General features: G+C 50.1%; 1 protein-coding gene across 2 annotated transcripts; it reads left to right on the top strand.

The window, feature by feature from the left end:
* The first annotated feature begins 19,098 nt into the window (after positions 1-19,098).
* Positions 19,099-48,544, top strand: Tgm2 (transglutaminase 2). Of its 2 annotated transcripts, none has more exons than XM_031372575.1 (13): positions 19,099-19,234; positions 22,169-22,348; positions 26,401-26,643; positions 31,010-31,128; positions 32,814-32,942; positions 33,886-34,063; positions 35,867-36,002; positions 36,536-36,639; positions 37,977-38,219; positions 40,515-40,784; positions 44,835-44,995; positions 45,924-46,060; positions 46,967-48,544. In XM_031372575.1, exons 1-13 carry the CDS (start codon positions 19,225-19,227, stop codon positions 47,115-47,117), a joined length of 2,061 nt encoding a protein of 686 aa, XP_031228435.1. In that variant the 5' UTR covers positions 19,099-19,224; the 3' UTR covers positions 47,118-48,544. The 2 variants fall into 2 exon arrangements, with proteins under 2 accessions (XP_031228435.1, XP_031228436.1); XM_031372576.1 differs by lacking the exon at positions 19,099-19,234 and adding an exon at positions 19,424-19,438.
* Positions 48,545-63,053: the final 14,509 nt, after the last annotated feature.

Here is a 63,053-nt window from a genome sequence, read left to right as displayed (position 1 = left end):
AGACCAAATGAAACCAAAAGTAAAGTCTCAACTAGAAACTATTTACACATGTAAGAACACTTGTGTTTGAACCACTCTTAACAGCCCCAAGTGAGAAAGAGTGCCGCACCCATCAGAGCTGAAGGGTTCCGTGCCCTGAGGTGAGGCACACTTCGAACTCTATAGCATGGAAGAGGAGCAAGGCTTGACTATTCACAGTGACACAGATAGAAGGATCCCAGTCAAATATGGAAGAGAGAGAAAGATACTGACAGGAAACTAGATCCACCTACACAGAGCTCTAGAGGAGCCTGGTTAATTCTGCACTGCCAGACAGCAGGGAGGTGCCTGCTCGCCTTTGCCGTCAGTGACCCAGTGAAAGTGAAAGGGGACTTACAGGAAGCTGTGTGGTGGCCACTTTCTGATCTGGTTTGTCACTGTGTGAAAACTCACCAGGCTGCTCGCTTGTCAGGACTTCCTTTGTGTCTACGCCAGTGCTAAAGCTTTTCAGAGAAGCACAAAACGGAACCGTACGCGTGTGTGAGGATTAATGATAGACGGACAGATAGATGAATAGATTTACAGATAGACTGTTGATACAGGCTTGCTCCTCAGGGTAGATCAACAGGCTAGAGTCAGGAAGGAGGTGACATGGCTGCTTGAATCATAAGTCAGTCTATGGGTAAGGACCCTCCTCTGGAGTAACTGAATGGAGGCTCACTGGCTATATGCCAAGTTCCCTGTTTTAATGTGAGATATTTTTGTTTTGTCTGAAACAACAACCACAACAACAACCACACCAAAACAGAAGATAGCTAGGATCTTACTCAATCAAATAATAGAGTAGCCTGACCTAGTTAACTGGACACTTAAAATGAACTAGCATAATGTTATTCTCCAATGAAACAGTCATTGGCGGGTGGGGAGCTTCCTACTAACAAGTTTGCCAACAGCTAACATGAACAATGCTCCCAAGAGGCCTTATTATGGTTATGGTGGCTGCGGAGCCATGTCCACCCTGTGAGCAGAACTGGAAGAACTAGATCAAAGGAGAGACTGTGCCCCTGAGCCCCTATCCTCTGCTGGCCAGTGTAACCTGGAGAAATTTAGCTACTTCCGATATCAGACTTGGGAATCACAGCTTATGCCCTAAGCCAGGCTCAAGCACCCATGTTCAACAAGCCAACAAAAGGAAGCCAAACCACGGGCTGGAGTGATGGCTCAGCAGTTAAGAGCCCTTGTTCTTTGCAAAGGCCTTGAGTTTGAGTCTCAGCATCTGTGTGCCAGCTCACCACCACCTGTAACTCCAGCCCCAAGGGATCTGACACCCTCTTCTGATCTCCAAGGACCCTGTGAACATGCAGGCATACGTACAGACAAAACACTCAACATATGTAAAATAAACCATAAATCTAAAAGGTTTTAAAAGAGCCAAACCACTTGTGGGGAGCAGGGAAGGGAGGTTTACTCAGTGAGTCCACGCTGAGAAGAGATCCGGGGAACGCTCTCCCCCTAGAGACTTTTATTTTGGGAGTCCTGAGATGAAGGTGAAATTTGTGAACAGAAAACCAACGATATATGCATGTAAAACGATCCTAGTCAAGGTGTGGTCCTACTCCCTCCGACCATGCTGGGATTCAGTCTCGTCCTGCAAGGAAGTCTGACAAGTTGGTGGAGCATCCTGGAATCTCTTTCAGAGACAAGTTGCCCCTTTGGCTGGAGCTTTTCCTTGTCCCAGTGGGAGAGTCCTGGGGAAAATCCCATTTCTTTGGGGTCCACTGCTTTAATGATCTGTCTCTATAGAATATCTTTATTTCTTCCAGCCCTGTGACATGTCTAAAAGGTACATCCTCACAGTGACCTGGGCGAGGGTGAAGGGGCATCCTTGGAATTCCAGCACTTCGGAGGCTAAGGAAGGAAGATTGCTAGCTCGAGGCCCAGCCTGGGCTACACACCCGGTCTCAAAAAGCAAAACATAGACAAAGATAACAAAAACATCTCTGTTTGCAGATGCCATAAGCTTACACAGGGAAGCAGAAAGCGATCAACAGGACTTTATTAGAACTAATGAGCCACTTTGGTAAGGTGGAGGGATACAAGATCAATGTATAAAATCAATGGTATTTCTACACCTTGGCTGTGAACGGTCTGAAATGAAATTAAGAAAGCAATTTCAGTTCCAGTAGCAGCCAGAAGAATAAAATACTCAGGAACAAATTTGATGAAAGTCCACGGCTCTTATAACAAAAACCATAGAGCATCGCTGAGAGCAGAGAGAGCCCTGGATAGGGAGAGGAGGTCATAGGTCAGACAGCTCACCAGCAAGATGGTGGCACTCTCCAAATATATGATAAATATATGTGATGTATGCATATTTAAGTCTGGGCACAGTGGCTCGTATGTTTAATCCCAGCACTGGGAAGGAGACAGGTGGATCCCTGGGGCTAGCCTAGGTTAATCAGCAAGCTCCAAGCCAGTCAACAAAATTCTCAGAAAAACAACATGGATGGGTCCTGATGAACGACACTCTTGGCTGATCTCTGGCCTCTATACACAGGACCCCATGATAAAAATTAAAAACTGATTCTAGTAAGTTGTCTTCTATATGTGTGGCATGCCTCACTCGCACGCAGGCACGCCACGCACATATACATAACACAAATATATACATAAAGGAAATAAAAAATATGTGTGGTTTCAGTTTCTGGTTTTGTTTTGCTTGTTTATTTTTTAATAAACTTTATTTTTTTTAAAAAAATTGGAATTAACAAAATCACACACCCAAATTAATCAGAACCAAAATCTATACATCTCAATGAAAGATAAAATTTAAGGAATAATATTCCAACATGGGTCTCACACCCCTGGACCCTGAACACATTGTGCTAAGAGATAATTACAAAGAAAACAAGGTGCTTAATTCTGTTTATATGAAATATCCAGAACAGATAAACCTAGAGGGAACAGAAAACTGATCCCTTGTTGCCTATGATGTTGGGAGCAGGATGGGGGGTGACACAGATGGTAGGAAGTGTTTGGGGATGGTTTTAGATCGCTGAAGCACGGCCTCACTCTATAGCCCAGTATCAACATCAGCCTCCTGTGCCTCCCTCGGGCTGGGATAACGAATGCACGCTGCCACAGCTTGCTGGAGCCTCTCTGGAAGTAAGACGACAAATAGCCTAACCCTGATGCTAGTGATGAATCTAAGCTCTGTCACCCTCTAGGCTTTGTGGTGGAACACATTTAACGCCAGAACCTTGCATCTCACAAAACAGCTGAGGGAATGAAGAAGGCTGAGCTAGTCTACACAGGCACAAACTCATTCTGAAGAAGAGGGTTGCTGACGGGCTCCAGGCTAATCTGTTACTCAGGGTTTATACCCGGAGCGCAGAAAACCACATTTACTGTTCTAAACTGAAAGTCATTTAATACAGGAAACTGAATTCTTGCGAAATCATCGGAAGACCTGGAGAAGTGGCCCTGAGCCTTTAGGATTGACTTTCAGGTGTCACCGCAAAGCTGACCTGCCTAGAGATGCCATCACCCCTGTCAACAACCCCGAAGCTTAGGAATGTGTGTACCTTAGTTCTAATCTGGGGATTGGAGATACTGCCTGGTACCCCAAACCATTTTTCAGCCCAGGAGCTGCTGACAGGCACTGAGACCCGGCTAGGAAAAGTTGAGGCACGGGGAGGTTCCGTCTATCCTCCTTACCTTTAGGTGTCACACAAGCACTCACCTGTCTGTTTCCTGAGACGGGGTCTTAGTATGAGCGCTGGCTGGGCTCGCACTTGGGGCAGTTGTCCCGATTCTGCATCCTGATTGCTGGGATTTATATGCCCATCCCAGACAAGTATGTTTTAATATTTAAATGCATGTATACACCCTACCTCTGTTTCTCTGTCTCTCTGTGTACGTCTGTCTCTCTATCTGTCTGTCTTATTGTTTATCTCTATCTCTATCTCTGTCTCTGTCTCTCTCTTCAGGTTCCCACAAATGAGTTCTAATAAGCACAACCTAGTTGACCTCCCACCCCTAGCTGCAAAGGAGTCTGGGTAATGCCATCTGTCTCCTTCCAGGCTCTGCATAGCAGAAATCGAACAGAAGGAGGTTGAATGAATGAGTGGACCTACTATTTGAGCCCACAGTGACAGGGATGCCTCTGTTTGCAGGAATGAAAACAGAGAGAAACAGCTTGAGTAAAGAGTAGAAGGGGATGGATAAAACTGAGTGCATTTATCGGGTGAGATTCTAGACCACCAATACACGCGCTGCAGAAACCCAAGCAGCTTGAGAAGCATTAGACTGATCAAAAGAAGGTAGGTGGCAACCACATTGGCGTGGCAACTTTCACACGAGTAGGCACCGTGTCCTTCTTGCCCATCACCTGACACGTACTTGGCACGGAGGAGGCTCTCAAGGCCCAGATCTTGAAAGATGGTGTGATTCTGTTTTTAGGAACTCAATGCATAGCTATGCGAGTCTACAGCTGTTTGGCCGTAATAGAGCAAGCTGGAGAGATACAACAAATGTCAACAGTTGCTCTCTGCTGGTGATTTTCAGTGACTTTCCCTCTCCTCTCTTGGCTCTTTGAACTTTGTAAATGTCAAACAGTGAGCGGGCATCAATATCAATTAGAGAGAGCGCAGATGTTCTGGAAGAGCCTCAGAGGGAAAACACGCTGAGCTCATTGCTCTGTCTCTTACAGGACTGGCCAAACTGGGCCCACAGTGGGTATTGCTCCCTGCTTGCTAGGCAACAGTGTGAGTCTCATCCAGCCTTGGTGCGGGGAGGGGAGGTTCCTGAGTCTTCCTCTGAGAGCCTGAGGGGAACTGGGCTTCCAGGGTGAGCCTAACTCTGTTGCCACCCACAGTTCCCTGGAAACCCTTTGAAAGGGCCAATCTTAAGTACTACTGAGGCTAGCTCAGGTCACACTCATGGTCTGTGAGGACAGGATCAGCCCATTGATACACCAAACCTACACCCGTCAGGGCCCTGGACCATTGCTGCACCAGCTCCTAAACCAGGACGGACACCAAAGCTCTCAGTGGTACCTAGGGCCAGAGGCTTTCTGGAGATGGAAGGGCAGAGGAAAGGCTGCCCTTCTTCAGGGCTGTCCTGCACGTTACCTGGAGACGCTCAGGGAGGTGTGCTTATTATGGGCTAGAGGAGGAGGTCTCTGCCACCCAGAACACACTCACTAGGTGTGACGAGGCAACTTCTGTGCCTCAGTTTCCCCACCTTTGCCAACAGCCAGCTGGTAGACAGGACTTCTGGTGACAGCTGCCCTTTCCTTCTTGGTGCCATCATAAGTTGGGAGGAGGACAAGAGTGCCCAACTGTTGTCCTTAGCTGTGTGGCATCTGTCACACCCATCAGGAAGGCGGGAAGCTGAGGCTCTGGAGGAGCATCGACACAGCCAGGAGCACGCACTGAGAAAGAAATGTCTACAAAGAGGATCACTGTCCCCACCGAGGTCTTCTGAGAATCCAGGGCAGAACCAAACGGAAGAGATGGGCAGCCATGTTTCCAAAGGCCTAGGTTAGCCTAATCCTCAACCTCTGTATCCCTCCCTTGACACATAGGCAGGAGCTGTTGTACTGTGGGTACCACTGCCACCTCTAGCCTCAATGGATTCATCTTTTGAAAGGGCCCAAGGCTGTTGGCATCACAAAGTCCAACTCTAAGAGCCCGCAGCTAATGAGCCCACTATCATCATCCCTAAACTCTGCCCCAAACATGCCACTCTTGCGGCATCAAAATTGATCAATTATTTTGATCAATTATCAAAATAATTGGCTCTTTGTAGGTCAGCCCCAAGCCTGGTATGCTTTGCTGTCTCTGCCCCACTCGTTCATTCATTCCCTCCATGGGCCCTGAAACCCCCGTTGTGTGTTTCTCCACATCTCTGACTTAGTCCTGTGTGCACACCCAGGTCTCTCGGTTGGAAATACCGTGCTTTGCCATATCTGCCAATCTCACACTGCAACACTCAGACTGTCACCTCCTCCATGGAGCCTGTCCTGATCTTCCAGACAGCCTCTCCAGTCTCACACCCTCCCCTCCACAACTCTACACAGGCTGTGAACCAATAACACAGTGAGCTCCTTGGAACCGGCCGTTTAACCCACGGAGACAAGAGTTCCTCAACAAAACTCTGTTTCCAACTCAGGACCCTCGAGGGGCTCAGTAAGTGTTCAGGAAATTACTCTGTCAGTAAGTCAATCTCCAAAACACCCCACAGCCCTGTCTCTAAGTGTTTAGGGGGGTCTCTGACAATGGGAGCTTTCGTGTGCTGGCCTGGGGTGTGGCACAGTGGTAGAGTGCTTATCCAGCATCACAATTCACCAGAAAAGAATAAAGAGGAGCGGGGAAGAGGAAAGGGGGATGGAGGCGCAAGGAGGAACAGGCCAGGGCGGGGGTAGGGGAATTGAACTAGCTACTTCTGAGGGCATGACCTCATGACATCTGTCTTCTGTCTGTGTTCCCACAGATGTGGCCAGCCAAGCTGTCAGCCACTTCCATTAAAGAGGAAACAGAGAAAGTGAAAGTGACTTTGAGGCCATGCAGTACTTCACACGGTGAAGCTAGATCTCCACTGTGGAGTCCCCTCTCTCCAAGCTTCCTGCCGACAAGGCACAAAGATAGATAAGTGTGTCTGTCTGTCCTGTCTAGACAGAGGGAAGGGCCAATGTAAAAGTGATGAGAGCCAACTCTGCCGGAGCTAAGGGAACAGAGACAGCCCTGGGAGAGGAGGTCCGAGGACAATGACCAGGACGGGCAGGTCCTGGAGTGTGGGGTAGCCGAAAGCAGACATCTAATCAACTCAGACTGGCATCAATGACAGGCCAAAGTGTGATGTCACAAAGTCCAACTTGGTGAGACCAGCGAGTCTATTGGCTTCCTTACAGAGCACAGGTGAGGGATTGCTTACAAGAGGGTGGTGGGTGGCTCCCAAGCAATTGCATCACCGCAAAGTCCCACCTCTACCCAGGTCACCAGCTCTAGCCCCATTACCACAGACCTGGCCACCACCATGTGGTTCTGCTCTAGTTGCCATGGCTACAGGGCAAAGTCCAAGAATGGCATCTCATTATGGCCAGAGGGAAAAGCACCATAGAACAAGAGGCACATGGGTACTTTAGCTTGAGTGAAGTGGAGAGGAGCCATTGCCAGCCAGCTCTGGAGCAGGGGAGTGGTATAATTTAACGTAGGTTTTAAACCATTGTTCTATTTTGCTTTCTGTTGCTCTGATGAAACATTCTGACCAAAGGCAACTTAGGAAAGGTTTTAGCTTTGCTTACAATTTTTGCTTACAATTCTAGTTCATCTTTGAGGGAATCAGGCATGAGCCCCAAGGCAAGGCTGCTTGCTATTTCATGCATGCAGCATTATCTCCAAGCAGGGCACTCACAGTTAAGAAAACCCTGGAGGAACCTGGAGGCATGCTGGCTCACTCAAAGGCTCATGCTTAACTTGCTTTCTTCTATAGTCAAGGACCGCCTGCCTAGAGAATTGTGTCACCCATAGTAGGCTGGGCCCTCCAACATCAATTAACTATCAAGACAATCGTCTGTAGTCGTGCTCAAATATCAGTATGACCTGAGTCATTTCTCAGTTAGAACTTACTTCTCAGGAAATCTAGGCTGTGTCAAGTTAATAGTTAAATCTAGCAGGCTAGAGGTCTTTCTGACTACTTTGTGGGAGGAACCCAGACTAGGACCAGGGAACAAGGGAGGAAAGAAGATCTAGTCCAGGCAGAAGGACTGGGGCTGTCCTTTTACAAGAAGCAAGAGTATGGAACAATGGAACAAGGGAACCCTAGTCCTGACCAAGTGCCCCAGCTGTCCCATCTGTAAGAGGGTAGACCATGGTAGTCATTAAGCTGGTCTTCCAGGCATCCTATGGGCTTGGTGGGGAGAACTGGTGACAGTTAAAATCATGAGTGTCTTGAGGAATCCTAGGGACAGTTTCAGCTGAGCCAGAAAGGTGCTCCCAGTATGGGGGATGGCTGGTGTTGGGTGCTCTGGAAAGAATAAACAGAGGAGGGAGGTGACACTTTGTGTTCACTTGGAGATGGGGAGAGAGGTGCAGCTGATACAGGAGGTGTGGGATCCACATGGATGGATTCAGCACAGGTGTGAACCCAGCCCACAGATCCAGGATCCAGCACAAGTGTGAACCAGCCCACAGATCCAGGATCCAGTATGAGTGTGAACCAGCCCACAGATCCAGGACCCAACATAGGTGTGAACCAGACTATAGATCCAGGACCCAGCACAAATGTGAACCAGACTAGAGATCCAGGATGCAGCACAAGTGTGAACCCAGTCCACAGATCCAGGATCCAGCACAAGTGTGAACCAGCCCAGGCGAGCAAATCCCACCAGAGGCTACAGGCAGGTACCCTGCTCTCCTCAACCTCAGTTACCTCTACAAACACAGAACAATGGAGCCATTATGCAAAGAACTTCCCTGAGAATAACAATGTAGGATCAGGTGAAGCTGGAAAGAAGCAAGAACTAGTGATGGACCAGGAGGAGCAGAGAGCCTGCACAGGGGCAGCCACCAGGCATTAGTATGTCCACCTCCCCATGCAGCCATATCCACTGTTCGACAAACCGACCCTGGGAAGTGACAGGGTTAATCGAATCACTTTCCAGATTGTGCAGCGACATTCGCTTTATTTTTTAAAGGTGGGGGGAAAAAGCCTGCCAGGTCTCATTTAGAAACTCGAACATTCTGAAAACATTGGCTAAGAGAGGGGGCTGTGCCCGCTTAGAAGAATCCTCTAACGGAGCGATGCTAATCCAAGATGACAGGGGTATCTCTCTTTTTAAACCAAGAAGGCAGACAGTGCAAATTGCTCTTCTGGGATTGATGGCCTGGGATGCTAACTCGGTAGGGCGCCCAGCAGCTCCAACTCCCTGGAGTCAGCAGAGAGGCAGATGATGACACCCCCACCCCCACCCGCACCCCCACTCCTGTCACAGCAAACGGCAACCATGGCAGGAAGTGGAACCATCAGAAATGCAGTGCTTGGTCCCATTTAATCTTTTCACAAATGGGAAACAGAGGCCCAGAGAAAGGATGTACAGAATTCCTTTTGGCTGGCGGGAAGTCCCTGGGCATTCCCACCTCCTCCATTAGTGAGGTACTTGTCTACTGCCAAGGCAGGGCTTCCTGACACTTTATCTTGCAAGGAAGTCCTCAAGTTCAGGGTGTGCCCAGGAGCGGACTGTTCGGAGTTCCTGAGTCCTGGTGTTCTGGGCAGATTGATGACAGAAATCATTAAAGGAGTGAGGGGTCCATGGAAGTCGCTACCACACTAGACGAGAAGGCATCTGAGAGTGTCCTGAATCAACTGGAGGGACATAAGGGCAGCTTCAGACATTTACTGGAGAGTGAAGACACGAGTCCTTTACAGAGCAGTACCTGGAGGCTTACAGCATCGCCTAAGGTGACGACAATCTGAAACCAGTCACGTGTTCACACTGAAATAAATGATGGGACCTTCCCAACATGGAATACTACTCTGTAGTGAAAAGGAGCAGGTGGGGTCTGGAGCAGCATAGAAGAATCAACCATGCTGGTCTACATAAGGAAAGTAGGTCAGCAAGAGTCATATATACCCATGCGGCATTGCAAACAATGAAACAAGAGACCCAACAGCCAAGCTGGACCTGGTGGCTCAGGCTTGTAACATCACGTGCCCAGGAGAAGCTAAGACAGGAGGACTGCAAACTTAGGCATGTCTGGGATAAAGGGTGGGTTCAAGGCTAGCTTGGACTCCTTAGTGAGACCCTGTCTTAAAATAAAAAGTTGTTTTTTTGTGTGTTTTTGTTTTTAAATGAGTACTGGGGCTGAAGCTCAGGGGTAGCCCTAGCCTCGCATGCCAGAGGTTCCCGGTTCCCTGTAGACTCATCAAGGTTACTGGGCACAGAGAGGAAACAGTTGTGCTTGCAAAAGAGTCTAGGGTGGGGGGGGCAGGTTGGGGGGCACCAGGAACTGTCTAAAATCTAGATCGCAACTAGGAATTAGCACTATGGCTGAGTCATATTTGACCTGCGTGAACTGCGCTCTGTGGAATCAGGATGGGTGGACAGCATGCACGTTGTAATTCAGAATCAGACAAAGCTAGAAAGGTCGAGCTTGATGAAAGGCCCGAACTGAAGCCACTAGGAATGGGACAGCAACCGGTGGTTCTTGTTGTAAAGACCCAAAGTCCCAGGAGAGTGTTCCATTGGCTGCGTTTGGCCTTCAGGCCCGCCCTTAGCTAGAATTGGATAAGACCACTTGATTGACAGTCTTAAGAGCTTGTAGGAAGGATTCATTATCCAGCTGCAAAACACTGGGCTAGCTGTGTCCGTAGAGGGTGCTTTCAATTTAGAAGCTCACCCTTGCTGGAGCCTCTGATCCAGGGCCAGAGCGATACCCTTCCAGGTGTGAACCGGATCTCCCAACCCCAGGATGATCCAATCTCCGTGTGTCTCACTGATTGCTGCTACAATCCCGCAGGAAGCTCAGGATACGTGGGGTTGACAGTGCAGTGAATGTATTTGAATTAGACGGACAACTTTAGCTAGGACCCAGGAGGCTCATTTGTTCCCCTGAAAGAAAGAGCGCTTGGCTCTGAATGACTGAACTGGGTGTGTCTTGCAGACACAACCCTGAGTCAGAGGGAGGGATGAGGAGCTGAGCAACCTTGCAGAATCCGGGCGGAGGACCCCAGCATCCCAGGCAGCCCCGCTGGGCCTTGGAGCTTGGGTGGTCACCTATGCCCTTACTCATCTGACCTTTGTTATATCACAGCAGTGTTGACTGCAGTCTCCCATCTCTTCTGTGCTCTGTGACCTTGGGCCATTCGCTTCACCTCTCTGAACCCAGCTTTATAGAAAGCGACTTTTTTTCAAGCGCTTTTGGAACTTGAGTTTGAGGAGGTGATGCAGTAAGCATCATTTATCCCAGCCCACCGGAAGCAGAGGAAGGCGGATCTCTGTGAGTGCAGGGGCCAGCCTGGTCTACATAATGAGTTCTAGGCCAGCCTACTGAGACTCTAGCTTTTTTTTTTTTTTTTTTTTTTTTTTTAAGACAAAATAAACAGGACTGTGAGGTACACAGAAGCTCAGCGTGCAGTCGGGAAACCACAGGCTTCAGATGTGGAGGCCCCGGGATCTTCTTTCTTCCTAGCCCCATTTGTGGCCTTGGCAGGGATATGGTGCTAGTATTCACAGAAGTATTTTCTGGGTTGACTGTGGGTGTAGGGGGGCGTGTCCCTTCTCTTTTCTCGGTACTTCCTCCACCCACGGTACCATTACCAGCATTCCTCTATTCTGGAGAATCCCCTCGTTTCTGTGAAAGCTCGATTCTGAGAGCGCAGAACGGCCCATTCATTCCTAAATTAACCTTCTCCTAAGTGAGGCGGAAGATCGCTTCTCCACTTAAAAATGTCTCCTCCCAGGGAACACTGAAACCTTTAAGGGCAGCAACCTACCCCCAGCTGGGGCCGGCGCCCCTCCCAGAACTGCGGGCAGCTCAGGCTGGATTTTTCCAAATCCTCCCCTGCGTGTTTACCTTCACACAGTGAGCACATGTTTACTCTCTGTCCCCACACGACAGGGCTGGTCCATAGAGCCCTCGCCCCCGCCCTGCAAATTGCTGTCTTTGCTCAACACAGAATTCCTTTGGGCTCAACACAGAGAAAGGAGCTACTCCTACCTTTTTTTTTCTTTTTCTTTTTTTTAATTGAGGAGGGATTTAATTCAGGGCCAAGCTAGCCTTGTGCTCCTAACCTTGTCTCTTCTTTAAAAAAAAAAAAACCTTCTTAAAAAAAGTGTATGTGTGTGTGCCTGCTTGTTAGTCTGGATGTGTACACACAAGGTCTACATGAAATTTCTTTTCTTGCTTGCTCTCCACCTTCTTATTTATTTATTTATCTATTTATTTATTTATTTTTGAGGCTGTTGTCAAGAGCTCTGGCTGCTCTTGCAGAGGACCTGAATTTAATCCTAGCACCCCACATGGCAGCTCTCAACTGTCTCTAACTCCAGGTCCAGAGAGATCCGAAGCCCTCTTCTGACCTCCGATGGCACCAGGCTCATACATGGTACATATATACACGCAGGCAAAACATCTGTAAACAGAAAATAAAGATACATACATCTCTTTGAAAATGTCATACAAGCCCATCCTGAGTTTTTCATGCCCTTCCTCACTCTCTCTTGCCCACTTTCTCCTGCTGAAACCCCTCCTCTCTTTTAATAAGCCCATTCCTACCTCAATGTCTCTCTCCCTTTGATCCACTTAGTTTCATTGAGTTTCTAGCATGGACATGAGTGGGAGGCTGAAAGGTGGGCAATTTAGGAAAATGACACCCCCACCCCCACCCAAGTCCGGTCCCTAGTCCCTAGTCAGGTCTTATTCAGCTCCTCCCTCCTCCTGCTTGGTACAAAGTCTGCCTTTGTTGAGAGGGGTCTCTCGCTGGCCCTGAAGTGTATGCCTAGACTGGCTGACCAATGAGCTTCAGAGTTCTGCTCTCAGCTCCGCCCCAACCCCAGTGCTAGGATTACAGGTACATCACTGTACTTAGTTCTGGGGATCTGAATGGAGGTCCTCAAGCTTGCTTGGTAGGACTTTACTGACTAATCTTCTCTGCCACCTACCTCTTCCCTTCTTTCAGTTGCTAAATTATCTTGGATGTGGCTAATTTATCAAAGCCCTCTTGGGTGCTTAGGTTGTGGCTGGTGTTTTATATAACATTCAATGCTGTTCAAAGTGAATTGTTCTCAGGCTCTTTCCTGGATGTGGGTCTGAGGAGGTAGGATCTTCTAGAAGCATTTGTAGGACATCAACAGAGACTAAAGTCTCCTGCCCCCAAGGCTCGCAACCTGAGTTCAGTCCTCAGAACCCATAGTGTGAAGAAGAGAACTGACTCCTACAAGTTGTCCTCTGACCTCCATGTATGTGTGTGTGTGTGTGTGTGTGAGAGAGAGAGAGAGAGAGAGAGAGAGAGAGAGAGAGAGAGAGAGAGAGGAGAGAGAGAGAGAGCACTGTGGTAGCAGCACTGGCACGTCCTCACACATACAGGAGATAAAGAAATAAATGTGCTGTCGGGGAACTGCATGCTTCAGGTGTGAGATCTGCCACTCACTCCTGGCCAGATGTGCTTGGCTTCCTCTGCCTGTGGGTCAGTGTCTGCAGAGGCTTCCCAGCTTAACCCTGGCGTTCTGCTTTTGTTTTTAATGTGCTGACACTATTCCTTCACATTCTGTCATTACATGGATATCATTAGCTACAAATCACATGGCAGATTAGCTATATATCACACATTTAAGGTGGTTTTGGCAGATTCGCAGGTTTGGGCAGTCCACAACACTCTAGTTTTATAATACTTTCTTTACATACCTAAAGAAACCCCTCATCATTACCACCCATTCTGTGGCTTTTTGGTGGCCAAGATCCACTCTGTCTCCAAGGATCGGCCTGTCCTGGCATCATGGAAGCAGGGCTCTGTGGCACCTGGCAGGGCTCTATGGCACCAGGCTGGGCAGTAGGGGCTAGTTCTTCCTGCCCACACGCAATCCTGAAGCTCAGTAATCTTTCCCCCTGCATGCTTCAGGTGTGAGATCCGCCACTCACTGCTGGCCAGATGTGCTTGGCTTCCTCCACCTGTGGGTCAGTGTAAGTAAGCAGCCTCCCTCTGTGAGTGTTCAAGGTCTACCAAGTGTGATGCTAGACTCAGAGAGAGTTCTGCCTTCTTGTTGCTGCCCACCTTGCAGAGGGGAAACCAAGGCTTGGGGTAGTATTGTTGAGACCAGATGAAAGACAGGAAAAGTTATGAGGCCATGAGGAGGGATATGGCTGTGACTTTAGTCTGTCACTAGCAGGAATCAATATTTCTTCAAAGCTAAAGGCGGTGAAGGTGACCTTCTAAGGGGCAACATAAAGGTACCCCTTTCTGGTGACACCTCAGGCATGGTTGTTAAAACACCTAATGAACCATCCAGGATGCACTGTAACCTCATCACACTGCTTTCTGCTAACTGTGTGCTTCTATGATGCTCACAGGCATGGTTATAACTTTACTTGTAATTTTAAAGTATCTTTTTTCTTTTTGAGATAGGTTTTTATGGAACCCAGGCTAGCCGTCAGTTTCTCCATATAGCTATACTTACAATATTTAGATACACACAAATGCTTTTGAGTGTTTGTTTATTTTTTGTTTTTCAAGGTAGGGTTCCTGTCTTGAACTAGAACCTGGCTATCCTGGAACTTATTTTTAAAATCAGTCTGGCTTCAAACTCACAGAAATCTATCTCTCTCTGCTTCCTGAGTGCTGAGATTAAAGGCATGTACCATCATGCCCTGTGACACTTCTCTGTTTTAAAGGATATTTTTATTTTATGTGTTTGGGTGTCTTGACTGCATGTATGTGTATCATGTGTATACAGTACCTGTGGAGACCAGAAGAGGGCGATGAGACCCCTGGAAGTGGAGTTACAGATGCTGAGTGGCCTTGTGGGTGCTGGGAACTGAACTCAGGACCTTTCAAGAACAGTAAGCTCCGTTATTTGCTGAGGCATCTCTCCAACTCCCAGTCCTTTTCTTAATAAACCCCAACTTGGTCTCATTCTGATTGGCCCTGGAATTCTTTGCTGTGTAAGCCAAGATCCAAGCTGCACCCGAGTAGACTTTCCTGTGAGGGAATGCTGCTGGCACTGTTGTGTTGCCTTCGGTGACACACCCAAGATCACAACAGAAAGTAGCTGGCAGAGCTGAACTTGTCCTGTTGCTGGGCTATGACACTGCTAATGGAAGGTTTAAAAGGGTCTGTAGACAATTACTGCTAAGTGTTATTTGGAATCTGGAATCACCTGGGAGATGGATCTCTGAGCATGCCTGTAGGGGATTACCTTGAAAGTCATCATGTACTGATATGAGATCTGCCCACTGCAGGCAGCACCATTCCTTAGTTGGGACTCTGAAATCGATGGAGCAAGGTTTCTTCTTCTTCTTCTTCTTCTTCTTCTTCTTCTTCTTCTTCTTCTTCTTCTTCTTCTTCTTCTTCTTCTTCTCCTTCTCCTTCTCCTTCTCCTTCTCCTTCTCCTTCTCCTTCTCCTTCTCCTTCTTCTTCTTCTTCTTCTTCTTCTTCTTCTTCTTTCTCAATTGTAGATGTAATATGGCCAGCTGCTTCAAATCGCTGACCCCATACTTCCTCCAAAATGATGGACTATAACCTTGAACTGTAAGCTGAAGTAACCCCTTCCCTTTTAAGTTGCTCTCATCAGGGGTTTTTATCACAGAGACAGAAGAAAAGTGAAGACAGGAAGGCTAGAATGATATCTCAGTTGGTTTCGTATCTGACATGCAAGGATAAGGACCTGAACGTTGATACCAGAATCCACATAAAATCTGGGTACCACAATACACACCTGTATGCAACCCCCAGTGCTGGTCAGCATGGACAAGCAGAGGACATTTGACATTGATCTCTGGACAGAGTGCTGTTGGCCTTCCAGTCAGAGCATCATCATTCTCCACCCTTCACTTCCCCTGCAGCCTGGATGTGCCATCCTCTCTGAAGGCCTGCAGGGTCTGGACGACCCCTTGACATTTCCATCCATCCTCTGTGCTAATAGCCCCACCGCACCCCCCATTACAACCAAGAGGAGTGGCCCAGATGCCTTGAGTCCCTCACACCAGATCCTGCTCATTCCTGTTAGTCACAGTTGGTAGAAGAGGGAAGGCCTCATAGTACCCTGTCTCTGTCCCACCCTTCTGTCCCCCTTCCATGTAACTCAGAGTCAGCTCTGGCCTGGGGACCTTTGCCCTAGGGGAATGAATAATGTCTGAGAGCCCAGTCAGGCTGTGTGACCTCAGGTTTGCTCAATCTCTGAGTCTAACCTTCCCCTTCTTCCTTTCCTTTCTTGTTAATTTTCCCTTCATCTTCTCCTAACTCATCCTTTTTTATTTTATTTTTTTCTGTAACATCAAAGGCATTTTAGGCGCTCACAGTCCGTGACAGACCACAGTCAGATGCGTCAGCCACAGCCCAGAGAGCCTCCCTTGCTGGGAGGAGACTGACAAAGGCCCTGAGGGCTCCCCTATGGCTGGTAGAGACGAACCTTTTATCTGACGCACTTGACTATGTGACGTCAGGCCGCCACTTCACCTCTTGCCTCTCTTACATCGTTTAACAAATGGCAAAACTCATGTAGTGAGGGCTTCCACAGGATTCATGGCCATAAATGGAGAATTCGAGTATCCAAAAGCTCACCTTGGTCACTACTGTGACACAAGCCTCCTTCCAGATGAGACCCAGTACTGAGGACAATAGGATTCAGTGCTCTGGCTCAGGCACACAAAGTCCTCAGGGGACAGGGAGCCCTCTGGAGCATCCCAGCAAACTGTTCAACACTGTGACCTGCTTCTCATCCCTAGGGAACCCCACTTTGCGAGGAGGTACCAGACTCTTTGCAGACATCATCATAAGGAAGTTCCTGGTGATGTTCATTGATTCTTTACTATGTGACCAACACCGGGTAGGCAATATCTAATCCCCTCAGCTGGAAATGTGTCTGTTTCACAGAGGGAAGAACCAGAGCTCAGAGAGGCCTAACAGCTTGAGGATGCTCCCACAAGCAATAGCGAGCTCATACTCTTCCTGTTCGAACAACTGCACAGTCTGTTCCCAGCAAAGTATGGCAAAGGGCTCCACACAGTGCTCTCCAGGGACCTGCAACCCTTGACCACCTTCTCCTCACTACCAAGGCACTTCTGAGTCTTATTTTTTTAATTTAAAAAATAATTTAGTTTTATGTGCATTGGTGTTTTGCCTCCATGTGGATCTCTCTGTGTGGGTGTGTGGTGTCTGTGTGAGGGTGTCAGATCTTGGAGTTACAGACCGTTGTGACCTTCCATGTGGGCCCTGGGTGTCAGATCTTAGAGACAGTTGTGCTTCCATGTGGGGATCGGGAATTGAACCCAGGTCCTCTGGAAGAGCAGCCAGTGCCCCCAACCGAAAGTCATCTCTCCAGCCCCCACGTCTGAGTCTTATCTGCCCCTGTGAGGTATGACACAGCAGGGTCTCACAGACTTTCTCAACTGAAAACTGAAAACTGAAGTCAGAATCGGGCAAGGGACCCAAGTCACAGGACTGGGAACCAAGTCTCTGAGTCCAGCTCTGCTCTGGTCCCTGCCTGACACCTTACTTAAGTCAATGGACCCAGCCCAGTGTGGCTTAAGGCCCTAAGTCATCACTCAGGTGCTATAGTTCTGTAGAGAGAAACAGAGAAAGGATGCAGGGCTGGCCATGGAGTAAGGGGCAAGTTAGCAGTTTCATGCCTAGTCCCTCACAGGCACCCTAAATAACTGGTGGGACACCCCTACCATCTGCTCAGTGAATCACAGCTTGCTAATGCCTGCTTCATTTCCATTAAGGTCTGACCCCATCCGGACCTCTCACCCCGTGCACGGTGACCCAGTGCATGCCTCCATTGTACGGGTGGGAGACGCAAAGGTTAAGGGAGGCCCAAGCCACACCACTGTTGGGGAGCCCAGACGGGGCTTTAAGGAGGAGGGGCTGCCACCATACAAATAGGGACACAGGGACACTGTGATAGCAAGAGTGACAGGGCCTCCACATCAGCCTTAGAGGGGCTAGCTATGGGCCCTAGGGTCGTTGGATCAAGGGGCTGGACAACTTCATAACATTCCTGTTCTCTGAGGCAGTCAGGGTGGAGACAAAGGTAGGAAGAATGCATGACTGGAAAGGTCAACAGAGACATCTCTCACCTTCTCTGACAGGGCTGACACCCTCAGGCCAGTCTGGGCTCAAGAGTCCCTGGGCATTGGCCACTTTGACTATTCCCCATTCAAACTCGTGCAGAATGAATTCTTATTCCTCTCAGGATGGAATGGAGGCCCCCAAAGATGAGATACCTCCCTGAGCCCCTAGCTGTCAGGGGCAGAGTGGGTAATCAAGAATTGCCTCTTGCCTGATTGATGGTCACTCGCCAGCTCCTCCCTCCGATCCTTCACCAGTCACAGGGAGCAATTTCTATAACGACCACCATAAAGTGGGTGACCCTGGGGTCCCCAAGGACTGTATGGGCTTGTCTCCCGGCACCCTGAGTCACACTCAAATAAAGCCTGAGGGTGTCTTCTCAGGTCAAAGTGGCCAGTCATGCATAGTGTTCCAGAAAAGGGGCTAGGGGGATCCACAGGCTTAGGCCTTTTCAGGAAGTCCTCCATTCAGGCTCCATGGTGGTAAGGGAGCATAGCAAGTTGGCATCAGAGAAGCCAGGATGGCAGTTGGTCCATGAGAAGGGTCAGAGGTATGGTCCCTGGGCTCTTCCAGCTGTAGGTCACAGTGGGCTGGCTACAGAGAAGGGAAGCACGGGGAGGGGATGGGAAAAGGGATTGGGGAGTGGATGGGCCAGCAATGGGTGGGAGGGGGATTAACAGAATGAGTGGCTGGGTGGGTCAGGAAGGATATGGGTGTCTGTGGGTGTCCGCATGCTAGTACCTGTGCCCCTGTCTGCCAAGAGTCTGTAAGCTCCCACATCCAGATACCTACACATTTGAGGGCTATATGTGGCTTAATGGGAACCCAGCCCCATGTCTGGCTATGTCTATGTCCTGGCTGTCTGGGCTTGCAATGTGACTTAGTGTAGGATGTTGATTTAATCATTGTGTATCCAAAAGTGTTAGTTGATTCTGTGGGACTATGTGTGGATCTCTATGACTACCTGTCGGCTTGGTTATGTGTGTGTCTGCTCCATGTGTATGTGTGTATGGTGTGTTCCTGTGTTTGCAAGCAGTATGTATGTGTATAGTGTACATGTGTTTATGTGCATGTGTATATATGAATGTGGTATGTATGTACACGTGTATCTGTGTGTGGCATATTCATTATGTGTGTGGAGAGGTGTTTGTTCTTGGCCACTGGTTTGGCCTGAGAGTCATATCTATCTGTCTCATGTTCAGTGTGGCCTTGGTCTGATTTGGGTATTCGTCGCGCGCTCCAGGCGTCTGTTCCGAGGTCGCCCTGTGTCCAGCAGGGGGCGCTCCCGACAGTCTTAGTTCCCGGACCGACAGACGGCGGTGTCCGCCCCGCCCCGCCCGGGGCCCGCCCGGCCGCCCTGGGCTATAAGTTCGCGCCGCGCGGCTGGCCCGCAGCACCGCACTGGTGATCCTCGCTTGAGTGTCCCGCCGCGTCTGAGCTGTCGCCGCTAGCCTGGCCATGGCCGAGGGTGAGTGCCTGGTCCGTGGGGAGGTAGAGTCGGGAGCAGGCTGGGCTGTCTCCAAGTCCCCAGAGGAGAGCGACAGGTGGGCCAATGGGAGGCACCTTGCAGGCCCTGAATTGTTGGCCTCAGTTTTCCCCACCCCAGGGCATAGCCGTTAATTCTGCCCTCTGCAGGAGGTGAAAACGCTACCCGGAAGGTGTGCTGGGAAAGGTAAGGTACTGTCATCGTTCCCCCAATAGTAATTAAGAGCTGGGTCCCTGCTGTGTGCCAGGTGCAGAGGAGCCACTCAGGGATGCTGGCCGGCATGGATTCCTGGCTGATTCTGTGGTCCCAAATCGAAGGGATGCTGGCCGGCATGGATTCCTGGCTGATTCTGTGGTCCCAAATCGAAGGGACGTTCCAGTATCTGGTGGAACACCGCGGAAGCCAGGCCTGCCTGTTCTTTCAGGTCCTCTTGAGCCCTCGTGTTCTCCCAGCCCAGATCTTGATCACTTGTTGAAGCTCAGGGTTCCTTGCTGTAAGTTAGGGACAGTCAGAGCAGCCTTGGTACAACCACAGGGCTGAGAAGAGTGGGAAGGGCCCAGGGTCCTGCTCGTTTCCTGCCTGCCTCCTTCATGTGCTCACAGGTGTCCATATGTACATGGTAAGCACACGGAATCACATGAGTCAGGAGTTGTACAATGGAGGATGTTCTGAACACTGTCAGACCAGAATCCCCAGCTGACTATCAGGTCAAGTCCATTCAGGGATGGCATCTGCCTGCAATGTGACCTCGGGGAAGGGACTTGGGGCAAGAGAGGCCATGTGAAGAGGGATCTGAAGCAAATAGGGAAATTCCAGAGGTTAAACCCTGCTGTGAGGTCTTGGTCACTCCCTTGTCTGAAACCTCAACAGGCTGTGATGTGTCACCTAAGGGGCTGCTTATCCCTAAGACAGTTCCCATCCCTATCTCCAAAATCTGGGGGGACCTCAGAGATAGCCCAGGCTTACTGCCCTGGGGCTTCCTCCACCAAGGTCCCCACTGGCCTCTGTGACTCTGAACCCAGGCTACTGCACCCTCCAGCCTGTGTGGGCGGGGTACTCCACCCTGTCTCCCCAGGCCAGGGGATGGTTGCCACCAGGGTTCGTAGAAAAACAGACTTTTTTTTCTGCCTGAGCCTTCGGAAGTTGAGGACTTTGTGGGTCTTAACTTTGTGGTGTTAACTTTTTTGCTGTGGCATGGCCGGTCATGACCAGGAAGTCTTGCTCCAAATCAAAAAGGCACCTGCTGTGGGACCGGGATCTCAGACATTTCATTTGAGGTGGGTTTTGGAGAAGGCTTCTGCACTTCCAGGGCTTCCCTGAATTTGGAATTCTTGCACAGCAGGGGACCCTTCACCTGGACTGGACTGGACGACTTTGGCCAGTCCCTGCCCTGGGTCTCAGTCGAGACCCTGTCCCTCAGTGGCACTACATCTCTGAGAGTGTTGTGCCTTACTCTCGTCCAGAAGGACTCCCTAGTCCTGACCATGAGCCTGTTCAGATCCAACCCCACCCCCTACCCCCACCTGTCACCTAGAGCTTGCCCAGGTCCTCAGCTCCTCCTGGAACTGAGACTAGAACTTCCACAACACACACCTCTCTTCTGGGCTGGGGCCCGCCTTGACTTCTTATCGCCCTTTGAGGTTCAAGGGTAGGAACACTTGTCTAGGATCACAAAGCAACACAGCAGAATGAAAACATAGGTCCTTAATACTCCCGGGCTGTCGTTTTAAAGCCTTTTCTTTTGGAGAATACTGGGCATCTGTATAGTAGAGAGGAGAGCGTGATAAATTCCTCTCCCAACCCACTCCTGCCTCCCGCCCTGTGCTGTTCTTGAGAAGAAAATCTCATGGCATTATCAGCTGTGAGTCTATCAACACATGCATCAAAAATAAGGATCCTCCTTGGAGACAAAGTCAGCAGAATCCCCCAGTTCTCCACTCTGTCACCAGTTCCATTCCCAGCTGCCTGTCTCCTGCTCATAGTAAACGTTTAAAAATCATCTTGTGAAATCGGTCTTAATAATAGCCGTACATCACAATGGGCAGAACTCCTTCAGTTTCCCATTACAGGGTCTCCTTTTAAACTTTTAGGTGTTTTTTTTTCCTTCTTCTTGCATTTCATGTGTTAAGGAAACCAGGTCCTTTGCTGAAGGTCTCCCAGAGTCTGAATTTTGTTGGCTGTGCCTGGTTCCATCCTTGAGCCTGGTCCTTAGTCTATGGTATTCCCGGGACATTGAAAGTTAGGATGGCTCGGGCTGTCTTCAGGCAGGAGAAACTGGAGTTTAAGGCCAGACTGGGGCTACATAGTGAGATCCTGTGTAGCAAAGGGGGAAGGAGAGGAGGGGGAAGGAAGGGAAGGGAGAAGAGAGAACAGAAAAGGAGGGAAGAGAAGAGGAGGGAAGAGGAGGAAAGGGGAGGGGAGGGGATAAGGAGGAAAGGGGAAAGTTATTTGGTTCTGGCAGCAAATGCTGAGTTCTTTCAGTAGATCCCACCCCTGTGTAAATCAAAAGCCTTTGAGGGTTGTGACCGTGTGTGGTCTGCGTGGAGCAGGAGCATGGGCATGAAGTGCCGTGCTGTGCTTCACACACATTGATTTATTTAATGCTTGCCATGGCCCTGTAAGGTGGGTTCTGGAAACTGAGGCCCAGGAAACTTGACTTGCTGGAGATCACGTGACTGGGTCATGGCAGAGGCCTCTCCGGTTGCAAGCAGGGCCTTGTGATTGAAAGCCCTGTTGATACTTAGCCTTGCCAGACCCCTGCGATCATGGGAAGCTGTGGGTTGCAAGGGTTGGGGCTGTGGCTTATACAGGTGAGAGAGTGTCACCAGGGTCTAGAGAAGGGCACAGGGGGTAAGACCACAGCCAACTGAGAGATGCCTCAGTGGCTTATGCCTGCCTCTGTTTCTGTCTCTATAGAGCTGATCCTGGAGAGGTGTGATTTGGAGATTCAGGCCAATGGACGTGACCACCACACGGCCGACCTGTGCCAAGAGAAGCTGGTGCTACGGCGTGGCCAGCGCTTCCGGCTGACGCTGTACTTCGAGGGCCGTGGCTACGAGGCGAGCGTGGACAGCCTTATGTTTGGTGCTGTGACCGGTGGGTATCTTTGATTCCCTCTGTGTCCTGCTCCTGATGGAAACAGGAGAGATGAATTCCCGCCTCTCTGCGTGACCTCCTCCATCCTGTGGGAATCTCAGCTGTCATTCACCCCATTTCATAGATGAGAAACTGAGGTTCAGAATGGAAGAGGGAGAGGCCGCCTCGGGCCCTGCAAGCCTGTGTGTACTGGGTTACTGTTTTCCATAGCTCCCTGCCTTGGAGTTTCATCAGGATCTTCCATAATCTTTCCCACACTGAATAACCTTCCCATCTCTTCTTACCAGGGATCCTGAGAGCCCACTGGGCCTCTGGGATCTAAACCAGCTCTGGGTGGTGGGGAAAGTCCAGGTGACTAGAGGTGGGGTGGACTGCTGACCTTCTGTGTGACATTGAGTTAGTCACTTAGGCTCTCTGAGCCTGGGTTTCATCAGCAATTCACACTGGAGGGTTCGGTAAGAAGGCCCTGGAAATGTCCTGTAGATGTTGGTGGCTGCTGCTTGTACCGCTCCAGAGGCTCCAGAGATGGGCAAAGGGGTGTTGGACCATGTCCACCCTATTCCCAATCTCTCTGGTTGACTGTTCTAGGAAAGTGGCCTTGAAAGCCAAATCAGTTGTCTACCTTCTGGTAGGAACCACTCCCTCAGGGTCAGCAAGGGGCCACCTGGCTGGGATTCTGGCCCAAGGGTGTTAAGGGCCAGCTTTCTTTGGCCTTTGAGGGTAGAAAGAGCAGTAAGCAGGAGCGGCCGCCCCAGCCCAGCTGAGGCTCTTTCTATCTGAGGGACGCTGATAAGCTTATCTTAGAGCCCGCAGGCTGCCAGGATATCCCCTCCATTCTTCCCTCCTCCCTCCTCATCCACAGAGGCAGCCATCACCCAGGGACACCACGTACCCTCACCTGTAGGCCCCTTTCTATCACTCGAAGGGTCCTAGCCAGTGTCTGGCCTTCCACTCTCTGTGGAGCAGAAGGTTGGTAGTGTTTGATTGTGCCGGGCTGGATCATTCTTGGAAAGGTGGAACAGTCTATACGCCCACCCCGATGGTCCCAGTATGGAAGCATAATGGGCTCCCATTTTGCAGACAGGGAGACTGAGGTAAGGCTGCTCAGATGGTTAAGCCACTCGCTCAGTGGGTCACACACAGTGGTTAGAGTCACAGCCGTCTTCAGTTCCTGACCCAGCTGTGAATTGAAGCTTTCTGTCACTTAACCCTGCGATTACCTGAGTGCCTGCCTGGCTTCAGTGTACCCCTCAGTGACAAGGTGACAGGTGAGATGGCAGCCTGAGCAGCCTGTGGGCACCCACATGCTCTCTCCTCCCTGACATAGCCTCTTCTTTCTGGGCAGTATAACAAAGGTACTTAGCAACTGGAGTTCAGTGCTGGGAGGATGTTGACCTCCTGAACCCCCAAGTTAATCTCTGCTCACCAGTCCCCATGGGTCACTTCCATCTGTAGGCTGTCGTGGTTTTCCTGTCCGATATCCAAGACCCTCCCGGGTGCTGGGGAAGCCTGAGGGACAATACCAGGAAGCCAGGCTCCCACCAGGCCAGGCTTGAGTTAGTGCCCAGCCCAAGCCTGGCTGAGGATCTCCTCCTCCATTGGAACTCTTTAGTTTATGCTCAGCCTGTCCTACCACTTTAGGGAAACTGAGTCCCAGACAAGGGAGAGAGTTAGTCAAGCCGTTCATTGAAGGGCTTTGTGGTCCCACCCTGGCTGTTTATTTTTCCGTAGGCAGTTTGGGGTCTGGTGGGCTCTGCAGCAGGCTCGGGCCACAGTGGACAAACAACCCTTGTGAAATGATGAAGTTCCCTCCCCTGGTGGAGGGTGGAGAGGCATAAGATGAAGCCAGCCCGAGGGGGTGAAGGGAGCCGCTGGGAGACTAATTGAGGGTGTTACCCTGGAAGCAGCCCTTTCCCCAGCCTGTCACCGTGGTCTGGGCAGTGCCAAGACCCCTTGGGTCTCTGGAGTTACATAGGTCTAAAGTGGTCATCATGGGACCCTTGGCCTCACCAAAACTACCTTGTAGAACCACAGCCAGGAAGTTTGCAAAGCCAGCTACGCAAGTAGTGGTTTGACCAGGGGACAGTATATCCTTGCCTGTCCCCCAGCAAGCCTTTTGGAAGAAAGGTGTGTGTGTGTGTGTGTGTGCGTGTGTTTGTGTGTGCACACACGCACTCACGAGTACATGTATGACTGTTCCCTGATAGAGAGGTGGGGCATGTGTTTCCTGACCTACTTTAGGGATTACCATTAACAGACAGTGGCCATGGGACCTGGTCCAGGCGGGTTACCAGAGTGACCAGATCATTGATCACCCAAACAGGGACATTTCTGAGAAGGTCAGGACAGTGCTGAGGCTGCAGGCAGAATTATGACTGACTGAGTTGTCCCGCTAACCCCTAAACAGCCTCATTCCCTTTGCCTCAGTTTCCACATTTGTGAAGTTACTTCATTGCCATAAAAGTGTCTACCTGTGTCTTGCTCGGCCCTCAAAGCCTGATCTTTGGCCTAAGAACTCAGATGTTTTGTGTCCCTTTGAGGGAGTACATCTGAGGCCAGTCCGTGCTGTCAATGCTTTCCATGGGCCCTCACTGGACCTCCCTGGCTCTGCCAGAAGGCATTGGTGAGAATAATAGGCCATAGTAACTACTTATTGAGCACTTACTGTGTGCCAGGCTTGCCTTCTTAAGGCTTCTTGGCAGCCTTCGACAGAATGACTTCATTCTACAGGCGTAGAAAGGCCCCATTTCACAGATAGTGGAACTCAGGCTTAGAGAAACAAAGTTTCTTGTTACAAGGTTACAAGCCAGTTTCAAACTTGGGAAAGGACCTTCCAGCGCGGTGGTCCAGGCCTGTTTCTCTGAGGAAGATACTGTGTGTCAGGAGAGGCTGTTTCTCTGAGGAAGATACTGTGTGTCAGGAGAGGCTCGGGGTCTTGGCTTAGCTGGGTGGCTCTTCTGAGTTCCAGAGCTGGCTGGTTTCTTTCCAAATGTCAGCTCTGGAAGTCAGGGAGGGTTTGAATGCCTCCAACTCAGCCCCTGGCACCCAGACAGGCTCTTGAGGCCCGTGTCATGCTTATTAGCTCACGGTTATATTTGGGCTGGCAGACAGGGAGGAGGGGTGAAGACTGGGAGGGAGTCCCTCAGTGAGCAGGCCCCAGTATTGTCATTAGTGGATGGCAGAGCCACAGGGAGGGGGTGGAGAAATAAAAATAAACTGTCAGGCTGCCTTCCAGCGAGCCAGAATGCTCCTCTGTTTCCTCGCTCTCTGCCCAAGGCTGAAGTGACCAGCCCTGCCCTCCTGTGACTCACGCCTGCCTGCATGGGCCAGGCCACCCCTTACCTGGAAGAGGTCTGTGTAGACTAGGACATAGGATGTCACCTACCAGGAAGCAGCATCTTTCGAAATGGAGCAGTGTAGAGGCCCATAGGCCTTAAGACCCCAGAAACCCAGGGTCTCATAAGAACCTCTCTAGCCCTCATCTTTCTACTATCTGGCAAATAAAGGGAAAGCCCAAAGAGTCAGAGCCCTCTGTAAGGTTTACAGGCTGTAGGGAAATGGTTGCCCTCATGTACCATGGGATTAGAACCCATAGCCAGAGGGTCCCCGGTAAACCAATGCTCCCCACCCAACACACAAGCCTACAGCCAGGATCTCAGATGTCCAGGTTCCTCCTACTCTGAGTGTGTAGCTCCGGGGAGGGGCAGTGATATGCAAGAGAAGGCTTCAGAGAGAACTGAGGGTCCTTGGCAATGTCCGCCTTGCTTGCTGCTGGTGTCATAGTCAGGCATGCGGAGCCTGTCCAACGTGATGTCACCTCAGATCCGAGGCAGACGACTGAGGCTCTCCCAAGCTGCACAGTCCTCTTTCTGGGGCCCTCACCATGAGCCGTGGCTACTTCACCAATGAAGAAACAGGCTTAAGGAGATGGAGCCTCTTAGCAAGGTTCCTCCGGTGCCTGGAGGTGGAACTAGACCTCGAACTCAGCCCTGGGAGCCTGGACAGTGTCCTGTCAACTCTTCACTCACAGCTGTGCCATCTCCTCCCTGCAGGCCCAGATCCCAGTGAGGAGGCAGGGACAAAGGCTCGCTTCTCGCTGTCTGACGATGTGGAGGAGGGATCCTGGTCAGCCTCAGTGCTGGACCAACAGGACAATGTCCTCGCGCTGCAGCTCTGCACCCCAGCCAATGCTCCTGTTGGTCTGTACCGCCTCAGCCTGGAGACTTCTACTGGCTACCAAGGCTCCAGCTTTGTGCTCGGCCACTTCGTCCTGCTCTTCAATGCCTGGTGCCCAGGTGAGCTATTTTCTGGGGAGTTGGGGAGCATCAAGAACCAATAGAGAGGGTGAAAATAAGCATTAGGTGGGGCAGTGTCAAAATAAGGATTCTTTTGACATCTCAGTTTATAGACAAGGAAGCCAGGTGACTTATCCGGCACCAAAGGATGCACCCCTGGTCTGGAGGTCCGTGAGTTCCTACAGCACTAGGAACCAGATGTCTGAATCTATTTGGCTGAAATCCCATAGACTGGCTAAAACTGTGGCTGACAATTCTGGGGGTTGGGAGGTACAAGATCAAGACCAAGGGGGTCATATCCAGTGAGGGCCTTCTTGCTGTGACCCAACTTGGAGGAAAACGCATCATGCAGTGAGAGAGGGAGAGAGGGCCAAACACTTCTATAGCCACCCCAACCTCTAGCTAATTAACCAGCCCTCGGTTAGAACAGGGCTCCATTCATCAGGTCCCTCCTCCTAACACCATTACCTCTGGGATCAGTTACAATGCAAGAACATTGCCGGCACAAGGCGGTGTTGTGCTTCAGGAGTTCCCATTAGGAGAGAGGTAGCCAGCTCACAGCCCGGGCCAGACACTGTGTTCCTTCTCTTCACGAGGCTCTGATTTAAACCCATCCAGGTTGGCTTAAGGACAGGAAACTGAACGAGGTACAGCAGGGCCCAGAGTCTGACTCATAGCTACCTCCTTACACAGCTGGCGGGGACACGTCAGCATCCTTGATGCTCTGATAGGAAGTTGAGACTCAGAGAGGTTAAGAGGCTCTTGGAAGCTCCTCCAGTCATCCAGGGGACAGTGGCAAAAAGAGAGGGGAGAGCAGGAGAAAGCCCAGCTGAGCTTCAGCATCAGGAGGAGGCCGAGCTGGGGCGCACCTCCCAGACTCAGTTTCCCCATCTCATCAACACCCACTCAGTATGACCGTTTTGTTTCTCTTTTTCTTCTGACACAGTGAAGCAGGAGGGCACCCTCAGGCTGTCCAGCCTGGGAATTCAGCGGCCTTTCAGGCTAGCCCTGAGTCTGGCCTCTCTGCTGTCAGGCAAACCCTTTCCCGGATCATTGCTTGTTTTCTTTTCTTCTTTATTTGGGGACATTTTATGGCATACTCGATAGAGAGGCTTTTAAAGTCCTTCTGGTGTGCCTACTTTGGTTTTTACTTCTAATTCCAACAGATGCCAGAAAAGCTTTTTTATCTTTTTATTTCACGCATTTATTTTTGAGGCAAGGTCTCATATAATTTAGGTTGGCTTCCAGCTCATGGTGTAGCTGAGGATGACCTTGAACTTCTGACCCTCCCGCTTCCACATGAAGCTAAAAATACACCCCTCACCCCATTTTGTAGGGGTGGAAGATGGCTCAGCAGTTAAAAGCACTGGCTACTTGTCCAAAAGACCAGGGTTTGATTCCCTGCACCCATGTGGTGGATAACAACCACCTGTAATTCTATTTCCAGGAGATCTAATTCTGATTTCCTTGGTGATACACAGACATACATGCCAGCAACACACACACACACACACACATACACACACACTTTTTTTTTTTTTCAACACATGCCACATGGACTCTACTCTGGGAACTCTATTGTCTGAGGTCTCGGGTTAATCTTAGCTCCGTCCATATACACTTGGAGAAATTGGTCCATTGCTCTTGTAAGTTGTTACTACCAAGATGGCTGCTAACAAACATGAAAGGCCAGGACTAGTATAGCAGGCCCATAATCCTAATACTTGAAGGCTGAGGCAGGAGGATTGTGCATTCAAGGCCAGGCTGTCTCAAAAATTGAAAAGTAAAGAGCAGAGTGGAGATGGAGCTCAGTGGTTAGTGTTTGCTTAGCATGCCTGAAGGCCTGGGTTCAATCAGCAGCCCTGAAACCAACAAAACCACAGAAGGACCATAGTCCAATCGGCTAATGTCTGGTTTCTCCTGCAGTCATCTTCAGATCTGTGCACAATGCTCTGAACAGAACTGCCCAGTCTTTCCAAGAATCCAAATGCCTTGTATGTTGCCCACATGGGCTGCACCTGCCCAGTGCCCCGTTAATAGCCCTGACCTGTGTTAAGTGACCTGTGTGGTGTCTCACAGATCACATGATGCAGGGATTGTTTGGAACAGAAGTGGCTTTGCTGAGACAAATTACAGTTGGTTTGGGTGAAGCAAGAACCCTTGCCAACCCACAGGCTTTTAGAGTTCAGGACAGGGAGAGGGCAGCTCCTGGGGATGTCCCCCTTCCTTTGGCCCAGTCTTACTCTGCCCTGAGGACTGGAGTGGGTCCCAGTCCAGCAGTACAATGAATGACTAAGATGATCCACATTGCAAGGCCTGGGGGAGGCAGGAACTTGGGCTTGGGCGGGGACAGCTGTAGTGGGGGGAATTTTCAGGATGGATGGGAAAGGGCTGATCTGCCTGGAAATGGGAGCCCCTGCCCTGGATCCAAGGCTACAGGATAGTACCAGCGTGGGTATGGCTTCATGCCCCCAGTGTAGTCAGCTTTCCCAGAAGTCAGAGCCATGATCCTAATATACCACACGTGCTAGCCACACTTCATGTAGTCATCCTGAGCCTTGCTTTCTCTTTCTCTCTCCCCTTCCTTCAGTGCCCACAGAATTCAGTGCTGTAAAGTTAATCCACACACATCCCTCCTACACATTCCCCTCACGCACACCTCCCTCCCCCTCCTTCCCTCCTCCTCCCTCACCTTCAGTCCTAGCCCCCGTCCCAGCTCTGGATTCAGAGAGCAGTGCGCACAGGGTGCCAATGCACTTGCCTTCCTCGATACAATGCAGAGGTGTGGACACTGTACAGGTCTCTGGAGGTCTAACCTTGCCTCTTAACAGCCCATAGGACTCTTTCTCCAGTAGGTCCAGCCAGGACTAGAGTTTGCCATTCTTTTAGGCACCATGAAGATATTTTAATTTCTTTTAAAGAAAATAGGGGGGTTGGGAATGCACCTAGGTTGGTAGGGTACTAACCTAGCTGATGTGAAACCCTGGGTCTGATCCCTAGGTAGTGCACATTTGTAATCCCAGCACTCAAGAAGTAGAGGCAGGGGGATCAGAAATGCAAGATTGTCTTTAGCTACATAGGGAGTTTGAAGTCAGCCTGGGATCCATGAGATCCTACCCTTAAAAAAATGGTTTTTTTAAGTAAATATGTCATTTGTGAGTTTTTAAAAGGTTTATATATTTATTTTTATGTATTTGAATACACCATTGCTCTCTTCAGACACACCAGAAGAGGGTATCAAATCCCATTACAGATGGTTGTGAGCCACCATGTGGTTGCTAGGAATTGAACTCAGGACCTCTGGAAGAGCAGTCAGTGCTCTTAACCTCTGAGCCATCTCTCCAGCCCCATTGTGTGATATTAAGACATCAACCATAGTTGAATTTTCTCTGTGATGGAGAGAGGACTTCATAGAGAACAGATACCCAGGCCAAGTGCTCACCAGAGTCATCATGAGGCTCTGGGTTTCCCCTTCCAGCCTCAGTTTCCCTGTTTATAATGCAGACATCATAAAGCCAGCCTGACCACCAAACCTCAACCTTCCTGGCTCTGTCGGTATCCTCCCCGGTAGTCACAGGGAATCCTGTAGCCCACGTTTTCTCTGGCACAAAGCTTTGCCACCTGTGCCCTCGGTTTACGTTGCCATCCTGCAGCCTCCTCCGTCACGTCTCAGGGAGCCTCCCTGACCCCAAAGCTGGCCACGCTCCACCTTCCTAGGACTGTGGTGACCCCTTCCTTGGTGGCCCTGGTGCTGTCTCTCCAGGGAGTGCTGCACTGTCCTAGCTGGCTTAGAGTTCTGTTCCCAGCACCCCACATCTGCCACACCTCTCACTTTTAGGCAACTCCAAGAGGTGCTAAGAGGGCCTCCAAGGCCTGGATCACACTGAAAATAAACATCAGAGCTGGGTGCAGAACCTTTAATTCCCTGCACTCAGGAGGCAAAGGCAGGGGCCGGTGGATCTCTGTGAGTTCGAGGTCAGCCTATTCTAGGACACCAAGAAACTATGTCTTGAAAAACAAACAAACCAAAACAAGTGAACATTAGGACCAAGTCCAGCCCCTCCCCCATTGTCTAGTTGGATGTCTTCTTTCTCAGTTTGGAAGTATTTTAAGCCTCAGTTTCCCCATCTTCAACATAGGGTTCATGGGAGAGTACATAGTAGATTCGTGTGTGTTCTACTTTCAGCCCACCTCTGGGCATGCTGGGAATGTGTGTATATTGACAGTCTTGTCTCTAAATGATATGACCTGATAATTAGTTTTGCTAATCGAGAGAAGCTTGGACCAGGGAGTTAGCTCCCAGCTGCCATGTTGTAGGGCTCCTGACTTGCCAGCTCAAGCTGAGACTCCTTTCTTCTGTCTACAGCGGATGATGTGTACCTAGATTCAGAGGCAGAACGACGGGAATATGTCCTTACGCAGCAGGGCTTCATCTACCAGGGCTCTGTCAAGTTCATCAAGAGTGTGCCTTGGAACTTTGGGCAGGTAGGACAGTGCCTGCCCCTCGTGGTGAGCACAGGCTAGCCTGTGTCTGGAAACCCAAGATTTCAAGATGTGAGTGGGTAGCAGAGTTACCCATTCCAATCCTGTTAGGAATGCAGGCTACCCATGTAGCTGCAGGCCCAGAGAAGTATAAGGCTTGCCAAAGGTCACACAGCAGAGGCAGCACTCCTGGGCCCAGGGTGGAGAAAAGATAAGGAGAGCCCGTGAAGCAATGAAGCCAGCTGGAGTTCTCCGAGAAGGGGACAGTGAAGTCCCCTTAACACAGTGATGGCCCTTGGAAGATGTGCAGTGAGTGTGCTCAGCCTGTGCCAGTCAATGGGTGAGGATCTTGTTGGGTCAATAGTTCTTAATGAGAGCTTCCCGAAAGCACAAATAGCCAGGCCATACTCCTTGCTTTTGATAGGCGGATCTGGGTAGGGGTGAGGTTATACCCTCTCAAGGTATTCCCAGGGGTGCTGATGTTACTGTTCGTATCAGTCACTGCTCAGTAACAAACAACCCTAACACATACATGGCTAAAACTAACAACCATCATCAGGACACTGCTCCTTGCAAATAGCAGGACAATACTGTGAAGTCTGGGCTGGACGCAGATGGCTGGCTCCTATCTGTCCTGTTGTTTCCTGTTCCCAGTCAGGGCTGGTTGTGCAAACCCCAGGTCTCATTTTCTCCACTAGCCACCTTCCCAGGAAAACTCTTGACCCTGTAGAAAAAACATGGCACCACCCCCTGGTGTGTCAGGGTCTCCTGGGGAGGAGCCCATCTTAAGCCGTCTTCCCTGCAGCCTCTGGATCGGTGTCTGATGTTCAGACTTGGGAAATCCTTCTTGGGTGTAGGGAAGTCCTCCTGTATGTGTCAGTGTCATGCTGACCACAACTTCCTCAGGAGGAATCAGAGCAGCAAAGATCCCTACCCAGCAGAGGCAGTCTGACTGTGGGAGGGAAATGAGCCATGTGTCCATGACGTGACGTAAAAACCTCACCACAAATCAACCTCAGCTCCCTGGGCTGTGCTTTCTCGTCTGAGAAACGGGGTGACAGCCCTGCCGTGGGACCTTCAAGGTTCTCCTTTGCAAAGACTTAAGAAAGAGGAAACCTCATTGTCCACAGTGGTCAGAAAGGCTTCTGAAAGCATTTGAGCTGGGCTCTCAGTAGAACAAGTAAACATTTCTCATAGACGAAGCTAGCTCTGTGGGAAGAACTCACATGTGGGCAAGTTTATACCCTGCCTGAGGAGGGATCTGTGGGTAAAAGAACCCTAAGGGGTGGGATGGGAAACATCCTGCTTGTGAAAATCTCTGACCATCAGGCTGATGGCAGTGGAGAGCCACAGCAAGCCCCGGAGGGTTGCTCTGTAGCATGAAAGGATGTGTTGGGAAAAGGCTTTGTCAGGAACAGCGTCACAAGATGAAGAGCAAAGGCAGGGAGGAGACTCCTTAGGTGCCAGGTGGGCGTGACCCTCTCCCTCTTCATACTTATGTCCCCAGATGTCACACTGCTCCCTCCTAGGCCTTCAGCAGCTGGCATCCTGGGGGGGGTGTCCAAACCAGCTGGGCTCCCATTTACTAGCAAGATGGAGTGGGGTTCCTGCAGTTGTGGGGGATATAGAGCAGCTTCCTGAAGAGGCTGGTACTCCAGCTTCCTATTCTGTTGTTTGCTTGGACACAGTTTGAGGATGGAATCCTGGATGCCTGCCTGATGCTCTTGGATGTAAACCCCAAGTTCCTGAAGAACCGGGGCCGGGACTGCTCACGCCGCAACAGTCCCATCTATGTGGGCCGCGTGGTGAGCGGTATGGTGAGTATGGAGGAGGATACTGGGGAACCCTGGCAGACCACTCCCTTCTGGGATGATGAGGCCACTGTGCCCATGTTTGGGGATGATGAGGACTTGGGGCAGGAGCAGGCCTCAGCAAAAGAAGTTTAGAAAGCTCTACACAAAGGAGGTTCCCCAGGGTCAATTTATTCAACCTTTCCCCCAGCAAATATTGACCAAAGGCCATTAACATCCTGGGCACTAGGGTAGAGCTGTGTCTAAATACCATGTAGTCCCCAAACCCATAAAGCTCTATTCTAGTGGGTAGGTGAGAGGAGACAAACACTAGTGGAAATAAACATGAGGAATGAGTGTTCAACCATGAATTAAGATGCATGCGCTATGGGAACATGGTATGTGAGTGTCTGAGCACAGGGTCCCACCAAGGGGAAGGGCTGAGGGTCCTCCCTCAGGATGGTCCCCAGAGATGACTGGGAGGAAGAGAGCCTGTGCTAAGGCCTGTGGAGAAGCTGGAGTAGAGTAAGCAAGGGGACTGAGCGGGTTCAGAAAGAGCTGAGTGGATGGATGGGCTGGACCAGAGCACACAAGGCCTTATGGGTTGAAGAGCAGGATTTGGATTCTGTTCTGGGATCAGTGGGTGTTTCAGAGATGTGTGGGGCCAGTGTGGGTGTTTGTGAAACTCTAATCACACCATGCCACTTGGGAGTGACTCTATATTCACAGGGCAGGTTCAGCCCCTGAGTCGAATTCTTGGCAGTTGGCTCTGCTAGGAGACTGCCTTCTTCTGTCACCTGAGCCCTTGGCTGCACCCCCAGTTATCCCTGACATTCCATCTGTTGCACTACAACACACCGTGTCTACAATCCTTCATCTTGGCAATGGCCTGACTTTGATCCCTTACTATATGTACTCCTTCTGATCCACACGATAGGCCTTGTTTGCCATGATGCTCTGTTGATTACAGGTCAACTGCAATGATGACCAGGGTGTGCTTCTGGGCCGCTGGGACAACAATTATGGGGATGGTATCAGTCCCATGGCCTGGATTGGCAGCGTGGACATTCTGAGGCGCTGGAAGGAACATGGCTGTCAGCAAGTGAAGTACGGACAGTGCTGGGTGTTTGCGGCGGTAGCCTGCACAGGTGAGCGGCAGCTGGGCAGTCTGAGACCAGGCTCAGCATGCAGTAGGCCCATGGGGACACAGGGAGACCCGACTTCAATACTGTTTCTGATGTTGGGATACCATGTGTCCTGGAGACTAGGAGGCAGTGTTCAGCCTGTGTCCAGTCTCTAGGTGGGCTTGGGACAGGGCCTTCATGCTTCAGTTTCTTCATCTGAGAAATAGAGGCAACAGTGATCAACTGATCACAGGGAGCCCTGAGACCTGGGACATTGCCACTGAGTGTAGTCGCTGAACAAGAATGGCTTGGGCTGGGGTCTCAGGGCGTCAAGTGTTCCAGGACATCCTGGGGGCACCATGGGCATTTTTCTCAGTACCTGGCACTCAGCAGCACCAACCACTATGAGGTTTGCCTTGGTGGGCATGTGACCTGCTGGCTGCCCCATAATAACTCCCAACCCAGCTCTAGGCCGTAGGCAGATGGGCCTGCCCCCACCCATGCCTTTCTCTGAATCACCACATCCTAGGAAGTTGCTATTGTTGGTTCTTCCTCCCCAATGGGAAATGGGAGCCCAAAGAGGGGAAGTGACTTGCCCAAGGTCAAACGGCCGGTTCAGGGCACAGTCTGGTCCTGAACCATTTATGTACGGCTCTGGGAAAGCCCCATAGCCTTAGACAGTGGTGATAAGATTTCTCAGGACTGTCCTGGGGACGGCAAACAGGCATCACAGGGCCTCCTGTCTGTACCTGGTGACAGGAGTAGGGCTTACACCAGCTTCAGTGTTGGCTGCAGGAACCAGGCAAGAGGTAGCAGGTCACTGCCACTCCTCCCCCTCCAGGCACCTCCTGCATCTCCTTGGCCAGAAGCCAGGGCCATCTGGGAAGCTATTTCACAGGCCAGTGTAGGGCAAAGGGCAAAGGCGACATCCCCCTCCTCCTTCAAAGATTCAAAGTCAGTCAAAAGGAAAAAGCGGGAGTCCCACGGTTGGCATGCACTGTGGACTTTTTTGCTTTCATCTTTTAGATACTTACTTTCTTTTGCCCCACCGTAAGATTTTATGGTAAGGGCTGAGTGTGTCTCAGGGTTATGCTGCACTGCATGCTTGCTTAGTGGGCCCAGGGCAAAGAAACAAACAAAGGAGCTGGGGGCTGGAGCTCGGTTGGTAGAGGGCTCCTTTAGCACATACACGGTCCTGGGTTTGAACCCCACCACCAGCATGGAAATGGGCCTTATAGTGCCTGCCCATGATCTCAGAGATGGAGACAGGTGATCAAGAACAGAAGCTCAAACATCAAGCATCCAAGGTCATCCTTGACTACATAGCTAGGCCAACGGGGTTACATAAGACCCTGCCTCAAAAACAAATTAACGTGGGGGTGGGAGGCACTCATGATTCCTGCCCTCCTCTTTGTATTGAACCTGTAGTCTCTCCAGGGCATTCAGCGCCTTGCTATGCTTCAGCCCTTTGCTCCCAGGGCTTGCAGGCTAGAGGGGTGCTGTGTAGTCAGTGTGACCAGAGTGAAGTGGTGCAAGGGAATCAGAAATCAGGGACCATGACAGTCTCCCTTTGATGTCCTTGGAGACATCAAATGGTGCTATGGGGGCCACTGTAGATGACGAGGAAGGAACATAGCGGGCACTGGGTGACCAGTCAGGTAGGCACCATTGCAGGCCAAGAGTGGCAGCTACATAACTTCACACCTGGTCAGTGGGCCCATCGTCCCCTGGGATGTTGATGAGCCTATGGAGGCCTGGCAAGGTAGCTTTGTCCAGAGCCTCAGCAGCAATGTGAACTGGTCTCCATCCTCCCCCACAACCCCACAGTGCTGCGGTGCCTTGGCATCCCTACCAGAGTGGTGACCAACTACAACTCCGCCCACGACCAGAACAGCAACCTTCTCATCGAGTACTTCCGCAATGAATATGGAGAGCTAGAGAGCAACAAGAGCGAGATGATCTGGTGAGGGGCCTGACAGGCTTGGGGGGCCTCTTGGAATAAGCCAAGGTTGAATTGGGCCTCGACTGCTGGGCAGGAGCAGGCAGAGGAACTGGGCTGGAGAAAGCTGGGTGGAGACAGAGAGGTGGGAAGCCCTAGAAGGGGTGGCCGGAGGAACTGCAATGGGGTGGGAGTCAGGAATGTGAGTTGGGGTCCTGGCTGGCTTTGGGGACCACTCTCAGCTTCAGAGTGGGAAAGGGTTGAGCCAATCCCATAGACCAGGGCTGGAGTAGGGAGCTGGGGTTGGTGGTTTAGATGGGTGGAGAGGGTGCCTGCACCAGGCAGGGCCTGAGGGCAGGAAAGTAGCCAGAACTGAGGAATGGAGAGGTTAGTCAATGAGACCTGAAGGTGCCGAAGGGCTCAGAGATGGCGGAAGGTTGGAGGCTGCTCCTGGGACTTCTCCAAGGGGGGCCAGAGAGGTGGGCTCTGGACGGTGAGTAGGATTTGTGGGAAATGACAGAAAACAATGTCTGTGTTTTGTCCCTGTCCTTTACTAGGAACTTCCACTGCTGGGTGGAGTCCTGGATGACCAGGCCAGACCTACAGCCGGGCTATGAGGGGTGGCAGGCCATTGACCCCACACCACAGGAGAAGAGCGAAGGTGGGTGGGGACTGCACTCCCTAAGGGTCTCAAAGCCCTCTCCCCAAATAGCCTTGTCACCTCCTACTGCTTCCAGCAATTCCAAATGCAGTGTTTGTATGTGTCAGACAGACAGACAGAGAGTCAGACAGACAGACAGACAGACAGCACCAAGGCAAGGTCTGAGAAAGCACATGGACATCCTCTCAAAAAAAAAAATTAAATGCACAGATAAGGATACAAGGAGCATTGAAGTTATAGAAAGTTCTAGAAAAAAACATCCTTTTATGGCATGGTAACACTTGTTCCTTTGTGGAGCAAGTTCTAGTGCTGGGGACCATCTACGTGACAGCTCCTCCTATCTGGGACAGCTACAGAGATGAAAATGTCCCTGGTTCTTACTGGTGGCAGCTGTAAGTGCTCCTATGCTTTGTCACCTTGTCATCAGAGCACAAGCTGCCAGAGCACAGTATGTTCAAGATGTCATCTTCATTCGTCTAAAGTCACTGGACTCTTAGGTTCTTTTGGAAGCGGAGCAGGGACTGTGGAGTTGGTGACGAGTGTCAGCGTTAGGCTGCCTCTTTGTGGCCTTGTCCGTGTCCCAGTGTGACACTCCTGTGACTTCAGTTTCCATGTCCCATCTCAGGATGTGCCAGAATATCTCCACCCATCTCTAGCCCCCAACACTGTAAGTGTGGACAGGGTCGTGGAGCTTTACTTTCAAATCTCACATTCAGTACTGGCGGAGACCAGGCTGTGGCAGGCATTGGTTTCTGCTCAATATACTCACTTGGTGGTATTGGTGGTAGCAGGAACTAGCCTTCTGGTGTTCCTTTTTTGTTTGTTTGTTTTGTTTTGTTTTTGTTTTTCGAGACAGGGTTTCTCTGTGTAGCCCTGGCTGTCCTGGAACTCAGTCTGTAGACCAGGCTGGCCTCGATCTCAGAAATCTGCCTGCCTCTGCCTCCCAAGTGCTGGGATTAAAGGTGTGTGCCACCACTGCCTGATCCTCCTGGTGTTCTTAAGACACTTTGGGTTTATTTCTGTTTGATTTATCAAAGGCTGGGGAGCTTTATACAGAGAACTTTGCAGATATAACCCCACAGTAAAAGGCAGCTTGGAGAAGCGACTGACTTGCCCAAAGTCACACAGCCAATGGAAGACTGAACTTAGACTTGAATGCCAATATCCATTTCTAGAGTCTGTGCCCTGAATCCTCATCCCACACTCCTTCTGGGAATGGCTTCTCTGGCTAAAGAGTTATCTGGTCTGAGAGCTTTTATGCATGTGGTCCAATCCTGGAGGGGTCTGATGTCACCCCCTGTGTAGCTCTGCTCATCTCTCCCTCTTACCCCAATCAGGGACATACTGCTGTGGCCCTGTCTCAGTGCGGGCCATCAAGGAAGGGGACCTGAGCACCAAGTATGATGCACCCTTCGTGTTCGCCGAGGTCAACGCTGATGTAGTAGACTGGATCCGGCAGGAAGATGGGTCTGTGCTCAAATCCATCAACCGTTCCTTGGTCGTGGGGCAGAAGATCAGCACTAAGAGTGTGGGCCGTGATGATCGGGAGGACATCACCCATACCTACAAGTACCCAGAGGGTAGGTGCCTGCGCCCTTGGAGCCTTTAATGGAGCCTTGCAGATAAGCACCTAGTTGTACTAGCCCATCAGGCTTGTGTAGGTGTTACATTTGGCAACCTATGTGTGTCAGTGATACATGGGTTATGGTGGAGTTTAAGTCCTCAAAAGCAAGTGTAGATATTGGGATATAATAGTAAAGGGTGATTTGTTTAGAATATTGTTCAACATAAAGATTCTGTCTGAGCTGACACTGGGGTACATGCTTGCAATCCCAGCTACTTGGGGAGCTAAGACAGGGGAATCATGTGTTCAAGACTAACACAATGAGGTTTTCTATCTATCTATCTATCTATCTATCTATCTATCTATCTATCTATCTATCAATCTCTCTCTATCTATCTATCTAATTTGTTATGGAGATAGAGAGTGAGAGAAAGAGACTATTGCTGTCAATTCTTTTAAAAGGCTTATTTTATTTTTTATTTGTGTGTGTGTGTGTGTGTGTGTGTGTATTCACATATGTGTGCCCAAGGAGTCCAGAAGAAAGTGCTGGAGCCCCTGGAGCTGGAGTTACAGACAGTTATGGGTTGATCGATGTGGGTGCTGTGAACTGAACTAAGTCCCCTTGAAGAACAGAAAGTCCTCTTAACCTCTGACCATCTCTCCACCCTCACCTTATTCTTTGAGTCAAAGGCTCTCACTGAGCCCAGAGCTCACCAGTTGGCTAAAATGACTAGCTAGCCCTGTTACAGACATGCACTAGCACGCCTGGCTTTTACTTGGATGCTCGGGATCTGAAGTTGGGTTCTTGTACTTGTAGATCAGGCACTAACAGAGCCATGCCCCCATCCTTGTCATCCTGCTTTTTTTTTTTTTTTTTTTTTTTTTTTTTTTTTTTTGGTTTTTCAAGACAGGGTTTCTCTGTGTAGCCCTGGCTGTCCTGGAACTCACTCTGTAGACCAGGCTGGCCTCGAACTCAGAAATCCGCCTGCCTCTGCCTCCCAAGTGCTGGGATTATAGGCATGCACCACCACTGCCCGGTGTCACCCTGCTTGAGAGCACATGGCTGCTGTATAGGAAAGATGTACATCTCAAGATGAAGGTTGATAATGTCCATGTCATGTGTTACGTTACTAACGGGGAGTATCAGGGACAGGACCTGTAACTATACATGGACCTTTGTTACAGTACATGTGTGCTAGAGAGGCCATGAGGAGCATTCCTGGAAACCAGATAGTAACAGATTAAGTCTCATCCAGAGGCCAGCATCTTTCTCTCACAATAGCGAATCAGTTAAGGAATAGAGTGTGAGACTGACTGGGTGCATCCACCAGCCTACTCAGTAAGAGGTTTCTCAAGTCTCACTGTGTGCAGCCTCTATTACCCTTACAGAGGTGACCGAGAGACTACAATCTTTGCCTGGATGACTCCAAGGCTGCCTGGGACTTAGAACTGTCTGGACATGCTCTAGCTGAAAAGGAATAGACAGAAGAAATCATGCTTTGTCTGGCCTTCAGGGGTGATGTATTGACTGATAGAAAGACAGATAGATGCAGGGCAGAAGGGATGTTGCAGCATCTAAGAGTGCTTGCTGCTCTTACGAAGAACCATGGATTGGTTCCCAGCACCTACAAAGTGCCAGCACCCACTGTGGCTCACAACCATTGGTCACTCCAGTTTTATGGACTCCAGCTTCCTCTCCTGGCTTCTGTGGGCACAAGGCATGCACACAGTACACATACACAAATGCAGGTAAACACACACATAAAATAAATAGATCTTTTAAAAACGAAAAGCAGATATGAACTTAATAACACTTGGAGGAAAAAGAGAGGGTACACAGGAGAGAGGTGGATGGAACACAGAAAGAAAAGACTGTCTCCACGGGAGACCTCAACATTAGGAAGCTGAGGAAGGGCAGTCAGGCGGAGTCATCCCCATACAAATGAAGTATCGTGTCCCTGCTTCATACGTGCCAGCCTTTCAGGTCTGAGTGTGGCACTGAGTGTGGCATGGAACCTTGACTCTTGAGCTTCTAGGGTTGGGGGTAAACAGAAAAGCACCGAGGTGGGACAGATAGGAAAGGTTTTCTTGGGGCACGGGTCATTTAAGGCTGGATCTTGAGGGTTCTACGGGAGTTCATCTATGAGGGTAGCGCACACCACACCGTTCCTCCTCCTACACAGAGGTGTGGAGAAAGTTCCCTTGGGGGTGCTCTGAGTCACCAGGACTCTGAAAAGCCAGCTTGCTCTGTCCCAGCACTCGCCCATTGATCCTTATTGCGGGCGTGATCAGAGTTTTCTCCACTGCCCAGGGTCACCCGAGGAGAGGGAAGCCTTCACCAAGGCCAACCACCTGAACAAACTGGCAGAGAAAGAGGAGACAGGGGTGGCCATGCGGATCCGAGTCGGGGACAGTATGAGCATGGGCAACGACTTTGACGTGTTTGCCCACATTGGCAACGACACCTCGGAGACCCGTGAGTGCCGCCTCCTGCTCTGCGCCCGCACTGTCAGCTACAACGGGGTGCTGGGGCCCGAGTGCGGCACCGAGGACATCAACCTGACCCTGGATCCCTACTCTGGTAAGGCTCCACCTGCCTGGAACATCCAGTGTTTCACGTGTGCTTCTTTCTCACCTTCCAGAATCTTGTCACCAGAGCCAAGGCGCGTGCGCGTGTTTGTGTGTGTGTGTGTGTGTGTGTGTGTGTGTGTGTGTGTGTGTGTGTGTGAAGGCAACCATAAGTGTCATCCCTCAGGTACAATCCACCATTTTTTTGCCTATGACAGGGTCTCTTGCTAGCCTTCAATCAGCCTAGACAGCTAGTCCCAGAGATCTGGCTGCCCCCACCTCCCAGCACCACTATTACAAGCCTGAATTTTTATGTTCTATGGAATTTGCATTCTTATGCTTATAAGGCAAACTCTTTACTAGCTGAGCTGTCTTGTCTCTCCAGTCTCCCAGCATGCTTAATTCTTAAAGCTGAAAGTAGTGGGAGCTGGCATAATAGACCATACTTGTCATCCCAGTTCTTGGGGGTGGGGGCGGAAGTCTGAGGCAGGAAGATTGAGAAGTTTGAAGCCAGCTTGGGCTATGTAGTAAGACCCTGTCTCAAAAAGAAAAACGAGGAAAAAGGTGTTTTCGGGGTGGAGGGTGGTTTCCATCACTATACCCATTTTCCAGATGGGGAGACAGAGGCACAGAGTAGTCAAGTCACTCTCCCATCAAAATTGTACAGCTAGTAAGTGAGGGGATGGGTTTGAGCCTGTCTTGTTTCATGGCATCTTCCCATGAGTCCGCTGGTTCTCCCAGCCCCTGTGCTCTCTGTCACAGTCAGTTCTCTCCTCAGTGTTCTACAGTTGTTCTGGGCCCTGAGGCCACACACTGAGTTACCACAGAGGCAGGACACAGTCTAGCTCCGTAGCCCATCGTGTCTTCCCTTTGGGGAAGGCAGAGGGACTGGAACCTGGTGTGAGCACCACTTATCCTGGCCACTGGGTGAAGCCACCCCACTACCTCTGAGTTCCTGTCCATTGGGCTCACAAGGGCCAGCATCAAACAGTGTGGACTGTGTGTGCTTCTATACTGTCAACACTCAGTACTGGAGAGCCAGTGTGACCTTCCTAGACAAGAAGAAGGCCCAACCTGGCACTCTCCCTGCTCCCACACCCAAACCCTCCACCCAGCTCTGGCATAGCCCGGATTTTCTGAGTAGACAGACCTGTGTCCCGGGCTGCCTCTTGACTCTTCTCTCATGGGCCCGGTAAACCCCCTTACCCCCAGGCCTGGGTCCCAACACTGACGCTATTGCAAGATGCATTCTGAAGGCAGCTGGACTCATGTGGCTTTTGCCTCCACTGCCTTCACAGTCCACAGGCTGGCAAGGTGACCGTGCCCATCATAGGAGACAGCAGCCTGCTCACCTGATGGACAGCTCTGGGGAAGGCTCAGAGCAGATGTGAGGTCACCGTACCTGGTGCTGTCTGCTTCCGTGTGAGATCTAGGGAGATGGAGGCTGGGTCTTTCTTTTACCACTGTGGAGACATGTGGCAGTGTCAGCTCAGGGCATCTCTACCACCTCATGGAAGGATCCAACTCATCCACTGTGTCTGGATCCCAAGAATAAGGGGTAGCGGTTCTCACCATGTTCACATGGGGGAGCCTGGATGTCCATATTCTAGTTGCCCTGGACAATGCAGTTGTAGTTTCCCATACAGGCCACAGACTCCCATTTGCCCATAGGCCAGTCCCTCCAGCTGAGACCACTCACTCATAAGCTCTCCAGAGGAAAGCAATGTGCTTCGACATAAACATGGGACAAGCCCTAAATACCAGGTGCCTTACTCGCAGCCGTAGAGTCACCTCTGCCTTTCAGATGCCATCAGAGCACCTGCCTTGTGCTGCGGGAGCTCCAGCCAGGCCCACAGTTCAGTCAACAGTGCCCTGCCTGCCAGGAATCCATGAGGGATGGCATAGGAAGCAGGGAGGACAGGCCAGGAGCTCTGTGTGCTGGGCTCTGGTTGGAAAGCACAGCTAGTCCAACGTGGCCTCTTGGGGCTTCCAGAGCCAAGATCAACCTGAGACCGATTCTTTTCCCCTTTGGTAGAATTGCTGTTTGTCTTGCTCTTTGATGATATGATCTGGGGACTTCCATGTGCTAATGGACAGGAAGCCAGGCCCGGGACAGCTGAATGGAGTCCAGATGCCCGCCCCCTTCCTGCACCCCGCGCGCGCGCACTCTCTCTCTTTCTCTCTCTTCCCTCAGCCACCAGGAGGTCAGGAAAGCAGTCAGTGCAGTTCAGTGACCATCCCCAGGGACTCTTCTAGAACAGGGCATAATGTTCAAGAGAAGACTGAGACTGACCATATTCAGTTTCTTCTCCCAGCCAGCATTTGGCCCAACGCCAAGGCCTGATGACTGATCTGTGAATGTGGAGTGGCTCTCCAGGACCTGGCCCGGCCTGGCAAAGCCAGCAGTCATGGCCACACCCTCTTAGTGTCCAGTGTTTCCTCTTTCTATTTTGCCCCCAGGGTAGGGCTGGTCACTGCAACCTTTAGTCTTCACGGATCCGGCTGGGGCAGGCCCCTCTGGTGTTGACACAACTGGAAGGCCACCCACTGCCCAGCTTTCTAAAGGTCGAGCCATCGACTGCTGGAGCCAACGATGGGCAAGCCACTGTTCCCCCCAGTTTTGTTAGTCCTGCATGTAACCTGAGCAGCAGTCCCCAGGTGGAGGGGCAGAGCGCAGCTAGCTTGCCTTTGGCTCGCCTGGCCCTTGTGAGTCACCTCATTATCAATTAGCTCTGTCCCCTGTGGTGTGAATGTTCTGCCAAAGTGTAGCAAGCAGGACTTTGTTGGTTTATATTTATATTTATTGTGGTATCAGTTTGCTACAAATAATGATGAAAGTCTTCTCTTAAAAGCTGGAAGTGGTGGTGCACGCCTTCAATCCCAGCACTTGGGAGGCAGAGGCAGGTGGATTTCTGAGTTCGAGGCCAGCCTGGTTTACAGAGTGAGTTCCAGGACAGTCAGGGCTACACAGGGAAACCCTGTCTCAAAAACAAAACAAAACAAAACAAAACAAAACAAACAAAAAGTCTTCTCTTAGCAAAAGATGGTGGTAGTGGTGATGATGATGATGACGACGATGAGGACGATGATGATAAGATTACAAATATAGAGCAGGTTGTAGAAAGATACCATGTAAAAATGAGGACCCTACTGATAACATGAAAACCATTCCACTCAGGGTATATAAATGCTGGCCTAGCAAGGGAAGGGGACGCCTCTGTCATCAGAGTGCAGATGGGGCTCCTAGCTGCTCCCTGCGGGGCCACGATGATGTGATGTTGGCTCGGTACCAACGAGCTTAGAGAACATCCCTGCAGAACTCTTGTTTCCCAGGGAATCCAGGAGCAAATGGGACTTGCCAAGGGGTCTCAGTGAATGAAGAGACAGGATGGGAGGTGCCAGCCAGTAGATCTCAGCTCTTGGCTCCTTTCTCCAAACCATCCTGCTTCCTACAAACTCCCCTGCTGTCCTTAGGCCTCCATTTTCTTGTCAGAAAAAAAAAAATGAGATTAAGCCCACGCTTCAAATGGGTCAAGGCTGTGTGGCCCATTGGTGGTGAGTGAGCTCATTCTCCGAGGGCAGGTGGTGCTGCCAATATGATTCAGATGCCTGCGTGGCTGGCCCAGCTGTGGGATGATGCATGGCAATACCATTTTATTTTTGCCCAAGCCTCCGCTTTCTTGTCTGTAAGCTGGGTGTTCAGAAGCAAAGCCATTCTTGGGTTGTCAAGAGGGTAAAATGGAAGGCTTTGGGGGAGGCGGGGTGTCTGGCAGTCAGCCGCCCCTTCCTTCCCCAGAAGATGAGCCTCCCTGCCCCACTCAGGAAACCCTCGCCAGTCTCCCAAGCATTCATATTGCCCAGGTACTATTAGTAGGTCCTAGAAGATAGAGACCTGACAGATCACCAGCTAGAATGAAGCAAGGCAGTCAGGGAACACAACTCCATGCCTGCTTGGCATGCGCGAGGCTCTGGGTGCTATCCAGCTGTCTGTCATCTCAGCAGTTGGTCGGATCCAGCCCTCACAGCTCACACTTCACACCTCCTTCCCTCTCCCTCATCACAGAGAACAGCATCCCCCTTCGAATCCTCTACGAGAAGTACGGTGGGTGCCTGACAGAGTCAAACCTCATCAAGGTGCGGGGCCTCCTCATCGAGCCAGCTGCCAACAGTTATGTGCTGGCTGAGAGAGATCTCTACCTGGAGAATCCTGAAATCAAGATCCGGGTAAGGAGCAGATGGGGTCCCAGGACAGCCCTCCCATTTACACACGCACCTGCTTCTCTGCAGCCTGGAGCCTTTCTGTGCCTCCGGGTCCTTGTGGAAGGAAAGCACCATAAAGATAAGAGAGTGAAGGACTTGAAGCCCCTGGGAAGGGCTGCTGGAGACGGCGGTGGAGGGTGTGTTGTCTGGGTCTGGGACCTAGGTATCTTTAAGAGGCCAGTGTAGCCGCCTTGGTGATACTGCTGTGGCCAAAGAAGGGCGGCAGTCATGGTGGCCCAAGCTTGTGCCTGAGTGGCACTGAAGATGCTAATTCACCCTTCTGGTCCCCAGTTCACACCTCTATGGGACCAGGTCAGCGCTGGCACTTTGGGGCTGCTGTGAGAATCCAAGTATGTCCACAGGAAGCAGCGAGGGCCTTATACTGCATGTTTGGAGGCTTGGTGAAAGCTATCTGTACCATCATCACCATCTTCCTCCAGCCCGCTTCTGGGGTGCCCCAAGCCCCAGCAGCAGTTGCTCTAGAGCACCTTGTCATCATGGGATGCAGTCTGCCAAGTGTGTACAGACTTAGCTTATCCACCCTGAAGAGCTGGCAGCTTTCTCTTATTAGCAAACCAGGGCTCAGAAAGGGTCAGCTTTCCCCAATATCACACAGCAGAGAAAAACAGAGTCAGCTTAGCTCCAGTCCTGATCTACCAGCTTTGGACTCTGGGACACAGGAGACCCTTCCTGCACCCTGAGGGTCATGTGGAGCCTCAGTAGAGTTCCATAAAAGACCTGGGGAGTATCCATCATTTGTGGTTTGCAGATGGGAAACTGAGGCACCAGGATGTGTCTTAGAATTGGGAGCAACTTCTTTTAGCAAACCCTGGAGAAACTCTGTAGCATCCAGCCTGGCTCCCTGCCCTAACCTTCACCCGCACCCTTCCAGATCCTGGGGGAACCCAAGCAGAACCGCAAACTGGTGGCTGAGGTGTCTCTGAAGAACCCACTTTCTGATCCCCTGTATGACTGCATCTTCACTGTGGAGGGGGCTGGCCTGACCAAAGAGCAGAAGTCTGTGGATGTGTATGTACTGGAAGCCCAGGTCTCGGGAGGAGGAGGCTGGAGCCAGGAGACAAGGCTGTTGAGCCCGGCCCAGCCTGTAGCCCAATCCACTCATCTCTCACCTGCATCCCATCCACCCTAAACCCCAAGCCAGAGTGCCCACAGGTGACCTTTCAACTCACAACATGCTAACTGCAGGCCATTCCCCCACCAGCACACACCCAACCTGGACATACCAGGCACTGTATGCTGTCTCCACACAGTCTTCACAGAACCCAGATGTCCACACGTGTCTATGTGTACATGCATGCTCAGGCATGGTGTATCCTTATCCATTTACATCTACACACACATGTGTAGGAACACATACTGTTTTTCTTTCCAGTGCCTTGTAATTCATACAATCAGAACAAACGAAGACCATACACAATCCACACAGTGTGTTGTCTCTCCTGTAGCCACTGGGCATGTCCATGGCTCCCAGCCTACTGCCAGTACGCATGGGCAAATCTGCTCACCACATATGCTTGCCCCGCTCCCCACTAGTAACATGCTTGCCCACACCTATACATACTGTACACACACAAACATATATAATACTGTCTCATACACACTCAAACTTGTGTACATGCTCAAATGCACACACGTGTATATGTGTGCCTGTGCACATGCATGCCCGCATGCATACACTCACGCATGCGCATACACAGACACAGACACAGACACACACACACACACACACACACACACACACACACACACACCACTCTAGGAGTCCGAACCCTGCAGAAGCCATGAGCTGGACCCATTATCAATACTGGCCTTAGTCTTCCTTCGAAGACTAAGTCCCAGTGTATCTTCACTGGTGCTCCATGAGTCACATAGCAACCAGGCCTGTCTCCTTACCTACCTTCCTTCCTTCTGCAGCTCAGACCCTGTGCCAGCGGGTGATTTGGTCAAGGTGCGGGTCGACCTGTTCCCGACCGATATTGGCCTCCACAAGCTGGTGGTGAACTTCCAGTGTGACAAGCTGAAGTCAGTGAAGGGTTACCGGAACGTCATCATCGGCCCGGCCTAAGGGACCCCTTCACCCAGACTCAACCCACCACCTGCCAACCCTCAACTCAACCTGGTCTTTATCCTGAGATAATGAGCAACTTCACCCCGTTCAGGCTGACATGGCTGCCTGGGGGCTCTTCAGAAGATAATGTACTTCTGGCCCATCCTGTTCCTCTGGATCTATTTCCCCATCTGTCCCCTTAGCTGTGAGGAATGTTCTGTGCCGACACAGTGGGTACCCTGGCGAGGGTAAGAGGAGAGCCATCACCAGCACTCTGTATCTCTGTATTGTTTGAACTGTCTCTAGAACCTCGGCGTAAGCACGAAGGGACGGCGAGCCCACTGGCTCGACGGAGGAACCAGCTGTCCCGGCCAACAATTTCCCACCCACCTCCCCCCTGAACGGGAACTATGTGTGCTAGGCACCTTAAGTTCTCACAGGGACACATCAGCCTGTTGAATGTCCATGAGAAACTTCAGAGTAGAAACTGAGGCGGCCCGTGCTGTACTGGGCCTGTAGGCAGGCTATCACTTACAGGGCCAGTGGCTGAGCTTAGAAATGGCCTGTGTCACTGGGCCTGGAACCTCGCGCTCCATCTGTGACACCAGCTCTTGACCTGAGGGTGTCAGAGAGGCCATCTAGGGATGAGTCTGGAAGGACACGGTTAGGGTGAGGAGGTGAGAGAGGGCAGGGAGGCTGGAGAGCTGGGAGCCAGAGCCTGGGTGTAAGCCCCAAGGAGGCCTACACTCTATCCTCCTCTTCTGGCCTTGATCCTCCTTCACCAGAGCAGTGATTGGCAAGCTCACACCCAGGGTCTCCTGGCCCTGTACTTCTAAAGCCTGCCACCCAGGCCCAGGGTACTTCTGGGAAGAGGACATCAGCGCTAGACCTGTACCCAGGGGTGTCCTGCTTCTCACCTGTGCCTGGGTTCCTCAGATGTAGTTCCAAGACTACCACAAGCTACTCACACAGTGCCTAGACTAGATTTCACAGCAGAAGCCTTAAATGTCCACGCTGGTCGCTACCCAGCAGGGCCACACCTCCACCAGCCCCTCCTCCTCAGCCAGCATCCCTAGACACAGCACTTGTCTCTAGAAAAAGCATGGGAACCTATGGGTCATCATCCCTAGTTAGCCCACTCCTACCTCTCTGTGGCTGGGCCCTCAAGCTGCAAGACTGCAGTGGTGGAGGGGTCTCTGAATGATGAGGTCAGAGACTCTGGGATCCCCCGAAATCCCAGAGAAGAGCTTGGGAAGAATCAGTCTCATGCGTTTAACACGTTCCGCTTTACACAGAGGATCACACTGTGAGCCATGTTATCTGCCCTGTCCCCACACGGTTCAGTTTCTTTTGGTCTGTGCAAGCTTCTGGTTCCAAGCAGGCAGTAGGCATGCTTTCGAAGCACATGTGAACACTGAAATAAAGGTCTATTTTTCACATTCAAACAAGGTCTGCCTTGTCCTTTGGGAGCTCCTGAGGGGGTTGGGCAGCACCCACATCTGTGGCCACCCCCTGCCTCCTCACCCAAGCCTTAACCTGGTCCCATGCTTTCCTGGCTCTCAAGGCTCTACCACCAACCCCTCCCACTAGCTGAGCCAGGAATTTCCTGTGTCCCCCAGTGTCCTTCCCTCTCATGCACCTCTTAGTTTTTGCTGTTCCTTGTGCCTGAAATACTCTTCCTTGCCTTTCTCCATCTACTTGGCTTAACACCAAAGTCACTTCTCTTCATTTTGTGGTAACAAACCATGGTGTGGTGGTGCCCAACTACAATCCCAGCTCTAGGGATATACTCCCAGTTCATTGGCTGAACAGCTCAGCTTACTTGGTAAGCTCTAGGCCAATTAGAGACTCTGTCTCTTTTTTTTTTTTTTTTTTTTTTTTTTTTTTTTTTTTTTGGTTTTTTCGAGACAGGGTTTCTCTGTGTAGTCCTGGCTGTCCTGGAACTCACTCTGTAGACCAGGCTGGCCTCGAACTCAGAAATCCGCCTGCCTCTGCCTCCCAAGTACTGGGATTAAAGGCGTGCGCCACCACCGCCCGACGAGACTCTGTCTCTTAAAACAAGATGGACGGTACCTGAGAAATGACATTGGAGGGTTGGCATTTGATATATATATATATATATATATATATATATATATATATATATATATATACACACACACACACACACATACTCACATGCATGCACTCCTACTCAAGTATGCACACACGTACACACAAATGTAAAATAACCCCCAATGTCACCTTTCCAGGGTATCAAGTCCATCCCTTGGACACCTAAGAGTGACTTGAGCATTGGGTCAGTAAGCAATGTGCTAGAAGACAGAAACAGGGCCAGAGTGATGGCTCAACAGGTAAAGGCACCTACCACAGAGCTGATGACTAAACACAAGTGGCGGAAGGAGACACAAAGCTGATGACTAAACACAAGTGGCGGAAGGAGACACAAAGCTGACGACTAAACACAAGTGGCGGAAGGAGACACAAAGCTAACGACTAAACACAAGTGGCGGAAGGAGACACAAAGCTGACGACTAAACACAAGTGGCAGAAGGAGACACAAAGCTGACGACTTAAATGCAGAAGGAGAGGACCAACTCTTGAGAGTTATCTTCTGATAACACTCGATAGATAGATGGATGGATGGATAGATAGATGATAGGGAGATAGCTAGATGGATAGATAGGTGATAGATTATAAACAGATGATAGATTGAAAGATAGATGATAAATTGATAGATGATAGATAGATAGAAAGATGGATAGATAGATAGATAGATAGATAGATAGATAGATAGATAGGTAGGTAGATAGATTGATAGATAGATAGATAGATAGATAGATAGATAGATAGATAGATAGATAGATAGGTAGGTAGGTAGGTAGGTAGGTAGGTAGGTAGGTAGGTAGGTAGGTAGGTAGATAGATAGATTGATAGATAGATAGATAGATAGATAGATAGATAGATAGATGGATGATAAATAGACGATATATAGATAGGTAATTTCTTATTACTATTACTACTAGTTGCTGCAAGAAATTGCAGATGCAAGCTAAACTGGCTAACCCTCCCTTATGTTGTCTGCTGGCAGATCCTAACCAGAGACCAGCCAGCAAAGGACTCTGGGAAACTCCCCTGGAAAACAACAGAGGTGGTCAGGCAAGGGAAAGGATGGGCTGGGTAGGACCTACTGTCTTTGATATCAGCCCCACACGGAGAACTCTTACTCGGCTTCCGAAACGCGGCTCCAAGGAGGGCCCCCTCTGAGGCCTCCCTAGGCTGCTTCCAGATGCTTCGGCCTCTGTGAGTCTTAGACAGATGTTTATGCAGGTGTCAGCTGGGGCTATGAACAGTCATTTCTGCACCTGTCTGTGTTCTGGGTGCTGTGGAGCAGGGGCAGACTCACAGCAAGAGGCTCCTGGGAAAACTCAAGGCTGCCAACTCTAGTTCACTGCTCACTCCTACCATGGAGAGACCCAGCTGCCCCAGCCAGCTCTGCTGTACATAGCTCAGCTGACTTGAAGCTCTTTTCTTGTTTACCCCACCCCCAAATAAATACTTCTACTTAGTGCTTGTTCCATGTGATCAAAGAACACAGCCTCAGCATCAGGGTGATGGGATAGCTAGAAAGTGCCTGCCATACAGGCATGAGAACTTGAGTTTGAATCCTCACCACACACACACACACACACACACACACACACACACACACACACACACACAGAAGCTGGGCACACAGCACCCACACTCACAGTCCCAGCACTGGAGGATGAAGCTAAGCAGGTAAGACACGTGGATCCTGGGGCCAGCCAGTCTGGCTCAATCAGTGATATCTGGGCTCACTGAGAGACCCTGCCTCAAAAAAATAAGCTAGAGAGCCATTGAGGAAGACACCAAATTATTGATCTCTGGCCTCCACGTGCATGTGCACATAGAAACAGAGAGAGGGGAGGAGGGAGAAAGAGAGAAAGAGGAGAGAAGAGAAGGAGAGAGAGAGAAAGAGGAGAGAAGAAGAGAGAGAGAGAGAGGAGAGAAGAGGAGAGAGAAAGACAGTCCATTGTCTATTTAGAACACAAAAGTTTCTATAAAAGCCTAGAGAAATAGAGCCATTTGCACAGGACAGACGCATGTGGCTTCCACTGTGGGTCTTCAATGGCAAGGCAGAATGTCTCAAATGTGTTTATGTGGCACACTCCTAAGTCTTCCTCTGGGATTTTAGAAACCCTAAGGGTTATGCCATTTTACCTATTTGTAGATATAGAAACAGAGGGACAGAGAGGTTAAGCAATTTGCCCCAAGTCACACAGCTGGTAGGTTGCAAAACGGAGCCTTGGTCTTGGCAAGCTATGCCCAGCACAGAGCGTGGTGGAGAAAGCTCTGTTCCTCCCAGGACTCTTCCTGCTGACCAGGGGCTGGGACTTCTGGGATGGAGGCCTTCATACATACCTGGCAGCCCTCATGGAAGGGGGGGGGGGGTCAGGTTCATCTTCCCACCCCAAAGGCCTCTTTCCTTTCCAGCTGTTCTTGTTTGCTTAGGATGCCTGCCAGCTCACCCCTCAGCCTCCAGCCAAGCCTGGAATTTCAGAATGCTGAGGAAGTCCAAGAGGGAGGTTGGGCGGAGCCAAGCCAGCACCTCCTCCAAGCACATTTTGCCTTGGGGCTGGGGCCACCAGGAACCCAGTCAGAAAAGCCAGTTGCTAGAAGGCACGTGGGCCAGGACGAAGAAAACATTTGTTCAGAAAGCCAGCAAACCCAAAAAGATGGAGGGGTCTTCATACGAGATCATTGTGCCTGGGGTGCGAGCGGGGAACAGAGGGCTCTGTGAGCGGTTGGGGGTGGAGCGAGCCTTTCCCCTAAGTGGCCTTATCTGCAGGCCACTGGGTATTCTGGGTTCAGCATGTCTACAGAAAAGTTACTGATTAGAGAAATGTGTGACTTGTGTCTTTTGGGTTCCTTTAGTTTATTCAATAGTTAATTTATTAGGCGATAGAATGCTTTCTCCGGAGGACAAGGAAAGGGAAGAGCCAGAGCAGAAGCCACGGGGAGGGAGAAAGAGAAGTGTATGAGCTGTTATTAACAGCCAGGCCTGGGGGTGTTAAGCGGTCTGAGCAGGGACTCGGAACCCCATGCAGCCCATGGGTTCTGTGTCAAGTGGGAAAAGAAACAGGCCATCGAAACGAGAAGCTGTGCCCACAGAAGGCATGTCTAGCCTTGAAAAAAACCAGACTCTCAGTGAGTGTTGAGAAAATTTACAGACACATAACACTGCCCCATAACTCTGTTTCCATGAGTCCACAGCCACTGTGGATTGCTGTGGAGTCTCAGGTCACAGACTTAGCCAAGGCCCAGCAAACAGACACTGGGATCTGGCTTGCTATCCAACCACTCTCTGAAGAATGGCCTACAGAGAGGACGGGAGGGGACGTGGGGACGGCGGGAAAGGGGTAGGCTTGTTTCCGAGACCTTGGACATTGAAAGCCTTGAGTTTATCCACATCAGTAACCCTGGGGTCTGAGAAAGTCAGGCTCAGAAGACAAAGTGATAAGTACAGAGTTTATCGTACTTATTGTACGACCCAGAAATTCCATGAGAGATGAGAACATGAGTGGACACAGAAAGTTGTTCAGTGATGTCCACAGTGCCGTCATTCACTGTAGAGAAAAAGTGAAAGCAACCCAATTGTCCATTACCTTAATGAAGAGACAAATAAACTATGCTATATAGACCATGGAATATTACTTGGCAGGGAAAAGGAACGAAGCCCTGATGCATGCTACAGTAAGGACAGAAATAGGCTAAGGGGAAGAAAACAAAAACCAAAGCTGTCAGAATGTATGATCCACCTATGAGAGGAAGGAGACAGGTGGCTGCCTGGGCCTTGAGAAGCAGAGGGACAGAGAGTTGGAACTAAGGGGGATTATGGGAATTCTGTAAACTGTCTTGATGGACACAGTTGTCTGGACTGGAGGTCATTGAACTAACTTGCACAACATGTGAATTCTATCTCAATAAAGCTGCCTAAATGATTAATATGAGCAGGGAGAGGGAGAAGGCTGAGCTCAGAGCCGAGGCCTGGATTCTAGCTCAGGGATTTGCTTGGGCATGCTCCGTAAACACCTCATCCCCTTCCTGCTTCTTTGTTTTATGAAATGAGGGAGCAGAGAGGATGTGGTGCCATCAGTTTGGGGGTGTGGTGCATTTTGTAGACAGTTGTCCATGATTACATGTACTCCTGGCCACTGGGTATAGTCAGGGGGTTTCTGGGGCCTTCATAAACCCCTAATCATTCAGCACCATGTCCACTCTAGCCAGCTGCAGGTCACACTTGATCTACTCCCTTCACAGATGGCTAGAGAGCTGTCTCTAGACAGTGTCCTCAGCCACTGTCCTATAGCAAGAAATATTAAGAATCTTAGTTAGTACATGCCTGTCATCTCAGCTCTGAGGTTAAGCAAGAGGATTGTAAGTCTGAGGCCAGCCTGTGCTACATGGTGAGGCCCTGTCTCTGAAAAAGAAAGTGAAGACAACCAGAGGCAAAGGTCTAGCCTTGTCAGTTCTATATCCACTCCTCTAGAGTCGTTCTGGAGCAAACAGATAGATAGAGCAAGGGAAAACGTCAACTAGGTCAGCCAGAGCAGCAACTTACCTTCATTTGCTAAGATTACTCTTTTTACAGAAGGGAAACTGAGGCACGGGTGGGAGCAGGGCGTGTTTATAACAAAGAATAAGGGCAAAAGCTGAGCCCACCCTGTTTCCACTCTTCTAACAGATGAGTGGCCACACGGCTAGCTGGCAGAGGTCCCCTGAAGGGATGGCAGTGGCCCTGGGACCTAGGGTGAGACGAACCAGGGAGTTCTGGGTGATGTATCATCTCCCAGCACTCTCTGGCTGTGTGACTATGAGGAAGGAACTTGCCTTCTCTGGGTCGCCATCATAACAGAGCACCTGGACACTGCCTCAGTGTGACCCGGAGGCCAACAGGGACTCTGGCTGCAAGACAATGGTGAGATGAGAGTAGGTGACTGGGACAGGGATTGTCTATTTAGGCATCTCTCACAGATGGGGATGGACAGGTGGCTTCTGAGCCCAGCTAACAGGAGGCAGTGGTGTAAAGCGGCTTGGGGGCTACAGCTTGGAGACGCCTGGATGGGTCAAAGTTTGTGTGGACCAGGTGCTATACTAGATTTTAGGGACATGAGGTCACCACGGCAAGACTGACCTAGAGACTGTATGAGCAAACCCCAGGGAGAAACAAGAGGAGCCGAGAGGGCTGTGGTATCAACTCTAAGATCCAAGCAGAGGTTGCCAAAATGGCTCAGCGGCTAAGAGTGTTTTACTCTGTAGGCACGAGGACCTGAGTTTGAATCCCCAGCAGTGGGTGTGGAGGCAGATGAATCCCAAGAGCCCACTGGCTAGTTGGTCTAAGAGCCAAGCTTCCTTGAAGAGCCTTGCATACACAGGGGTCCTGGGTCCCGACATCCCCACCCTGCAGTAGAGCAGATCGAAGAGTGACCCGAGAGCTTACTGCGCAGGCTCAGGGTCACAACGTTAGAAACACAAGGTAGAGCAGGAGTACCGAGCAGCAAGTGTGGCCCCCAGTCATTGTTCCCAGCTTCCCACGGCTTCCCACGCAGTCACAACCTGTCACACTGATGTGTATGCTTCTGAGAATGATCTATGGGAGTCATATTTTCGGTTTTGAATGAGTGAATTTATTAAGTATGTAGCAAGCTAAAATAAAAGAGAGAGAGAGAGAGAGAGAAAGACACATCAAAATAACATCAAATTGGATGTTCAAAACATCCAGCAGAGCTGGGCTGTGGTGGCACACGCCTTTAATCCCAGCACTTTAGAGGTAGAGGCAGGTGGCTCTCTGAATTCGAAACCAGCCTGGTGTACAGAGCAAGTTCTAGGTCAGCCAGGAGTACACAGACTAAGCTCTGTCTCTGGGGAAAACAAAACAATACAAAAAAACCAACCAACCAAACAAACAAACAGAACACCAAAAAGTAGAACAAAACAACAAAAACTTCCCAGCAGGAATGGACTCCGGTGCCTTAGTAGCCAGCTGAAGTTCCCAATAGAGAGAGTCTTACGAAGAGCATAGGGTCATCTTTATGCTTCCAGATAAAAGAACAAACACATTTAATCCCAGCAGAGGCAGGCAGATCTCTGAGAGTTCAAGGCCAGCCTAGTCTACATAGTGAGTTCCAGGATAGCCAGGGCTACACAGGGAAATCCTGTCTCAAAACAAAACAAAACAAAACCAAAACCAAAACTAAAAGCACAAGACCAATGGTTACAACATCTGGCAGAAGCAGACTGAAGATGGCTTCTCAATTAAGCTCTTTTTTTTTAGATTTATTTATTTATTATTATAAATAAGTACATGGTAGCTGTCTTCAGACAGCACTGTCAGATCTCATTACAGGTGGTTGTGAGCCACCATACAGTTGCTGGGATTTGAACTCAGGACCTTTGGAAGAGCAGTCGGTGCTCTTACCCGCTGAGCCATCTCACCAACCCTCAATTAAAATCTTATTTCATAGGATGAGCATAGCAATGTCTGCTGGGAATGGTGACCTTCTAGCTGTTTTTAAAGACACAATGTTTTTACTCGCTGGCTGTTTTGCTGTCTCCCTTCACAGAGTTAGGGTTGCCATCCCATCCCCAGACAGAGGGGCCTTAGAAGATATTTTGAGACACACATGTTTGGGTGTGAAATGGGGGTGGGGGATGAACCTCTCACCTCCACATGCGGTTTCTCAGTGAGCTCCTACAGCACATGACAATTAACAATATAATATATATTACACACAGGCTGGACTCAGGCAGAGGCAGGGAAGCTACTGTGGAGACTGGAGTCTGAGGAGGATCCTGCAGAGAAGGCAGGAAGTGTGCTAGCTGATCTGCAGGAGGTACAGCAGCCTGTGAGCTGGGTAGGGGAGGCAGGAAGAAGGGTGGGAGAGTCCATTTTCTAGGACGCAAAGGCTACCTCAGCTGGCGTGATTGCGCATCTGTGTGGGCCCAGCTTTAGAAGCTCTGCGTGCTGTGTCCCAGGCAGGGCCCAGCCACTTCAGGAAGTGTGTGAGGGAAAGTGTTTCTGGGAAACGGCCTCAGAGACTTCAGAAGAAAGGAATCTGCGGCTTAGAAGTCTCCAGCAACTGCCGTGGTTGCTTTTCACAGACTTTCTAAATATTTACTTTTGTGTCCGAATCGATATTCATCATTTTCCTTTGTATTCTCCTTAAATCCGATCTGTCAAAATAAAAAGTAAAACTACAGTTGCCTTGCCAGAGAAAATAAAATTAAGAAATTAAAAAAACAAAAAAAACCATGCACTTTTCCAACTATGATGAGTCACAACATAAGTTTAAAACTTTATATTAAAAATGTATTTATGGGCTGGGGGGATAGCTCTGAAGATAAGGTGCGTTGCTGCACAAGTTGGGGGACCTGGGTTTGGATCCCAGAATCCACGAAAGAGATAGAGAGAGACAGAGAGAGAGACAGAGAGACAGAGACAGACAAAGAGAGAGAGAGACGGAGACAGGGAGACTGAATTAGAGAAGGAGGAGAGGGAAGAGAGAGAGGAGAGAGAGGAGAAAGAAGAGGACGAGAAGAGGGGAGGGGAGAGGAGAGATAGAGAGAGACAGACAGACTGACACAGAGATACAGAAACACAGATACAGAGCATGAGGTGCTGAGACAGGAGGACCCCCATAACCCCCTGCCAGCAGTCTAAATGAAACATCAAGCTCTTAGTTCTGTGAGACCCCTGACTCAAAACCTAAAACGGAGAAGTGGTTGAGAAAAAAACCTGGACGTCAGCTCTGGTCTCCACTTGAACCCCTCCTCCCCCCGTGAGTGCTCCCACAAACTTCTCACTGCCTTCCAATGTATTTACTGCACAGCCAGCCAAATACTCTTGCTCAGCCTGGCCTCCCCCAGGTACACTGGCCACTCAACAGCCTAAGGCTGGGCCAGAGCCCAGCATGTGTATTACAACTGACTGATGGTTTTACTATCAGTAAAACTTTTTACTTTACGACAAAGGCTTGGCCAGCTTACCTGCATTTGGTTTGGGATTGGAGTTGTTTATTTAGTCATTCATTTGTTTGTTTTGACACGTGCTCTCCGGTAGCCCAGGCTGGTCTTGAACTCAATATGGCTATGTAGCCCAAGGATGACCTTGAACTCTTGACCCTCTTACCTCCACTGGCTAAGTGCTAAAGTTACTCTTTCACCACCACACCCTGTCTTCTTTGTTCTTATCTATCTATCTATCTATCTATCTATCTACCTATCTATCTACCTACCTATCTATCTATTTTTATTTCTTGGTTTTTCAAGACAAGGTTTCTCTATGTAGCCCTTACTTTCCTGGAACTCACTTGGTAGACCAGGCTGACCTTGAACTCACAGAGATCCTCCTGCCTCTGCCTCTCAAGTGCTGGAATTAAAGGTGTATGCTACCACTGCCCATTACTATTGATTTTTTTTAATGTGGCCTAACAAGTGGAAAACAGTCATGGGAGAATATTGTCGCAACACAGTGAAGTTTAAATAGCAGTTGGTCTATCAGTAAGTTGTAATACACATGCACACACACTCACACATGCACACACTCACACAAGCACACTCACACACATATACTCATACATACACATATACAGGCATACACACACACTCACACATACACATACACTCATATACTCACACAGGCACACACACGCACACTTACACACACACACACACAGTGTCATTGAGGATGTGGAACAGACTGGAAGAAGAGAGAGTTGGCACATTACCCTGAAAGATGTTAGGCAGGAACTTAGATAGAGGCACACTCATCTCTCTGAAGGCCAGCAAGCCCTGCTGGATATAGAGCAGAGAGATGGGAGCTGACCCGCCTGGTAAAGCCACAAACAAGAATTCTCAGGGAATCTTTTCCCTCCAGATTTCCAAAGCTGGAAACGCTGCAGGGTCCAGTGCTTACAGCATAGATACCGAATCAGTGGACAGTCATGTTGGCAATGCCACAGGAAGAAGAAATTGCCAACATGGTGCTGTGGGATAACGGGCTGCATCTCACCTGCCAGTGAGCACAGACAGGATGGTTTCACTCACTAGAAGCTCCATCAGACACAGCTGATCCACAGAAATGGAAGTCCGGATAGCGGTGACCTTTAAGGGCTGGGCAACAGCTCAGAAGGGGATCATGGGACAGGGAGCCTCTAGGAGGCCTGCAGGGTTCTGATTCTGGATGCTGGTTAGCATGGCTGGGATGTTTAAGAAAACACATAGGTAGATGTGCACTTAACATTTGTGTCTCGCCAGGCAGTGGTGGCGCACACCTTTAATCTCAGCACTTGGGAGGCAGAGGAGGCAGGTGGATTTCTGAGTTTGAGGCCAGCTTGGTCTACAAAGTGAGTTCCAGGATGGCTGGGGCTACACAGAGAAACCCTGTCTTGAAAAACAACAACAACAACAAAAACAAGCAAACAAAAAACGAAACATTTGTGTCTCCTCCTCCCTCCTCTCCCCACTGGGGAGGGATTTGAATATGAAAGCCCCCCCCCCCATAGACTCCCATATTTGCATGCTTGGTCCCAGCTGGTGGCACTGTGGATGGGCAAGGCTGTGGAACCTTTCAGAGGTAGAATCTCACCTGAGGTGAGATCTGAGGCTGTAGCTCACCCACCCCACTGCCAATTCACTCTCCGTTTCCTGAGTTCAGATGCACCCTGGTCCTGTCACCTTGCCTTCCCTCCACGGTGGACTGTATTCCTCTGGAGCCGTAAGCTGAAATGAACCCTTTCCTCTTACATTGCTTTATCATTGTGTTTTATCACAACAGCAGAAAAGTCATAGTTAAGACAGGGTCTCATGGAGCTCAGGCTTGAACACCCTGGCGGAGAGGATGACCCCAAACTGCTCATCTTCCTGCCTCCAACTCCTTAGTATGCATGCAGTGCTGGGGATGGAATCCAGGGCTTTGTGCAAGCCAGGCAGGCTGTCTCTATTAACAAAGCTACATCCTGTGCCTGTCTTTATATGTATGTTTGCATGTGTGGTAGTGTGCACACATGCACGAGCATGCATGTGGGGATGGGGCTGAAGTTGACATTGAGTGTCTTCCTCCGTTAACCACCACTTACTTGTTGGGCTGAGGGTACTCCTTGAGCCTGGAACTCATCAATTCCTGCTAGTTTAGCTGGCCAGCTTGCTCTGGGAATCACTTGTCTCTGTCTCCACAGGGCTGGGATTCTAGGTGACCACCAAGCCCACCTGACGTTTGCATGAGGGGACATGAACCAGTCCCCATAACTGCTAGGCCCGCACCCTTACCCACTAACCCATTTCCCCACCCCTCTCCCTTCTCATTCTTTATTTTTGTGGGGGGAGGGGGGTCGAGACAGGGTTTCTCTGTATAGCCCTGGCTGGCCTGGAACTCACTCTGTAGACCAGGCTGGTCTCGAACTCAGAAATCCGCCTGCCTCTGCCTCACAAGTCCTGGGATTAAAGGCATGTGTCACCACTGCCTGGCTTCTTCCCATTCTTTTGAGATAATTTCACTCGCTTCATAGCCCAGGCCTCAAACTCTCAGTAATTCCCCTGCCTCGTGCCCCTAGAAGAGGGATTACAGCTAGGAGCCCACACAGACTCTGATTGTGTCTTTTCTATTTACACATCAACCCTGAATTGGAATGCTGTCCTGTAGTGGTAGTTAAGCCTACCCTCAGCACAGGGACAGGTTGGGATGTCATAGCTGGTGCCCCCTGGAGGGCTGTGGGTTGAAGGAGTGGCAGCCAATCTTGTTGCTCTAGAAAGCTAGGTCTAGTAAGGGGGTGTTGGAGCAAGGCAGTAGGGAGATCTGAGAGGGACAGCTGCCAAGTGACCCTTCGGGAGGCAGCAGAGAAGCTTTCCATGGTGGACACCCAGAGGAGAGGCAGACAGGAGGCAGGCTGGGAGTTTGGGGCAAAGCCAGGAAGAGAGAATTATGCAGGGGCTCATGATGGGGACTGAGGAGGAGGGCCCCTGGTCTCTGATGCTTTCCTGAGCTTCAGTGGTTCTGCCCTACAGGGATGGCTGAAGATGCGTGCCAGCGGCCCACACCCCACCAGGCACCACCAGGCCCCGTGCCCCCTGAAAAGACTTTTTCTGCCAACTCCCCCTCCATTCTTTCCCAGGCCTGGCCAGCTCTGCTCAAGGCTGACAAGCCGTCCACACCAAATGCCTGGCAGTGCCAAATCTTAATAGCCCCATCGATTTGTCTCTCATGCATCACAGAGACCCCTCCCTTCTTTCTATCTCCTATTTCATTGGCACACTCCTTCAGTGGGGGGAGGGCTTCTTGAACTTGGTGGTGCTGTGGTGTGTGTTGCTGAGGCCCCTGGTGATCCTGAGAAAAATGAAGCTCAGCAAAGCAACTTGAGGCCAGAGTCACCCCAAATCGGTCAGAGCTGGATTAGTTTTTAAATATAACATTAGTTGTTTTTTTTTAAGACTTATTTATTTTATTGTATGTGTATGTACATGTGCCTAAATGTATATATGGGTTCTGCATGCATGCAGGTATCTGTGGAGGTCAGAAAAAAAGATACCAGATCCCCTAGGACTGGAGTTACAGGTGACTGTGAACCACCTGATGGGGGTGTTAAGAAATGAACTCAGCTCTTAACCATTGGGCCATCATCTTCCCAGACCCAGAGCTCGATTTTAACAATAACTGCAATGACAGTAACCATGTGCTGGCTCTTAGCAGTGTGAGACCCAGATTGAGGCGCTGTGCGGACATTAAAATCAGTCCCTCATGGTGACCCAGAGGAGGAATCAATTGTTCTTTTTTGTTTTGCTTTTTCAAGATAGGGTTTCTCCACAGTAGACCAGGCTGGCCTTGAACTAAGAGAGTCATCTGTTTCTGCCTCCCAAATGCTGGGATTAAAGGTGTGCACCACCATGCCCAGCTGGAATGAATTATTCTTACCAGAATCTTCCAATGCTATTGAAGTCTTCCAGTGCAGAAAATACACACACATCCACCCTCCCCACACAAATGCATGCACACACATGTACACACACATATCCACACACACACATGTACACACACATGCACACACATCCCCATGCTCACCCACCCTCTCCACACATGGATGCACACACACACATCTATACATACATGCATGCACACACACTCATACATCTATGCACACATGCACATATTTACACATACACACACAAGAAGTCGTGGGAGACGGAAGGGCTCTGTACAGAAGGCTTACTGACATGGGCAGATACTTAGAGTCACTGAAAAGTTTTCCCTTCCAAACCACAAGAAGATTATGTCACAGTCACATGGGGACTGTGACCCTGAGGCAGATAATGACAAGCTAGACTGGGATGTGGAAAGCCTGGAAGGCTCTCACAGCTCTGCTGGAGGCACTCTGTGCTGCAGCTGTTTAGAGACACGATTCCTTATAACAAGTTAGGGAACGGACCAAACATTGGGCCTTCAGGTTCCTTCCAGGGTGAAATCAGAAAGTGAAAAACACGTCCACACAAAAAGTTGTACATGGCCGGGTGGTGGTGGCTCACACCTTTAATCCCAGCACTTGGGAGGCAGAGGCAGGCAGATTTCCGAGTTCAAGGCCAGTCTGGTCTACAGAGTGAGTTCCTGGACAGCCAGGGCTATACAGAGAAATCCTGTCTCAAGGGGAAACACCTGAAAAACCAAAAAACAAAACAAAACAAAACAAAAAAAATGTACATGAACATTCACAGTAGCTGGAGTGGACACAACCCAAACTTGAACTAATCGATAAGGGGGCAAATGGAGAGTATCCACACAGTGGAGTATTATTCTGCAACGAAAAGGAAGTAGTGATAGGAGCACGGTACAGACATGGTTTAAAAACATTTTCCTACCTGGAAGAAGCTGCTTATAAGAAACCACCCATTGTATGACTCCATTTATGTGAAATATCCCCAAACACACCAACAGCTCCAGGGGCATCTGATCCTCTGGCCTCCATGGGCAGTACAGTCACACACACCCATACTCCGCACACAAATACACACATGATTAAAAAAAATAAAGTCTTGAATTAAGGTACTTGAGTTTCATTCAGGCTGTTGTCTTGCCTAAGTCTACCCTACGTTCTGTTCTGCTGAGTGATTAAAAGTTGTTGGTTTCCAAGACCCAGCTCAAAGGCCATTACAAAGTAGATCAGCCATGGCTATGCAGGAGTGTGGGGCAGAGAGTGACTGCTAATGAGTGTTCTCTGTGGATGGTGAAAAGCTTGGAAACTTAAAGATGATGGAGATGGTCACGCAAGTCCTAAACAGACTTGAAAATGCTGGATCCCACACTTTCAGGGGTGAGTGTTGTGGTTTATAAGCTGTATCTCAATAGAGCACACATACATACATATATATATACATATATCACACATATAGAGATGACCCAGCAGTTAAGGGCAGAGGCAGCTCTTGCAGAGGACCCAAGTTCCATCCCTAGCACCCACATCAGCTGGCTTACAACTACTGTAAACTGTAGCTCCAGGGGCATCTGATACCTCTGGGCACTCACACTGAGACACACTAATACACGCATGATTTAAAAAAAAAAAAACTTAAATTAACAAGGTACTCATGTTTTTGCTTAGGCCGTTGTCTTGCCTAAGTCCACCTTACCTTCTTCTGTTCCACTGAGCGATCAAAAGTTGTTGATTTCCAAGACCTACCTCAAAGGCCATGACAAAGACTTCCTCAACAGAAGCACGTGTCTGCCCTCTAAACTTCTGGCTCAGCACTCGCTAAGCAGTGATTCAAAGGGAACCCTTGGGTGGATGGCATCTATGACAGCTGACATGATTTAAGGACTCACCTCGCCTCTGCTGCTCTATTATGAACTTTTGAAGACAGAAGACTGTATCCTCTTGCCTTCCGAGT

Source organism: Mastomys coucha, unplaced genomic scaffold (genome assembly GCF_008632895.1).
Source record: "Mastomys coucha isolate ucsf_1 unplaced genomic scaffold, UCSF_Mcou_1 pScaffold15, whole genome shotgun sequence".
NCBI lineage: Eukaryota > Metazoa > Chordata > Mammalia > Rodentia > Muridae > Mastomys > Mastomys coucha.
The sequence above is the reverse complement of the archived record's forward strand: the minus strand, read 5'-3'. Positions and strand labels throughout refer to the sequence as shown.

Bases quoted from the DNA above. Each gene is read 5' to 3' on its own strand.
- Tgm2 (XM_031372575.1), top strand. The intron at 32,943-33,885 runs GTGAGTATGGAG...TGTTGATTACAG, and splicing joins GCCGCGTGGTGAGCGGTATG to GTCAACTGCAATGATGACCA. The intron at 38,220-40,514 runs GTAGGTGCCTGC...TCCACTGCCCAG, and splicing joins TACCTACAAGTACCCAGAGG to GGTCACCCGAGGAGAGGGAA.